Below are 57551 nucleotides of genomic sequence, written 5' to 3' on the forward strand. Positions count from 1 at the left end.
CGAAAGGCGCGAGGGCTGTGTAGCCAGCCTCCTCCGAACCGGCCCTCGGCCCCTGACAGTTTGTCTCGTTGTACCAGGTGACTCCGGTTGGGAAGGTCCCGGCCGTGACAAGGTGCACGTCCTCTCTGGAAAAAAAAGGCGCAAATCACCGCTCTGTCGTGGTTATTCTTTAGAGATGGTGCAGCTCCCGAAATCTGTGGAAGTCTCACAATAACCAGTCCACGGCAGAGCTGGGGACGTGACCCGAAAAGGGATTTTCAGGTCTTCTCTTTGCTCCCTTGTGAGTTCAGTGTGCTTTGAGGTGCCAGACACGCCTTTTAACTGTGGTTAGGTTAACCTAAGTTCCCAGTGGGTGGATCATGTAGAAATCCAAGGAAAAGGAAAAAAAGTTTATTTCATGATGGGAAATAGAAATGTGGGCATTGTGGATGCCGTATAGTTGCAAAGCTAGAACTGTAACAGCACGTATATCCCCTGACCTGAGTTGTTTGGAGCAGGACGTTTGGGAAGTGGCAAAACAACTACTGTCATACTTGTCTTTAGGGTGCTTTTTCGGTGCCGTGTTCCCCCATTTTAGGAGAGGCATAGAGATAAACCTTTTAGTTAGGTATGTTACTTCTCATCTGCATTTCTTTTCACTTTAAATCCACCTGTCTACAAGGAATCTATTTGTGTCTTAAACAGAATTAACCATACTCTCTGTCCTTGCTAGTAACAGATAAGTTATAAATCTATGCTACAGGGCCTTTCAAAAGTATTTTGAAGTCAGAGTATTTCGGAAAACAGGAGGCAGCCAGGGCAAATGATTTCTGCATAGATATTAAGGGCTTTAGATGAGAATCCTAACTTTTGGTAGCCACAGTGCACTTCAGAAAACTGGGAACGACCCGTCTCTTGCAAGATTTTACTGAGCCAGGCCTGGGCCACCAGCGTTTATTCACCTGGGTTTGCGATGTCTTCACCAATGCTACTAGTGACAGCTTTTACCTGTTCCCCAGCTTTGGGTGGCTCTAAGAAATAGCCCTACATGTAGCGTATTGAAGTAGCGTCATCCTGAGTTGACAAAACATGAATAACCATAGTGAGGTCAACCTCCAACAGGCAGTTCACAGTGCAGTATCTAAATGAAGAAAATAACAGTTCTGTTGCACAAAAGACTCCTAACTGCTTGTAGGTAACTTAGATACCTAAAAAGGCAAGTTAAGTCGACCAACCATGAACATTCTTTATAGGAAAGGTGATTACTATTTCCTGTGTCCTCCATTTACTTGCTACTTTACCATCTTTTCAGTATGTTTTGGACTGAATTTCACTGGGCTGGCAATGGTTCTTTAGTGTGTCAACCATAATTAAACAAGCCTTGAACATCTGGCCACTAATTCAGACCAAGTCTGGCTCTACACACATCAATTTAATTCAAAGCTCATTGGAGGCAATAGAAAGACTTTGATTTCCGTGGATTTTTGGACTGAATTTATCTTAAAACATATTAGTCACAGGTGATTGCACTTAGTCTGTGAGAGGTAGGCATATGCCAGTTTGCCTACAGCTGCAGAAAATCCATTGCCTGTCCTGACTGTAAAGGAAACTGCAAGGGACAGTGAAGCATGTTAAAACCATGTCTTAGTGATCCACAGTCATACTGTTAGTCTGGTAATAAAGTTGCTTTTCTATTTATGCAACCAATTTGCAAAAATTTGAGTTACTAAATACTACAGTTTTTGTTAGCAGGTTTTGCTAGGATATTTTAGCTGTACTGTAGGCCTGAATTGCATACTTGAATTCATCCTCTCAAAGGGAGAATCAGTTTAGCACATATACCACAAGCATGACAACCTCATTTGATCCTCCAGGTTCCTGGCTGAATGTCGTGGGCACATAGAAAATTTTATATTTTCTGAGACTGCCCACTGACTGGGATGGTTTGGGCTATTAGGACTAGCAATCTTTGAAAGGAATTTAGATCCAGTTTAGCAATTTGAGACAAGTATGTACAGCTGGAGATAAGATACAGCTGGAGAAGAAATGATTATAGGTCTAAGGTACAGAACTGAGCAGCGAGGTGGACTCTGTTCCTTTGTTCCTTGCCCTATAACATTTTTATGAGTGCTCTTGGGCAAGTTACTTAATCTTACCTAGGTCTTTCTGTTCCTGTTTTGTACATCATGCCTTTGAAAAGCACTGGAAAATTATTGGAGCCTTCAGATGGAAGCAGTGCATAGTATATTCGGGCCATTTCTTAGGGGAGAGGAGAAAGTTCACACAGTAAGAAGACTGTTAAAAGAATTCCTTTTCTTCACTGAAACTTGGATTAGATAACAAGATTTAAAAAATGCAGGAAATGGAAAATACATTGTTCTGCTGAGATCATAAATGGCCTCATTTCAAAACAGATGGACTCCATTTACCACTTGAGCAAAATTTGTGGACCTTCTGAGTATACAGAGATTGCTTAACATTGTTTCCGTATGCCCACAAATATTTGTGCTATCCTAGAGTAAGATCTAAAATTCCCCACATGATTCAATGCAATTGACATTGTAAGTTTTTAGTGGCAGCAGTTCTATTATTAGTTCTAAAACACTCTAAGTAAATGCTGTAGGTACCCTGCTGTGTTATGGTAACTGTAAAGTGTAATCTGCACATTTCTAGCAAAATGCATGTAAAAGGAGAAGTGTGGAATATGGAAATTAATATACAGTTAAATGGCTCCTGCATATGCTACATACAGACTTCCCCTTTTCTTTTTCTGTTGCTAACTTTTCTCTCAAGTGCATTACATTCAAAGTACAGTTAGGGCTGATTTTTGCAAGGCAGATTCCCCCCCCGCCTTTACTGGAAGCACCTAACGTTGTTGGTTGCCCAGTTCCGTAGGACTGCCTGAAGCGTAGGCTTCTGTCCTGGATGAGGAAGAGTGATAGCTCCTAGCCAGTAGTTTATCATTGTACACTTATCAATCATCTGATATAAATTTCCTATATGTATGTGATAAGCGCATATGTTTGATACTGTGAAAGTGTAGCCCTTAATCAAAGATTCATCTGAAATTATTTTGTCCAAATTAGAATACAGCAATGTATAGGTTTTTATTTGCATCTATGAACAAAGTTTTTCATAGACAAACATTATTTTTAAACACTCACTTAGAAATAAGTCCAGCAACTCCACAATAACAAAAGTGCAAATATTGAACATATAAAATTAGATTATTAACCACACAAATGTAATCTTTCCAAAGATTGAATTGGATAACTATAACATAATTTATATTTTTAATTAAAACAAAATGCAATACATTTGCTCATAAAATCAATAGAACAAAATTTTCTAAATTTCTATTTAAATTATTTCTAGATATGTTGTTAATAGCAAGTATATTTGCACTGCTGTAAATTTGCAGTTTACAAATTAAGTTACAATTTAGAGTATTACAAAAGCGTTTTGTACAATTCAGATATGTTTAAATGTAAATAGTACCCAGTGCTATGAACAATTATGAAAGAGAAAAAAATCACTATTTTTTAAAAGAAGCTGAAATAGCAAAATATAGTGATCTTCAAGCATAAATTTTGATGGACTTGTAGGGAGTTAGATTTTCCTTTTATTAAGTCATTGTGGGTTGCATCTGCCTGCAGTGTGCATGCGATAGTGCATGCTTACACCGTTCACAGTAAGTAAAGGGAATGAGAGAATTTGGCCCCAGTAAGTTACTTCTAAATTACTTTATTTGCAAATAGTTTCAACATTCAGATTTTATTTTAAGTAGTTCCCTATAGACTCTCTAGAAAGATTATAACTAAGACTCAGAAGAGGGTTGCTGAGGAAACAAATATGTGAACAAGGCAAATCAGAAACATAGCTATAATTTCAGAAAATATTCTTTTAAATCCTTAGGAATACTTTGAAAATTCATTATGCAGTAGAATATTTTGTAGGTTAGACGTAATACAGTCTTAAGTAGCACAACATACTCTTAAGATGCACTTTTAAAATTATCAGGTAGAATTTTTAATATATTCACTCCTTTTTAATATTCCTTTAAGTCCTGCAATACCACAACRGAGAACATGTTAGGAAAATGTGCTTTATCATGCTGTGTGTTTGCAGTTCACCAAATATCCAGAATGAGTGACCAAGATGACCTTAACTTCTGCTTTTCTTTACTAGTGTCATTAATCTGATTCAGAAAGCAGGCAGTAAAATGTTGTCTTTAATGAATGCTACAGTAAGAAGTAATAAGTATTTATTAGAACAATTAAACAGTTTCTCRTTTTTAATGAAATTTAATATGTATTTACTACTGTGCTTGTGCACACATGCCTCTGATAATTTAGAGAACAAGACAAATAAATATCTTGAGTATATTATTTGCTGTTTCCTGTAAATTTGTATGAGTTCAAAGATACCTAATAATAGAACAATCCCAAAGTGCTAGGCACTATGCGCTTAGGAAGGAAGTAATGAGAAATCATTTTAAGCTGTTACATTGATATCATCGTCATGTCTTACAGGACTGTATTAGAATTAATTGCTAAAGACCATTAAGTTTGTTATTAAATGCAGAAATCTTATGCAGGATAAAAGGAGGGTAGAGTTTCACTGCCATTACATAGTCCACATTTCTGGGCTTTTGGAGCAATTGAAGGAACTTTGGGGAATAATTTGCTGCTTTCTTCTAAATAAAGCAATAAATGCCATATGAATTTATGCATCCTTAGGGAAATGAAGAGTTATTCAGGTCTCTTGCCATAATTGCTATTTGTTTTAAAGTTCTCTAAGTGTTTGACTGACTTGGAACCAATATCGTGTTTTCTAGGAATGCGGATTTCATGAAAGTCAGTGGGACTTCCTATAATTATAATTTCTGCAAGAGTTTTTTCTACAAAGAAAACTTTAAACCCCATGCAAGCTCCCAGCACTGTGAAACAATAGAAAAAAAAAATAGGAGAAGTACTAACATTCCCAAAAAGTGCTTATGTGAGTGAGGAGCTAATATGCCATTTTCCAAAGTAACTGAAGTTCCACTGACTGACGTTCTTCAGCTCTGGAGCTTTGGTTAGGATGTTTGCTTGGCTTCTCAAATTAAGAGCCAGAAAATCTCTCCGCCTTCTCTCCTGTTTCTGCTTAATATTCTTTCTYGGGAGACTCAAAGGCAGAGCAAGAACATGCCCTGTGCCTTAAAAAAAACAGTGCCTGGCTAGTTGCTTAAGCCTTTTACATGTACGTACGGGTTTGATGTGGACTGCACTAAGGGCTACAGATTTGGTCCAAAGGTCGCTACTGTTCATTATGTTCTTTATAGAGTTGCTAGATCAAACCCGTTTCAGAGTATTACCATATGCTAAAGTTGACTTGCTTGTATTACAAGATTTTCTTCTAGAAACCAAATCATTCGCAACAATGTTAAGTGACAGAGAAAACGTGGTCTGACACTTCTTTAAGGAGTATTTTGATGGTCTTACTGAGAGGTTACTCTCTCTTTTAGGGAATTGATAAGTTACACAAGGAAAGAAAAGAAAAGAAATGAAAAGAGGGAAAGGTTTGGGGTTTTTTTTGGTTCTCTAACTGCAGGTGGAGTTTGTAATGAAATGGAAGATGTTACTGATTTAAGGAACAAAAAAGAACAGACTGTTTTATTTCAGAGTGAATGATGAAGCTGTTTAGCTGACTGTGTTCAGTTTGCACTTCCAATATCTTTGCATGAGTAGTCAGAAGGACCTATTGGAAACCAAACAGAATACTTTAGAAGAATTAGTAAGAAACAAATGGTCCATGTATATTATTAGGAAAAAAATGCTTTTACATAGATCAGAATGCTATAATATTAAAACAGAAAGTTTCTAGAGAATCCACTAGGAAACATGAATTTTTTTCCTTCTGTTATAATTAAAAAAAAAATTGTGGACAGACCACACCTGAGTAAATCAACAAAGGCCCATTAAATTCAAGCCAAAGGAGCAAAAATGATTTGTCTTACCTGAGGGTCAAACCTTTTGTATTAATTTATTGCATTTAAGCAAGCGGCTGGCTTCTTGAATATTAGATTATTTAGATGGCAATAGTGGTTAAAAAAATACATAGGGCAAGAACATAGCACAGAGGAAAATAGAGGAGGGCTGAGAAATGGACTGTGTTTTCATCCAAGTAACAGGCATTTCCAAACATACTACTAATAATTATCCCAAAGCTGAGAGGGACTAAAATGAAAAATACTTTAGTTTTCTTACCCATTTAGGTACATCTATGCTGGAGTCTTGGAGTTATACTGCAGCAATGATGGATGGTGTCATTTAATTGTTCACAGTCCAATATCAAAAAGCATAATGGTATCACCAGATACCACAATCCTATTAAATCTGAGGGCAAGGAGGTTTTAAGAGTCTCTTTCCCCTCAATAACCTTCCACTTGCCATTTGATCTAGTCTGGCTTGTGAAGGCACACCTGGTCTGGGCCCTGGGACCTGCTCCTTGGTGGAGTCTGCAGCACTAGAACTCCTTCCTTTTTCACAAGGAGCTGGAGCAAGGGCTTCCAGCACCTCCTGCCCTTCATCCRGGAAGCCACCGTAGTGCTGCTCGCGTAGGAGGAATGGAGAGGTGAGCACTTCCCCGTGCGGGATGGCAGGGGACGGGAGAGACCACCTTGAATCCCTTGCTGCTGATGGGGAAGGCAATGCAGGGTACCTCCTCTGGGGAGGAGGGCTGAAGTGGCAGAGGGATTACAGGACTGGACGTTGCAGAGTGGAGCACAGAAGTAGTGTTGTCAGAGAATGGTACTTGTAAGCACTAAAACTTTGGTATCAGCTTGTACTGCACACGTTTAGCATGAAGTTCTGCCACTCTGGTATTGGGGTATCACCTGTAGCTGTGTTGCAGTATGCCTTGCAGATACAGACCATCAGGGGTTAACCAAGAAGCTTTGGGGGATATAGGCTATAAAGTCCTGCCTTTAGAAGATGCTGGATGTCCAAATGAGTCTGAACGTCAAAGTGATGATCACAAAATAATGCTGAAGAGTATCAAAACAAAAAAATAGTTCACAAAATAAAGAATTACCTTGTAGAAGTTTGTTATTAGGATCACTAGTTCTAGCATGATACATTCATTGCAACTTCATACAGAATCTTTCTATGCATAGTTATTTCATTGACTGGCATGGTTATGGACATTTTGGCTGCATATTTGATTGTTGCCTTCTAAAACAAATTTTGATTGAAGACACAGTGTTAATGGGCAACTTAGAACTTAATCAAGATGTCTGCATAGTTCTAATCTTTCTACTGATGTATATGCACTTGCTTTTGCCCCCCAAAATAAAGTTACAAGTGTTTGAAGTTCTAAAATCAAGAGATTGAAAATCAGAGAAAAAACAGAATGAAATAGGACTCACTGAAATCAGTGGGAAAACTCCCCCTTAACTTCCACAGAACTAGGCTTTTAATGGTAATTCTTAGGGTAAGAAAAATGACCTATCTCAAATTACAGTGATGAGCACTGAACTCGGAACCAGAAAACTGAATCTACACCATATCCCTGCTCTGAAACAGTCTTGAAGAAGATCAATTTACAAACAGGCAAACAGGAAAGGTTTCCCTCCTTTGCAATAAAGATCTAAGGATTTAATTTATACTGATATAATAATGTTGGAATTGTGTTCATACTACATCTTCACTATTCCCATACAATGCATTATAAACTGAAATCAGCTGGAAAGAGATTAATTTCAGGATAAGGATTGTCTTTAGTGCTTTAACATGTCCACAGAATGGTGGTGCTGGTATTGTTACGATGAAACTTTTCCATGTGGATAGACTATCAAACAGAAGAGAAACTTAGCAAGCCTGCAATGAGATAGTATCAAAGATGGATATTTGCTGTTCTTTAAGTTGGCTAGGATAGGGGACAATTGTGATTTCCTATACAGACCAGATGTAGAGGTGGAAAGTAGAGAAAGTGGATAAAAATAGAGATATGAGAACATGAAACAAGAAATGAAAGCTAACTTCCTAATAATGAGGTCAGAAAAATAAACAAATTCAAATTTATGCCCTTTTTTAGTATTGCACCAGCTCATCAAGACTGGTAATTGTAGTTTTTCTTTAATAAGCAGCACTAGAACACTCAGACTCTCCCAAAGATACATATATAGTAACTAGTATGCAAATGTTATATTTTTCATGGACAGATTTTTATGCCCAAGTGTTGATAACTAGAAGAAAGTACATAATAGAGAAACTATAGAACTAGCATTATTTCAAGAATTTTCTCTTGTTTTGTACTTCAAAAATACTCCTCTTAAATCACCATTGTAATATAAAATATTTTCTTCAAAGTACAGTAATACCATTTGAAGATTTAGTTCTTTTTAAATCAGACTATCCGTGCACAATAAAGTTACCAGACTAACACTTTCTGTAACTGCAAAAATTGTGTTCCTTCCCTTTTATGTTAGTGCTTCAGCTTCCAGGTTCCCAACATCTTTATTTGCCTGGGATGTTTGTTCTGTTTTTGATAGATCATCACGGAGGAGGTGCTGGGACAGCCGGTTACCACAACCCCACAACCGCCCCTCCTTCTAGGAACAGGTGCTGCTCTTACCACCTTGGGTTTTTTTTGTTGTTGTTGTTTTAACTAATTTTGTTTAAACTTCATTTTGTAAAATGAAGTTAAATTCCAAAATGACCAAAATTCAAAATTTTCTACTATACAATACTCTACTTGTACTCTACTACAGTAGTGGGATTCTGCAGGATTTTGAATGTATAAGTGTAGGTAGCAGCTCAACGGTACCAGATAAGCTACTACTGTCTTAAGATGCTAACTGTGATCTCTGTAGAAGCAACATTATAAAACAGAAGCCTTCAAACATCCTTTAGTATTTGGGATATGTTTAGACACTGCACCAAAGTGATTCACGGGGTAGCACACACCCCCGGCTCAGGATACCTGAGGTTTTCAGGAATTAGTTGGGTTTTGTTACCTTGATAGATAGAAGTTGAATTCATGACATAGGTTTAATGAGACACAGTTTAGGATAAATGAAAATTTATAGAAAAGATTTCATTACTTTATAACAAAATTTGTAAGTTTTCCCCATGCACTGTTAAAGATTTTGAAAAGCAGACAAGCTAGCATTGAAGGAAGAAAATATGAAAGATTTCTACCTGCCATTGGATTAGCCATTGATTTTTCTGGCTGAGAATGGTCTTTTCACAGCTACTGATTACCAGGCAACCACAAATGAGCTTGATTCAAGATCCACTGTAGAGCATATGTGTGTGTGTGKGKGGGGGGGGAACGACACTAATAAACTAAGAATGAACAATCTTGTTTGGAAATAGGCAATTGAGGGATAATGCAAAGACTTACATTATACATAGGAGAGAAATGCTAACAGCAACCATTACCTCACATTTCACCTAAACTACCTAATGTGTTTTCTTGTAAGAAAAGTACTTCTTAATTTTGGTGCAACATTCTGTTGTATACAGACCAGCAATGTGGACTTACTTTGCTTTCTAAGATGGGAGCTTTAAGCCCAGAGAAGATCTTCTGGTGCTAAATTGCTACGCTGCATAAACAAACAGTTTAAGCAGAATGTTCACTATCACCAAATCTGCTACAGTAAATGAACTTTAGACCTGGAAAAATGCAACTGAGCACTGATTACTTTCTCCAATAGCTAATCAGAAGCATTTGATTGCTTAATGATCTTTCAGCTCAAGTCAAACACTGTTTCATACATAAGCAAAAGAAGTTTTATATACATGTACATGAGTTAGTTTGTTTTAAACAGGCAAACATTCACTAAATCTGCACCAAGACTTCTTCCACCACCACATAAACATGCATTCTTTACAAGCTGGTTCTTGCATGTAGCCAAGCTGTGTCTTCCTCAGCTGTTTTGCCTTACTGGAAATTAAGGCTTCATTATAAAGAAGATTTTAAAATCAGCCTAGCATCTGAAGAGTAGAGATAGCTGAATGATTCATGCAGAAACTAGCTTTGAAGAGGGATGTATAGGTGCTAGGGAGATGCATTCATACCTCACCCTGCACATTTAATGGTGTTTTTCTTGTTTTTAAAGGAGTTACAGCAGCAGGAAAATTTCTCTTTAAAGCGCTATCAATCTACACCCCTCTCCTGCTTCACTATAGCCTCTTGGACAAGATTTGATAAATGCCACATTCACTACTAAGTCTGCAGGCCACAAAAACAGAGGCTGATCTCAGAGTTAGAAAAAGGATTATGAGACTCAACTCAGGAGAGGATTAAGACATCTTCTGAAGAACTCCTAGCAGAGGACAGTACAACCAAGACATACCAATTTCAGGCTAATAGCTGATAAACACCCTCACAGATATTTAAGTCTTCTGCAGAATGTAGAAACCTTCAATTGAGACGATGAGCAGAGTCAGGACTCAAGTCGTTCAGTACCTGATGTGAAATAAAGTCCAAACAAACTGAATTGCCAGAAGACTTGCTGCATCTCGTTGTTCGCGTATCTTGAAAGGCAAAAAGATGTCATTCCTCCAAATGGCTTTTACACTGAGGATCTCCAAGATTTCTTCTGTTTATCTTCTTATTTGTGTACTTAGTGGTCAGGATCCCATGAACTTCTATTGATTCATTTACAGCAAACTAAAGAGTCAAGTTCCATTTTTTCCCCCCCAGCTTCATAATTATACCAGCACAACCGATAGTGAAGTTGGACAGGGATGAGGAAGTGGGAACATGACATTTTTCAAGTCAGCTACTGCCAAGGGAAAGAAACTGCACTCCAAGCAAGTCTGTGGTCAACAGGTCTAACAAAGGCACCACACTTCAGTTACTTCAGTTACAAGTTTTTGTGGGGCCCGAAAATCAACAAAATGGTGGTGGTGGGAAACCGCTACATATACCAAGAGTTAAAAATCAAAGCTGTTCAAATTGAAGTGACCTGAAGAGTAATCTAAAATTTAGTTTAATTTGATCTAGCACTACAGTGCTAAAATATATAGGTAACAGCCACTTTCTAGCTCTTTTGTTCCTTTTCTTATGTGCTTGACACAAACTGAGCTTTTATAGACCCAGTAAGGCCACTTGAATTTTAATTCCTATGCAACTCAGAACATTGTTCATTAAACAACTTGCAGAGGATTCTCAATGTTTGAGATAATCTCAGAGAAACTAGCCAACATCCTTACAACAAGCCTCTGAAGATTAGTTAATTAGGCTCAAAGCAAATTAGAAAATAGAGAAACCACAGAAAAATCTACAGTTGTGACGTATTTAAGCGCCATAAGAACTGCAAAGCTGGTTTCAACTTACAGACAAAACCATGAATAAGTGTCAGAACTGCTGGTAAATGACTCATGGAAATATAGTCAAGACACTAACATTTAGGTCACTACAACTGGAAAACACTTTTGAGAAACTATTTGCAATCTTGTGGAAACACTACAAATTAACTAGAAAATAAAACTATCAAATTCTGCACTTTCAGGACCCAGAAGCACTGTTTCAAGACATGATGAAACATTATTTTTGAGAACTTATTTTGCATTGTTAAGCAAAAGAAATCAAGTTATAGGAATCAGCAGAATAAATAATTGCTATTTTTTGCAGATTAAGTCCCTGGAATAGTCAAATGCATTTTTTTTGTTGTTGTTGTTACAGCCTCTAAATGGATAAACACCCTCCCTTCTTGAATGATTGCACGCTTTGCAATTGCCCATAGCTCTTTCTCTTCAGAAATTATAGCAGAAGTCACACATTGAGTTTTAACATCTATCATGATTTTTAACATCCATCAAGATGTCAAATAGCTAGCTGCTTTTATTTACAATAAATTTTCAAGATTAAACTGGTTTCTAATCACCTGATCATGCATTGTATTTAGCATACATGGAAAAGGTCCATTTTGAAAGTATACAAAAAAAAGAGAAAAAAGAAAAAGCTGCCACCAGCTATTGGAATACTAATTGTTTTTAAAAGACTATGTTATAGGAAAACAAGTTTATTATAAAAATTAAAAAAACAGAGTTGTAAATTCTGAGGCAGCTGCATAGAACATGGAGGTCAGTAAACAGAATCACGTCACATTTCAAATGTGAAGATTTACTTACATTTCGGCTTCTTTTCTGCCACGAGGTGGAAGATTGGCAATTTCAAACAAACAAACAAAAAGAAAACCAACCCCCCCCCATCTTTTAACTATAAATTTGAACTGTTTTTAAAAAAGGCAAAACAATGTATCATAATCTAATGTCCAACAGGGAGATTTATAAAATTTCAGTTTATCTGAATATTTTTGACAATCTTTGTTAAACTACCACAAGAAAGACTATAGGAATTTTCGGTATGTATACATCTCCCTACCGATTTATGTAGGGAAGGAAGATACCCTGAGTTAAGAATATACTTTAGTAAAATGAACTACGCTTCAGGAACTATGGTAAACAAAGATTCCAGCTAAAGACAGCCAAAATTAACTTTGGCAGAAGGGACTCTTTTTAGGGCATTTCCACAACGCCCTCCTCAGAGCCCCAATTTCAAACAACAGCCATACTGTAACTGAAATGCTAAGCAAAAGGGAAGTTTGGAACAGAGAACAGAATAAGCAGATTCTTGCAAGAGTTTTGTATGTATAGTGCATAAGAAAGTTAAAGAAAAATAATACATTATAAATCTTTACATGTGTATATTCTTCCACTTACTCCCAGAAATACAGATTCTGCTGTTTGCTTTAAAACAAAAAGAAGAAAAAAGCCCCCACACCAGTCCAGGCCTGCTTGAACACGATAAGCTTCCAAATCCTACGTAGCCGGGCCTGGCAATCACCTAGAGAAGCATCCAGATACAAGAACGTTACGCAGCAGTCTGGACAGGCTGCTCTTGCCACACTACTGTGAAGAGAAAAACAGGGTTAAGTGTCAAGAATGGTGATAAACTGCAGGAGTTAGATTAAACATTTATTTTTCATATATTCACAAAATCTTCACAAAAGTATTGAAACTCAAAAAGGAATTAGACTCGAGTCAAATACAGAGATGAAATGTACAAGACAAATGAGCAGGCAAACTAAAAGGTCTTGAAAGTATTTTACTTCAGATTGAAAAACGAACAGTTCAACTGTTCTGTTTAAATAAAGATTTGCAAGATATACAGTATTTTATGAATACAATGCTGGTCATTTGAGGCAATGTAAAATACCTCAATTTTTCCTTCATGCTTTTTTTTTTTTTTTTTCTTTTAGAAAGATACTGTTTACCAAAAAGAAACTTGAGCAGTCCAGGAAAAGCTATTTTCCATTAAATTTATGAAAACCATAAATTGAGGCAAACCTAAGATTCCCAATGGAATCAAGATTATCTTCCCGCTACCACCACCTTAAAATTATCACATGCTTATTGGAACACTAATATCTGCACCCTAAGAGTACATTTGCTTTCAACGATGAGGGTGATTCTTTTAAAAACACTTCAGTGTGGTAAATGCGATACAGATCTTTGCAAGTATTAAGTTTTGGAACAGTTTTGCTAATAGCAGCTAACAATACTGGATTAATATAATTTATAAATAATTGTTCCCTAAGCGGTGAACATAAGTCTACACATTCACAATAATCTAAAACAAAATAAATACTGTGATTATGCATAATGTGGTACAACTTTTACTAGTTTCTATGAACAAAAGCTCAACATCTTGTTGATAAAATTATCTGATCAAATTAAAACATGAATCTAAAAATTTTAAAAAAACATTGTCAAATTAACATCACTTTTAAGCTTAGTGTTTGAGTAAATGTTACGACTTTCCATATTTTTGGAATATATGTATTTTCCTTTTTGAAGTAAAACACTAACACGTTGAAAATGTTTATTAATTTAAGTGATGACATCAGTTCTGGTCTTATTTTAGCATTATTTAACTTTAAAAATCATTGCACTCATGAGTGCCTGTTAAAGGTCAGGTTGGTCTGTAGTATTCTGTAAATGCATATAAAAGAAGTTTCTAAAAGCTAACAGTACTTTTTATAAAAGCATCATCTCCAGAGCAGCTGCATTAAATACAGCCCTGTATGCTGAATACAGACTCTTTCCTCTTTAAAGAAATGTGAAAAGTAAATGCCACTTAACTTCTACCACTGAAGTGTCCCAACTCCTTTTCCAAACTATACCTGTGAGTGTAATTACATGTTTAATCTGCATTCATGGCATCAAATTTACTGCAACCTAGACTTATCATGTGACTGAACCAGACAAATACCAAGTTTAAATTAATGAGAACTARTTCAATGAAGAAATACTATGAGATATGAAAGGTTTGGGTCTTTAAGGCAATACAAAATATATTTCATTATTTGAACTTTTTTTTTCTTAAATAATTAAGTGTAAATATAAAAATGCCTAAGAGGGGAGTGAGAAAAAAAATACTTTAATAGTAAAATTTACTTAAAGCTTCAACAGTTATCATCTCCTACAGGAGTTAGCAAAAATATAAAAGACAAAAAAAACCCCAGACCTGGAAGGGGAGGGAAGGCACAAACAAAGAGGCATGGGATTAAAGCAGCCCAGGAATGCAAACGTTTGTAACAAACCGAGTCCTTCTGTCTGTTTTTAAACTGAGAAACAAAACAAAACAAAAATCACCACCACCCAAACGAAAACCCCCCAAGTGGCTTATATTAAAAAAAAAAAAAAAAGGGGGGGGGCGGGGAGGACACCACTAAGAGGAGAAAGAGAGGGGTGCAACTATAAAACCCCATTGCCTGAAATGATGGCACTCTAGAAAACAAGGTGAAGGTTACTTCTCAGAGATGACAAGCTCAGTGTCTACACAAAGTACATGTACACTTTATACAAATGAAAAGCTTCATTTGCCACCATAAACCTTTCTTTCAGAGGAACAATTTTTGCAGATCAAATGTTCTATTAAATCTTTTAAATGCCAAGAAAAGAAATTCTGAGCAATATAACTAGTAATGTCTCTTTATATGGATGTTAAGATGACAATTCAGATTATTTTCCAAACTAATCCTGAGAAAAATTTATGTTTACAATTTAAACAGTAATGTTATGTAAAAAGTATTAACAAATCCACTATTACAAATGTCAGTTTTCCTATATGGTCATCTATATATACACAATAAAATGGTAAGTATATGCAAAAATAATAAAAAAAATCATGCACAAATTACTTTCACCTTTAAAGGCTGGGTTTCCCTCAAAATACAAATTTTTGCTTTTTTTCCTATTTTTTTTTATTTGTTTGTTACCACCCCCTAGACACACTGAGTACTACCCCTACAGGTCAGCATGAGCTGATGGGAGATACATTTATTTTACATTCAAGCTTTTATATCCTAAATGACCCTGTTGTAGCATATGACTTATCAAATGAGCAGCCTTTTTCCTCTTTTTTCTTTTTTCTCCTTTTTTCTTTTTTTTTCTTTTTTTCTTTTTTTTTTTCCTTTTTTTAAATTTTTTTTTTATTTTGCAGTGATCAATCTTCATGATCCGTTCCGTGGCGAGCTGGGAAAAAAAAAATGCAGTTGCTAATCAATGTCTGAACAGTCTGAAGCTCCGGAAGAGATCCAAGGAGTCACTATCAAACTATCCTGTAGCATGAGATCATTGCACACAGAAGAACAGTCATAAAATAGGCAACTATCTACAAAGGTCTGAAAGGGCCGCATCCCTCTTGTGTTTCCTCTTTTTGCCATGGAAATACTGGTGGTGTGATTTGCTGCCTTGATGTTGTTTGTTTGTGACTGAGGTACCATGGCTTGAGTTTGTGGGACCTTGGAAGCCTTTGTTAGAAGAGCGAAATAACCGTGCTGATCCATGCTGTRAAAGGAAGAGAACCATGGTAAGTCAGTGCTGCCGAGAGGGAAGCATGCAATTACACAGCTCTGCGTTACTAGAGAACGAGGATGCTAACTCCTGAAGAAGGCGGTACGCTTGAAGCGAGGCCATTGCTTAGACTGCAGCATAGTACCAGCAATCTTTCACTTCTGTGGCTGCAAACAAATGCTCGTCTCTAGCCCCAAAACCATGCAGGTCGAATGAGAGAGAACTACAGCACTTTGAATTTTGGAAAGGACAGATCATCCACGATGCAAGCATCAAAAAAGTGCAACAACTGTACAATGTTTTACAGAAACAGAAGTCCATAATCCAAGAGGAGAAATGCTGAAGACTGCCCAGATCACATCTGTGCAAAATTTAGTCAACATTCCTCTAAGACCAGGACTAATTTTACACCCCATCTTTTAAAAGACTTAGAGTATCTCCAAATGTGCATATTCACATTCCAGCACCTCTTTTAGCACAGAACTACCTCTGCTAAATACACATGAACACAGATTAATAGTATACGTAAGGCCTGGTTTGCAAACTGTCTCAATACCAGCTAGAGATTGTCAGTAAGTAGGAGGCAGCAAGTTTTCCAGGGACTATTTTGCAGGAATAATACTCCAGAAGATTCCGGACTATCTTTCATACATTAAAGCTGTCCTAAGTTTGAAAAAAGTATAAATCTAAACTGCATATATCCAAAGGTGCTTTGAAATAATAGTTCTTCAGATTACTGTCATAGAAGTATTCTTCGACATGAGAAACTCCTTAAATGCATACGGTTTTGGTAATTCTCATCACTGGTATTTGTCTTGGGGGAAAATGAGAGGGAATTTTATGCTTCTCCATCTCCCTTAATCAAATACACTTCAACAAGGATCAACAGTTAACACAGCAGCCAGTCTAGTTTCAGTATACATTTTTGCTAAATGTTTTTCACTAACCGTATCTAAGTCTCTCTAGCTCTGGTATATTTTGCAGTAAAGACCAGATTGACTTGGTTTTTGCATGAAGGAATTTCATACAACACAACTGCATGCTGTTGGCAAACCTAGATTTCCTAGAATATCAAATAAAAGTCAATCCAATTTTATCTGTTTTAAGGCTGTAAAAACCACTGTTACAAAATTCTCTGTAAGCCAAACACAGAACCAGGTGATTTTAGATATAATTAGTGCTCAAAGTTTTCTAATAGGGTAAGAGGGAGGAGAAAAATACAGTGTTTTCCTCCCAGAACAAGCTACCCTTCCATGGAGGGCATCTGTAATATTCAAATAATCTATACAGTTGTTGTTTTTTTGTTTTGTTTGTTTGTTTGTTTTTTACAGTTCACAAACCTGAGATTTGTTCGTGTTGCTGGATGTATTGGCTGTTTGGCTATTTTGTGTTTTCCCACTTGACTGGGAGGATTCCAGTGATACTTCTTGTGACCCCACTCTGTTTGTGGTAGACTGACGACAACTCAATTGTTTAGAGGTTTTGCAAGGTGTTCCATCAGAATCCTTCAGGAAAATTTAAAGTATTAGTGATCTTTTTTCCTTAAAAATAAGTGAGTTTTTCTTAAAAATAAACCCAGCAATGGAAAAAACTTAAAAGTTAAAATGTGTTCATTTTATTAGATATCAAAACTCTTTCAATCCAGAATTCTTTCCAAATAAACAGACTAAAAAAATGTATTGATGCATGTTCTGATTTTGGGATTTGTCCTTTATTTGTTCATTTTTAAATAGAATTTCCATTCAAACAAATGTTTACCAGGAATTTTGTACTGCAAGGTCTTTTTTGTTGTTGTTTTTTTAAATATATATGGCTTAGGGCTACCAGTCTTTTTTGAAATACAGTTTTCCCAGAGAAGAAAGGGCTAAGTAAGTTTGTATCTACTGTACTCACTTTCTACATGTGTTGTGTCAAAAAACCACACTGCAATTTACATACAAAATTGCATAAGAGGTAACACTTATGCAAATTAGGATTCTGGATAAAAAAAAAAAACACACTAGAATTCTGAGCTTTCCAAATGTATTCTGTGCCAATACACGTAAGAAAAAAACAGAACAAAAAGAGTCCAGTACTTACTACGTCACTAGAGCTGGACAACGTAGATGATGATGATGATAAGGGACCTGATGAAGAATTTGAAGAATGTTTACTAAGTGTTTCTGAAGTTTTATTTCTAGGTTTTCCCAGTGCTTCATTCTCTTCAGAGAGATTATTGTTGCATTTGTCTAGCTGCTGAGTATCTACTATCAAGGTTACTCCATTACCTACCAAAACCAAAACAGAAACATCACCACACATTAACTGCCAAAACGGTGCATTCTTATATACACCCAGTCAGATATTATGCATCTGTTACACCCAGCATCACATGGACAGGCATTTGTGCGTGTATATACCTCTAATACATGCACACACATGCAAGCATGTGTTTGTACCGCACGCAGCAAGCAAGAACTTTGCAGAGGGGATGGTAGTTTCACGGCAGGGTCCCTTGTTGTACACTGAAAACTACCCTGCATTACCCACAGTTCAAGATGAAAATTAAAGAGCAAAGGCACGGAGGAAGGCAGTAACAGAGCTCAGAGGTGCTGCATAAGACCGTTTCATGACACACTTCAACAGCGCTCAACTATACAGGTTTAAATACTGTTCTTACGTGTTCAGTATTCAGCAGCTCCCAGTCTACTGGAGCTGCTGGGATCACAAGAACTCCAGGTAAGTCTGATTACTTTGTATGATGCCCTAAACTGAATGACTGCTACCTTAAGAATATAAAAGTAATAAAAAGAATCAGAACTTAAATCTAAACTAAATCTGGAAGATGACTGCTGTAACTACCACCATTATGTTTCTAATAGGGTTATTTTTATAACCCTGTTCTATCCCACATGACATCTGACAACTAGGAGTTAACTCTTCTTTTTTTCCCCCAGAAACTGGTACCCACATAAAAGACAGTACTTTTTTTTGGACATGTTAGAAAGCAAACATCAAGCAAGATCAGCAACAGGCGACATGACTAACTTGTATTGAATTGGCTTTCTGATAAATTTATATATTAGGTACCACGTTAGCTACTTTTATATACAGAGTTTAATATATACATTGTATCAGGTAGCTAAGTATTACTGTGGAGCTTGCAGGACTGAACTGTGGCTGACTGCCATTACCAAGTGGCCACCACAAAAGTCTATGGGTTAATAAAACAAAAATAGTCCAGAAGCACATCCCATTTACAGGGAGAGTGTGGGAAGCAACTCACTGACAAACACCTTAAAAACAAATAGACCAAAACGCAACCTAGCATAAAGAGTGGGTAGCTGTGTCATCTTCTCTGATTAATCTCTGACAAGAGTATAAAATTAATTTTGATAACTTCCAGACAGTACATACATCTGTACAAAAACAGGGTGACAACTGGCTGGTGGGGTCAGAAGAATCCTGTTTTAAATATCATTTCCCTAGACAGAAAACATGATAAACTTTTATTCTTCATTTTAAAGACCACTGAAGGGGTAAGGATCTCATTTTCAACCAGCATCCCCACTACAGTAATAATGTGTGCAATCTAAATCAGAAGTTTTTTAAAAACTTCCTATCGTAAGCCAGCACTCTTTACAGACCTCTATGCTGACCAAATCTATCGCAGTAAAATAAAGATGCTGTGGTATAGTCTTTTCATTCTTGTACAACTCTAAATTGTTCTGGATGAAGAGACATAAGAAAAAGTACATCACTTCATCACGTAGCAAAAAAGGTAAAGTTAATCCATAAGTCATGCATGCATGACTGCATGACATGCATGCCCCCTGCTTTAGGAAAAGCAACCCCAATACAGACTGGGGATAGAATACAGCTTTTTACAACACAATACATCTTTCAGAGTTCCTTCACATTTTATGCTGAACAAAATAATTTATGACAACAGAGCCTGCAACCATAAATTTCTAAGAGAGAGGMAACCAGAGGGAGATAACAAGCAGGCRAGAGAGTATCATTTTGTCAGGATAGTGCAARGTTCTAGTCCATATTAACATTAGTGCAATGCATGCATTGACTTATATGGGTCAAAAGCAACAACAGCAAGAAAATCTACATAGCCCAAATATGCAGAAAGTTTCCCATTGTGCAGCCATGCTTAGTCAGATCTTACCATTACATGAAGACTCAGTCCTACTTTGCATTCCCCATTGCTTTGATATCCAGTCTCTGTACGTGGCCACTTCTTGCGTCACTCTAATTATTCTACCTAATATACTGTAAGCCAAAACAATCAAAAATTAGCTTTAAGTACACAGAAATATAGGCAATGAATGTCTGAAATTTAGACTTACAAAAATTACCTTTCAGTTTCGTTGTTAGGATAATGTTTAGCTATTGGGGAAACTGCATGGCTCAAAACAACATAGGCATAATCAAAAGCCTGTTTCACTTGCATGGCACCATATGAACTCCTCCCAACATCATTACCTTAAAATAAGAATACAATTAGACATATAAAACTGAAACCACGGTTACTTTCAGACAGGGTATAGTCTTTTTTAATTGCTCTTAAATCCCAACTCACTACAGTCATGTCTTGTAGGATACAAAAAGATTAATAAAGCATAAATATATGAAAGAGCTTAGAAGACATATAGATATTTACATGCACCAAAGTCCAAAACAGTAATTCTCCAGGTAAAAGTGCAATAAATGAAGAAAAAAAGCATGTACTGTGTATCTTACAAATAAAAATACTATTCTGGATGACACTTTCACATCAGAAATACGTTATCAGTTAACTCTTTGCCATAAACAGCACTTTATGCACCATTTTAGAAGCCATCCATTTATATCAATGTTCAACCTTAACAGAACATAAATGCAGTAATACAGAATGAAATCACTACAAATTTACGTGACCTTATAAAAATCAAACAGGACAGCGAGCATTAGAGTATACATGTATCACAAGGTGCAACAGTGATACAGGCAGGCGAAACGCACATCTAGCCCATACTACTGCGTCCTTATTGCTGTTTTCAGAGTAGACACTAACGCTGTTTGGTATGCCTTCCCATATCCCACCTCCTCCCGCAGCACAGGCATGCCCTCCGATGGCATTGTAACTGCTGCTAGGAACACATCTCAAAGGAAATCATTTTATTCGGAGAGCATCTTGTGTTCATACAAATGAATGAGGTGCTTTTGTTTTGTTTTTTTCATTCCAAGTTATTCTTTGGTTTAACTCCGTTGGATTAAGCATTTCTATAACTTTTTACTTAGTCAGTATGTTAAATCTTGACTCATGGGGATACCTGGCTGTAGTGGATCCTCAATATACAGCATTGATGGTCTATAGCCATCCAGCATGCTTTTTTGTACTTCATCCTTGGCAACATAAGAGCCACCATCCTTTATTCGGATTCCAGTCTTCAAATAATTGAAGTGACGTCCATACAATTCAAAAAACTCTATTAAAAGAACACCAAAGTTGGCATTGGGCATGCAGGCATCTTCCCTGGGATGCAGCTATTAAGAGGAGAGGGGGGGAAAAAAAAAATCATTTTCTTAAGACTCCAGGTTTCAAGTGCCTTTAAATCCTTTTCTGTTTATTTTTATATTCTTTGCTATTTCACAGCAAACGTATCTAAAATAGTAATTTTCCTCAATAAAGCAGTTCTGCATCATTAAAAGAAGGCACTATAAAAACTTCTATAAATCAATTATCTCCTAACAATATGGCAGACAACTATAAATGTTTTCATATTTAGAACTTTATGATGAGTAAGTGAACTTCCAGTACTAATCCCAGGGTTTGCGTAAAAAAGCAAAGATGAGAATTCCAGAATCAATTTGAACTTCACAAACCTGGATTTGGAATAAAAACAGGATTTTAACATATACAACTATCTAAATGATCCCTCTACTGTTAAGTATGCAGCCTGAGGGATGATGAACTGGTTTGTAATTGATATAAAATTTGCCTGGATATCAGATCAGTTTTTGCAAGTGAAAATGCCATTAGTCACAACAAGAAAAAAAATTGAGTTGGGAGATTCCTCCAAAAAGATATGCCTGCTGCATTCATTTGTTTTGTTCTCAGCAGTCAACAGAAATAACACTCAGCACACATTGAGCTCCAATTCAGAGCTTAAACTTAAAAATACTATATACTAGAAAAGTATGTACATTCATACACACACACACAGTTATGCAATAAAATTAAGTACAAGAAAAAAATGTAGTTGATAAAGCCAGAAAATGATTAACTATTTTGTATTTTTGTAACCTCCCCAACACAACACAGATTTAGCTCATGCATTTTATTTTCATTTAGCTTACCTGAAGGAAACTGACAGCCATTAAAAAAAGACTATAAGAACCAATTCCACCTGTGAACACCTCATTAAGGTCCCTCTGCAACAGGAACTGTTTCAATACTAAAACTAGATATGGTAATACAGGATATTTCTGAAAAAGAAAAAAAAACAGAGGTGTTAGGATACTGTGGTGAATATATACAACTGATGCTAAAAAACATACTGAAGTTAGTTGTTAGTAAGTCTCAAAACTAAGTGTTATTCTAACTCACTATTTTTCATAACAGAGGAGAAGGAAAGTGCTTTGCCTGTGATCAAGAACTCTTCAACTGTGGTGACTGATATTAACAATGGAAAAAGTTACTAATTCAGTTCCTAAAATGAAGGCAATTTTATTTGAATGCATAAATACGTTTGCTTTTCTCATACAGGAAAAATGAAGGAAAAACTATGGAGATACCCGAGTCTTAAAAAAAACTTCCTGCTGCAACAAAGGTGATATTCCAAAATGAACTGAGACTTTTACCTGCAAGTAATTACACCTGAGGTGCCTACCGTTCAAGACTGTCCTTCCTAATGACTACACCCAGAAAATACTTTAAGAAGAGCCAGTACTTACCATAAGGTAACTGGTCCTTCAATAGGTTTGTCCCCCCGGGTTCCCCAAGAGGTGTGCGTAGGCCGCACAGGCAGAGAACGGGAAACGTTTGGACAGCAGTGGGTGCTGGGGCTACGCCTGCCTCTGTATCCCCTCATTGCAGCAGAGGGGGGGAAGAGGCCCAGCAACATCACTCCTTTTATCAACACAGAGCTAAAGAAGTTCGGGGCATCAGAGAGGAGGTGTGGATCATGGTACCCAYGATTACAAAAGACCAAAGGGAAAAGCAGAATTTCTCCAAGCACTTAGCTATCCAAGCCTCACAGCAAGTATCAGAGGGCAGCTGGCAGGAGCCCTCCTTAACTGAAGATCCCAAGATTGCCTCTGTAAACTATTAAGGCCTTATAGTCACAGCTTGGAATGCTGAATAGAAGAATATACCAAAATCTGGAGACAGGATTCTCCTCAGGTGTCTGTAAACCCTTAATTAAGGCTTCAGCTGCCTCAGACTTCCTGAATAAATCGGATGAAGAGAAATAAACTTTTCTACAGGTAACACTGAACAAGGCATCTCAGTTTGGTTTTTAAAGTTAAGTGAGACAAAACAAGGCCTAAGAGAACGCCCTGTATATGTTTCATACAGAGACATCCCCAGGCATACCAAGGAAGTCACTGAGCAAGCATACCTCCAATTTCCTCTAAGACTCAGGATCCATTGCCCACCCCATGCCGGTGCTGAGCACGGCCTCTTCCCTGCCACACACCAGTTCAGCTGCCTCTGCCCAAGGCCAGCTCTGACGTTGTGCAGCTGCGCAGCCTTGGCCTGGGCTGTCGGGAAAACAGCCAGATGAAAAAGCCACCACGCGAGGAGCCTCGCYGGGGCCTTCCCCACATTGCGTGGGAGCCACTTTTCATCTCACCCCTCACCCATGCTACGCCATGGCCGTGCCCGCGCGCTGCCATGTATCCTGCCGAGCCAGACCCTGACCCGCTGAGCCTTGCCTTCCTCTCTCTGCGCCCGGCTGCCAGCCGCTGGCCCAACTGCCCGCTGGTTCCGACTGCCGTCRGGGGACCGGCTCTGCTCCTCTCGTCTGGGCACTGTGGGACGGCGCCCTTCGGTGGCGAGGACGCTGCCCCTCACCTGCCCCGCTGTCGCACACGGCTCACCACCCTGCACAGTGCAGCCCGCTCTCGCTGCTCCCTGACCCAAAGTCAAAACAGCCTGTCCAAAAGGTTAAAAATACTCTGAGTAACACACATGATGCTTCTTTGGTTTAGACTCTCTCAAAAAGAGAAGACCACCTCCTACCTTGAAATTAAAAAGCACATAGATAGTTCTGGGCACACACGATGGGCTTCACAGGCTTAAAAATAAATTTATAAACAGAGTACAACAGAAATACGACCCTCTGCAGCAGAAACACAAGCACGGCCTGCCCATCCATCACAGGGTGCTGCCCAACACACTGGATGTACGCGCTGAAGTGAACTGTGAAATTCCAGGCAGGCGTCTTGTGACAAAGAACCTTGGCATCTTCTTTCCCCGACAGCGAGTTAACTAGTGCCGAGCTAACGCTGGTCTTGATTTAACAGAGGACCATTGGCCAACACAATCAAATTCTGTTTTTCAGATACAGGCTGAGAGGAACAAAGGTCTTTGGACCCCTCCACTCTTTTACTCTGGAACACAGATGCTAGAGAAGGCTACTCAAGCACAGATCTAAGCAGAAGGCTTATACAGTCACACAGAAGAGACTGAAAACAAATATGCAGAATATCCTACTGGAATGGAACAATTTCAGTACAAAGTTTTTTTTTTTTCTTATGTTCTCTAAGGGTTCAAGGAGTAGACACTGTAGAAGCAGAGTGAGCTACTTTCACACTTGCTATTAAGCATATATAAAGAAATTGAGGATTAACAAGTTGAAGGCTGTACATCCAGCTCATCAGCAACTGAAACTCCCAAGTAATTTTGAAGATGGCTTGCAACACATTAACATTACCAAAGCAGATGTACCTTACTTCTAAGCCTTAAGAAAGTGCTTGTTTTCCTCAGGAGATTTACAGAGTATGCTGAAGGAGTTTTACTTGTCTAACTGCAGAAATACTTTGATTCGCCTGCTACTATTTTGGTTCAAAAAACAAAATAAAGTAATTAGCAGCAGAGAAGTAATACCCAAACACTTAAATGAGACTGAACTGCACTTCATGTATCCACACAGAACATGCAAATTAAAGTAAAGTTTTCTTCTGGCTTTATAAAACCTTTTACCACATATGTCCAATGCACTGAATGGGGGAAGGCAAGGAAAAGAGTATAAAGATGCTTCAAAATTTTAAATGCAAAAACACATTAATCCTAACAAAATGAGCCTATATATTAAACAAATAACTGCAATAGTATCTATGCTACACCTATAGGTGACTCTCTGAACAATAAATTATTAAATCTAACTTGTTTCAGTTAATTGGCATTTGTACGCTGAAACGGTATTCAAACTAGAACAAGATTATTCCTACTTTTTGTACCAATGTATGGTATTGCTAATTTTAGGTTCAAGGAACCTCAGTTATAAGAGTATAACATTCAAGACTGATGTTAGCGCATTTTTTCCCTTTGTCATTGTATCATTAATTTTCTCTGCATGTACTTTCTGCATATATTTTACTATCTTCATGCCCTTTAGAGCAATATATCTAAAACCCAAGAACTTCATAAAACAGTATGACAAAAAATAACACAGTAGAGTGAATGTGTATCTGTAAGTGAGGATGCAGTCAAAGTAAAAGACTAAATCTAATTAAGTTAAATATTCATCTCTGTAATTCTATTAACGTATTGCCTAACCTTGATAAAATCTTTGATGAGCTGGGCTGCTTTAACCCCATTCTGCACATTAAAGCTGATATCAACTTTTACTTCAGTGAAGGAATCTGTCAGTTTAATAATAGGTACCTGCCAAAAGAAAGAGATATTAAGTCAACAGACATTTCCAAGACATGCTTGGTTTCATTAATAATGATATGCACCAGTAAAACTGAAATGTTTTATGGGTTTATAGAGAGAAGGTAGATAAAGAAAATGGGTTCTTGTCTATTTAAGAACTCTCTCTCCTTGCCAGTCTGTTTATATAAACTGTGCTTTTTCAGCTCAGAAAAGCTATTTTCAACTTACTATACCGTTTAACAAAATGTAACACTTCAACTTCAAAGTGATTTATTTTACATTGTTTTTTAGAGTCAGTTTCTGGTGTAGAAGTATAGTTGTAGTGGAAAAACAAACACCAGAGGGAGACAAATACTTAAGAAATAAAGATACTTGGTTACAAACTATAGATACTCTTAAGAGAACAAAACATACACTGATTCCTTATCAAAACCATCTTTAAATAAAAAGAACTGCAAAGTATTGAGATGACTCCAATACATCTCCACCTCAGTGGTTTCTACATTAAATCTCTCAACTAATAATAGCCATCAGTTAGACTTGTTTAAATCCCAGCACTCTTATCTGCTCTAACAATTAGCTTTTTCACAAAAGGTAGGAAGCTATTATGGAATTAATCCTATCCTGCAAGAAATACCATTATATATTTATACATGATTGTACTTACTACTTCAATATAAAAATGTATTATGTCTGCTTACTTGCAGTTAAGTAAAATTTACTTGTGTGCAAACTCAGCTCAGGAATTAACAACTCAGATCTAATTCATATCAATGACTAATATAACCACACTTAAAAGCAAGTGTATGTTGTGCACTTGAGATTTTTCTAATGGAAGAAATGCTTCCATTGGAGTTGTATCAATTATTTTGACAGCAATAAAAACATCACTAAATAAAAAACATTCTAGTCTAAATGTATATGCAAAGTAGTTTCTGCTTATGAAAATTCATCTGTTTAACTGAGACCCTTCCTGGACTACAAATTTAACTTAGAACAAGAAAAAACCCTCTTTCCCCAAACTTACAGTTGCTTTATCTAAAACCTTTACTGAATTTTCATCTGCAACATTGTGCTTTCTAAGAGCTTCTTCCAGGGTCCAAAGAGGTAACGTCTCCCATTTTCCAAACACAACTAAGTCAATATCACTGAAATGGAAAGAAAATGGAATATTCAAATTAAAAGACTAACACACTTAAAGACAACTGACCTCCACACATAATGAGAAGAAAGCTGATGGAATACAGCTTAATCAGACAATTTATTCTTACTTCTCTTAGGCCAGGCAGGGGTGGTGGTGGGGAAACCCTTACACTTAGGGATATACAGAATATTTCAGGCTACCAAGCGGAAGGGACAGATGTACATACAGATCAATTGGGTTGCCAAAGTCAGAGGTTAGTCTCCTCAGGCCACACCGTCAGCAGAGAGGGATCAGCTTCTCCAGAGAGTGATTCAGAGCAAGAGATGAACTTGTGAATCACCGCCTTTGGGCTGTATTAATCAGTAAGGCTGATTTAACAACTTGCCACTGAAAGGGAAAGTCCCGATCACCCTCCCCACTCCCAGATCCTGTCTTCTTCTTTACTCCAGGTCTGGTATTTGTCTAACCCACAGTAAATCAATTCAACATACTAACCTAACACCCCCCCMCCACCACCACCACGTCAAAAAATAAAACCAAAAAAGCCACCTTCTGGGGCTAATTTCCTGCAACATAGTAGCTCAGAGTTGGTTTTCTGGGTGATCAGAGCACCAGAAGCAGCACATGGCAAGCAGCTGGGGTGAAGTGCCAAGATCGGGGAGCAGGGAAGGAGAAAGGACAAGTGTGGCAACTTTGACTTCAGGAAGCAACAAGCTGTTAAATGAGATCAAACCACCTAATTAACTTCACTCTAACTCAGCTCCTCGAGGGAGTGCCTTCCTCCCTCTACATTCCCCCCACCATGCTCCCATGCCTCATTTGACTATAAGGGACCTGAGACTTTATCTCTCACTGCCTAAACTCAAATTCAAAACATGACTGGCATCCAAACCGAACCTCGTCTTCTCTGTCTTCACTTAGAGATCCTGAGCTCATTCTCTTTGCTCCTCTGACTTTTCTCCTCAATTTCCCCTGCTTGGCTAGGGAGCGCAAAGCAAGAGAGCATAACCCTATAGTTATATTAGCAGGCTACTTCAGTAGCATGGAAAACTGCAGGATACAAAAACACCAGAAAAAAAAGTAGTTAGGATTTTTCCACATAGATTTTCCAGGTTTGCCAATTCACAAACAACACTGCTTTAACAACCTCAAAGCGTTCAAAGAAACTCCAGCTGCACTAGACACAATCTTTTTTGCCGACAACTAGCGTCAGCAACAGGCAAGTTCAGCACCAGTTCAACTGCATGCCATTGCGCTGACAAGGACGGGCAGCATTCAGCAAGTTGCAGAACGCTGTGCTTCAAACCTGCTTGGAGAGCAGGAAATGGTGCTGAACACTTCCCTCCTCATCTACCTAAACCAAGTTAGCGCGAAACCCAGTGCTGATGCTGACTGTTAACAGCAGCGATTTTTCTTGCGCACCAAGAACAGAAAAAGTAGTTCTGTTATCACCTTGAGTATACATAYTACCTGCAAGATAACACAGAGATCCAGCAGCTGAACAACCATGTATCAAAGTCTTCAACATCAGCTTAAGTAAAAGGATATTAGACAAATTCTAACGCAGAGTAACAGAATTAGAAACACAGCACAGGTCTTTCTGAATCCAAGATCCTGAAATCTAGATTAGCTGTACAGTTTTACTGAAGAGTGGGGGAAAATTAGGGCAAAGGGAAGCTTTGTTAGAAGATAACAGTGAATTAATAAAATCAGCCAAAATTCACGTGGTTGTTAAAATTTGAGAAGTACTGCCACAGGAAAGGTTTTTTTGTGGGTTTGTGCATGTCTGTGTGTTTTTAAATTATCTGAAGTTGTTCTCCACCAAAAACTCAGCTGAAACCAGGAAAGGAAGTATATGGAGCCAAATGGACAACAATAAAGTGCTTTGAAACTGATGTTAAAAAAGAAAAAAAAAGAAAAAAAAGAAGCATACACAGTAAAGAACTGTAGCTATCAGTCACGTGGATAAGAATACATCTCTTGCATTATCAGCATCCAACCAAAGTTTAATCAAACATATTCAAAATAATGAAAAAAGGCAAAGAAGGCCACATATGAAAAGCCAATGTGTATTTGCAGACCTTACTTCTGACTTTCCAGAAAAATGCTGAGCTATTCAGCTTTTCTTGCAGCTCCTTAGATAAAAACCTATCCCTACAGAATCTCTGTTCATCTTACAGATGTTTTCTTTTCAAAAGGAGATGAAACAATGACTCAAGTATCTCTCACTTGCAGTCAATACTAGGTATTAATTCCTCATGTTCCCAAAGAATATTTTGGTCATCTATAAAACTGAATTCAAGTGTTAACCTCAGCCTTCTACTATTTAAATGTGTTTATCCTCAGCAGTCACTTAAGCCCTGTCATTCTATTTCATTGTCAAAAGTACTTAGAAATTTCTACACAGAAGATTCCGGTATCATTCAGGTATGACCTTTCTTTATGAAAACTAGTAATGGATTTGGAAAGTAGAGGTTGGTTTTGAAAGTACAGGTTTCACAAAAGAAGATTGAGGGAACAAAACAGAGGTTTATATGTAAYCTATGTATACTATTTTTATCTTCATTGCTAACATTAGCATTAATAAGATATTAAATGTTTTGATTTAATCCTCTGTGGAGATGATGAAATTTAGCTTTTCCTCTAATGCCAACCTCTTGTTTTGGTTCAGCCGTTTAATGAAGCCAAAACACAAAATAAGCCTTTTGTGATAATGCAGTAATACAAATCTTTAACTAACACATACAAAACCTATATTATATTACAGGTTATATATTATATTAAATAGTATTAATTACTATATTTCCATACATTTGGCAAAGTATTAACAGCTTAACATTTTCTTAATTTAACAAGTATACACACAAGTAACACAAATACTGGGAGATAAATCACTACAGGGGTACAGATTCCACAGGGTTTCTTTTTCTTGTGTAGAATTTACATTGCAAAATTACTAACCTTGTAGGTAAATATAAACCAGTTTTAAAACTTCCAAATATCTGCACCTGAAAAACAACAACAGGATATTAGAAAACAAATTTTTATACTTCAGAAGTCACCAAACTCGCTCTATTAAATAGCTTGTAAAGGCTGATTATTGCTTCCCTCCATTGGTAGATTTTGGTATTGCTAACATGCACATCATAACAGAAAAAGAGTACTTCTGTTCAAGTATTTACATCTTTGTTTCTTTATACCACATTAATCTTCCTTGTTATTTCCCATGAAAGTACAGATAACAACATTAACAACTATATTGATTTTTCTATTAGAAATCCCTCTTTTTAATATAARAATTTTCACCAGGACCAAATCTGGCATAAAACCATAGAACAAAAGGTTTTACAATACTGAAGAATGATAGAACATAAAAAACAGTATTATATCAATTTATTTTTTGCTTCCATGTCTCAAAACATAATCTTCAGTTTTTAAACATGTTTTTCTAAATTTAAGGTTTAATGTTTTTTGGCACGTTTGTATACTTACAAAAAGATTTTTAAATCAAGATACAATTTTTTCTGAATTATACAACAGGTAGCACAATTCAATTTATTTCTGCTTAAACTAAAAGCCAGTAATTTCGGAAATTCTCATATCTCACAGATTTAGTTTATTGTGCTGGATTTTTACTAGCACTGGATTGGGTACCTGTTGCAGCTATCCAAACTCACGTTCCCATTAAGTTAGTCAAGACTCACGGGGAGGTCAGACTCATGCACTAACTCTCGAAGGGACACCGTGGAGACTTCAAAGTAAAAATCTCTACCCATTTGGACTAATTTTTAGCCAGACAGTCTTCTGTCACATTTCCTGGAGGCACCTTACAGAGATGCATATTCGGCTTTAACCAGTCTCATACACTACCTTGATTTCCACTGATTTAAGCGTCAAGTGACCCACTTCTTATACTTTTCCCTTCGGGGACAGGAAAAGGAGGAGGTGGGAAATGAAGCTGTTCTGCAAATAAGTGTCTAGATACTTTAACACAGACTCTAAGAAGCAACATGAGTGCTCCCTCTTGGTTCCTTTACCTCATTTCACACACTCCAACAAAAAGCACACACTCGCAGTAAATTTAATTTCACAAGTTCATAGCTTCTCACACTAAAAAAGACTGCAAGAGATGCCAAAGAACTAGTATCAATATTTTACTAGATTTTGACAGAAGTATAAAAGCACCACAAAACTAAGAACATAATAATAATAATGACCATTTTAATCCATAATAATAATAAAGACAACCTCTGTCAACTCTATTTGGGTTCAGCCAAACTATGATTTATTCCACCACCAAAAATGTCTTAAAAGTGCTTTTGCACAATAAAACAAACACTGCTCAGGGATTCAGAGAAATCCAAATATGCTTTCACATTATCAAAAATAGTGTTCAACTGAACAGCAAAAAGAGCCTTTATTGAATAAACAGGCCTGAAAGTATTCATAAACTTACTGATACAACATATATGACCTTTTCTGAAAGGAATGAGACAACATCTGCTATTGTACAATAAATTGGAGTATGAGAAATACTGAATTATTATAAAAGAAATCCACACCCACTCTTCAATCCCTCTCTCATCAACTCTGGAGAGATGGAAGAGGAAGAGTGGGGAAAATCAAAAATCTTTTAAAATTTCCACTCTATTTATTATCTGATCAGGACTTAAACTGTTGTAGCTCTGTAGCCATTTACATCTTTAACACATACAATACAGGATACTATTACATCATGAGAAATGTGAGCATTAGTTTTTGTGATGTGCTAAATGCTGCTGCTGATAATATTTTTAGTTTATGCAGCTAGAGATGTATGTTCGCATTCATAGGAAAACTTCATACTTCACAATACTGTAGTGGACTACTTCTATTGCTGTTATAATTAGTACTTATCCTACATTTTTGCAAATCTGTTCATGATATAGTCTAAAGTTCCTGAAGGAGCTTTAATTGTGGCATGTGTCCAAATACGTCCTCACAACAGATCTTGAAAACCCACTCAAGCTTACAAAGTCCTTGTTACCAAAATCCCCCCAGTCTAAACAAAACCCTACCCATAGCCAATTTAAATTCCTCTTTCCTTTACGTGATTAAGTTGAAACACTGAATTTTCTGACGTTTGTCAACCTAGAGTTAATCTTTCCATTTCTTTTACTATTTCCAACCATTGTATTTCCGTAACTGAAGCGCACAAGGTATGTGACATTACTTCTCTTCAGGCCTATGAGGCCACGCAATATTCAGACACAAAGCTGAGGACATTACAACAAATGTAACCTACATTCCTCTGTGCCACTACCTGCATGTTCAAGATAAATTTTAATATTTAACTGCTCAAAAATCTTTGATTTAAAGTGCTTTCATTTAACATTCTGGGTTGTTCAGTTTGAGTGTAATTAAAGCCTTTCTTATGGTCAGAGTCTTGCTGATGCCAAGAACAGTTCTCACTTACTAGGAATGTTTCCTTCTAAGCACATTCCCTTGAGTAAGAGAGCAAATGACACAACTACACAATTGCTAACTTCTATAAATAAAGTAGCAGTTTAGGGTACCTAGTTTCATCCCCTCCATCTGCTCTTTCAGCCTTTTCCTAGGTAGAAAAAAAAAAGTAAAAAAGTATGTGTGCACACACACACATTCCACAGAATTCAGTTCGGCTCATCAAGCCTGATTTACTTTTCTCAGTATCTGACTTTTATAGCATGAGTATGTCTCAAATTTGAGTGCTTTTGTGAGAAACTGAAATAAATGTGTATGTTTAATTTCAAAGTTTATTTTAACTCGATTTGCTGCATCTATGACTCAAAATGAACAGCTTAAACATTAACTGGTTGCTGTGCACTACAGCTAAAGCTAAGGACATTGGACTGAATACCACTCCACCTTCTCAGAGCACATACTCAGATTTTAAATCTTAAAAGCAGCTAAACCAACACAGATTTCCAAAAGGTTAGTGATTAACTCAAAAGACTAAAAGATTACAACAAAAGACTGTCAAAGTTGAACATAGTGGACCAGATTCCCAAACAGGTCTGTAAAATAAGCATTAGAAATGACATTACACTAACTTCCAGGTTATAACCTGGCATGCTGTCATCATTGTTCAACTGCCTTCTAGTCTCCAGAAAGCAGAAGGACACACAAGCAGAGAATTCTTCCTCTACACTGCATAACAACATACAAAACAGTTAGACTTGGAAGAGCGGTTACTGACTTGAAAAAAAGAAACTGGAATGCTCTTGCTCTCTACATTTCCAAGAACGTGAAGAAAGAGGGTGATGGCAATTTTAATTGGCACTAATTGAAAAGTGAAACCTCAATTTTCAACTGCACTGTTGGTACATCTTCTAAGTGATGTTGCAGCTAAGCCTAGCAGTCAATTGTCACTACGTGGTCAGCCCTCTCATTGCTGTGACTGCTGAATCGTGTTTGACTTGTTCGCCATGACCCCTACGTCCTTTCCTGGAAAGCTGCTCTTGATCATTCAGCCTCCAGGCTGCACCGTCACTTGGGACTATGCAACCCCCAAGTGCAAGATTTCACATTTACATTTGCTGAAGTTCACAAGGTTTCTATCAGCTCATTTTTCCAGTTTGCTGAGTCTCTCTGAGTGGTGGCCCAGCACTCCATGTCAACAGCTCTCCCCGGTCTGGTATCATTCACAAACTTTACAAGGTAGCATTCTGCCTTACCATCCAGGTTGCTAAGGGAGATGCTACCCAGTGTCAGCCCCAGCACTGACACCTGAGGAATGCTACTTGAAAGTCTCGCTGCCAGCTRGTTACAACTGTTGAATACTAGCTTTAAGCCCAGCAGATGAGCCAGGTTTTAAYCCACTTTGTAGCCCACCTATCCAGGCTGTATCTCTCCAGTGTGGTTATGCAGATGCTATGGGATGCTATCCTGGCAGGTTGATGACTGGATTTTGTAATGCATTTTTGTAGACACTCGGGCAAGGAAATAAAATATATATTTGAATAAGAAGAATTAAAAGATGAGGGCTTGTAATTTGCTTCCTCTTCTTATAAAGATTATGGCTACAGAAAAACAATTTTAGTAGATTAAATAAAGAGTATTTTCTCAGAGCCCAAAGACTTTTGACGGGAGCGGAGGGGAATTTATTAAATAAAAGACCAATATTTAAGGCCTAGTACTTACAGGTTGCATCCTACAAATAGTTAGGATATACGTATCTCGGAAAGCATAAGTCCCTGTGTCCCATTCAGGGTGTTAGTGGTAACAAAGATCTCATGGTAGTAAGTCCATCCACCCCATTATGCTACTAAACCCGTAGCATACAAACTTGTCCAGGAAATACTGATACCCTATTTAGGCTGCAGCAATCAGTTATATTGATGAAATCACCTACTACAAGACTTTGGCAGGGTATATCACATTAAGGACTATTTCATACTTGCACTCTTTCCTATATTATTTCCTATCACACTGGCAACTCACTATTCCTGCTCTTAAGCACAGTCTACAACACCTTCCCTGGGTTAGAGGGAGAGCTATATAATACATCTGAGATACCATAAAGTCTCTGACACAGTCCCCTTAGAAAGGTTATTGCTTTTCCTCAAAGAGGAAACGACCAGGTAAGTGTTGTATTGACTGTACCTATCCTTTATAACTGTACAAAGAGGGCTCTGATTGAGTGGAGTGTGCTCCTTCCTATTCATTTTATATATCATTAATACTTCATCCACAACAAGTTGATACATATAGCTTATATAGAATTCCAGTAGCCATATTCTGCCAATTTCTTAAAACACGTTCCAAAAAACAGATTAAGAAGATCTGAAATGAATAGTGGGKTAAAGTTACCCATGTCAAAATACTATCTTTTACTCTGACAGGGTCAAAGATCATTTCTGATACTATGAAGTCTGTTGTTCGAATCTGGTTTGCTGTTTTGGTTAACAGGTCCTTATTTTCAGCTACTGTTTTCAGTTATCTATACATAGATGATTAAAGCTACAGACCTGCATTCTGGAAATGAACATCATTTTTGTAGACAGATGCAATTAAACTAGAACTTAATGTATTCAAATGAGAAGAATTAAAAGATGAAAGCTTGAGTTGTAACTGTAACTTCTCTAGCTCCCAAAGCTTTATTTAAAAAAACCATAGTCCTGCACAGGAGAAACTTTGTTTCAACTGACCAAAGTCCTAACAAAAACCTATCTTCTGTGGAGAAGAAGCACCAGTGATATTAAGCTCAACGTGCAGAGAGGAATCTACAGACCTCTTTCTTCATGTACAGAAACTGATTCCTTTAAATTTTTAAGATATTTCATATATTTGCCCCTTAAAAATAGTAGGGTCTACATAGCATGGCAACAATAGCATTCCACCTTAATAGACGTATCGAAAACACAGATCTCTGGACTAGAAGTCCTGCTACAGACAATCTTTTTCAGTCAGCCTATGAGTTTCCTTCCACACTCATGCCTGATGGCTTCCCATCAATTTTAATTAAAAAAATATTAACAATACTAAACGTTGCCACATCTTATGCCCTTTCTTTGGTTACAATAGGTCTAGCTTGTCTTTGTTCCCAGGTGTGATATGAAGTATTGAGCTATAATATTCTAGAAATAAAGATCACCTCACTCATTTGACCAAAATGCTTTTTTTTGGAATGTGGTATAAGCAGTATTTTCATTATTCAGTGTTCATAAACAAAACAGCACAGAATGTTGTTTTTGTGTTTTAACAGCTAGAGCAGTATCCTACTCACATCTGCATTAGGCCAGAGCTCTTTTATAACGTTTTCTATCCTGTTCACCACTTCCATCCGCATTCTCTCTTCTTCACGTCTGGGAGACATATACTTATAAAAGTCAATGATTTCTTCATGGAGACTAAGAAGGAAAAAAAGAAAGGTGAGTCAGGAGAGAAAAAAAAAAAACACACAGGACAATGAAATAGCAACTATTGTATCAAACATTCCTTTTAGGTTCCTAGTTAATTATGTAGTTAAGGGACAGTTTAAGAGTAGCATGCAATTAAAAAAAMAAACAAACAAAAAAAAACACAAAAAACCCCCAACAGATTTGCACTTATTAACGTTTAATTTCAGATCAGTTTCCCTATGCTAAATTGTGTCATAGTTCAATATTCTACTGCATTTGCTAAAAAATTATGGAAGCAAAACCAAATCCAAGTGCCTTCAATTCATAGTATAAGTCACACTATGTATTTTAATGTCAGCATTGTACAAAAGTGTTTCAATCTTCTACTAAGAATGTAGCTGTAAGCTCAAAGTACACACAGTCAAAAGTTTAAACAGAAGGTTTTCGGCCAACACTTTCTGGTCAGCCCTTTGGCACAAGCTAGGTAGTTTCAGGCGTCTGTCTATATTCAGTTATCAGGCTTTTTAAAAAGGTGTTAGTAATTGTGCCAGTACTAGAGCTGGAAGAACTGCTTCCTTCATTGTCTTAGAGACACCACAAACACTAAATATGTGTTCTCTCTGCGTAACAAGAAAATATATAATACATACGCAGCAGTGGCTCAAAAGAATATGTGATTGACAGATAGTTGACCAATACACTTGAGAGATCTGAGTTTACCATATTACATGTGCTTCTTAGAGTCAGTAAGCTATGTTTGGATTGCCTATGATTACAGTTAAAGTAAAAATGTTTTCATACCGTGCCACAAATCTCTATGCTTCTGTAACATCATAAACACACCATCATCTTGAATAATTAAAAAATAAAATTAAAAAAAATCAGATGCAATCCTTTAATTCCTGCAAAATTAAGTGGAACTCTGGCACAGAGCAGCTAAATTAATTTCATTTGTTTCTTGCAGCGACCATTACAGTAATAGGTAGTTATTTTCAACAAAAATGCACTGTTTTCGGTTAACAAGTACAAACGCATTTTGCCTTAAAGCTCCGAGGAACGATCAAAAGAGAGCAACTTATTAAGAGTAAATCYTTAGATGATATGTGGAATCTAATAGTTTCCCATTGCACATACACTTAAATAAATCAACTGTTAATAACTGGAAGTTGTGAACRGTATCAAAATACATTAAAATATCTGAAAGTTATGTTTAACAGAGTCAAGAGTAGACAGAACTCAAGCCGTCTGCATTATGTTCCTCAATACTGCAGTGTTATGAACAACACAAACTTCCTTCTCTAAGGGACTGAAGAATAAAATATTTACATTACTTATTACTGAGCATTTATTGGAATTTCACCCCCCCTTTGGGGGAACAGTCATAAAAGGCATCCAGCCGAAGGTGACGGTCCCCACCCGGCTCTGGGCAGCTGCTGCAGAGAGAGCCATTCCTCGGAAGGGTCCGTCCAAGGGGAGGGCCGAACAGATGCCCATTTAGCTGTGCTAAAGCTAAACCTTTAGAGAAGGTTTTCCTCCTCTGATGTCTAGAGAGGGATTCTCAAAAGCTAAAAAAACCTCCCTACACGCACCCAAAAGTGCAAAATGACACCTCTCCTCCCATCCCTTCCCACCACTGCCGTACACTGACACAAACTGTGTTCACACACAGTGTTCTCGGGTGCCGCAAGGATGCCTTCGACAATGCAGCTCTAATATTCATACCGATAAATGCTGTTTGCAGCATTTATTTTGRTGTTGCTAGGAAATTTCTTACCTCCTCCAACTGCTGCTTTCTTGTTCTTCTTTAAAGTTTACAGCTTGGGGTTAACATACACATTCCAAAATAATACCACCATCCCTTATACAGGCATCGACTCCTGAACTTTTGGCTTTTCTGTGATCTCCTGTTCTTCAACCAGTACTTTTCCTTAGCAATCCCACTGCAGTTCAACGTGTTGGTACTTAAACTGAGACAACTTTCTTTACTGCTATCCTCCTTTTGCAGAAATTTAATTCAGATGAGAAGAGCGCGATAAAGGCCAAGTTGAGCACTCCAACAACTAAGTTCCCTCTCCTGTCCCCACTGACAGTCACACATACTGAATTGCTAATTTAGTCCCTGTGTGCTTGACCATTAAGGTAACATTCAAAAACAGCAGCAACAAGAAGAGCAAAACAGACATTAAATATATATATAATATATATATATATATATCAAACCCTAGAAAACACCTTAAAAAAGTAATTTAGTCAACCAGCCTACAGACTGGAAGACCTGGGAGACAGCCCCAGACTTCGTACAATGTCTTGTAAGTTCTGTACTTCCTTTGCAGACTGCGCTACCAAATAACAGCATAAATTATGCCTGTGCTTCTCTGGGCTACCTCGAACAGGCTGGTTACACTCACAGTGCAGAAGATGTGGCCCAGATCTCCTTTCAGCCTAAGTCTCAGAGTCAAATGGACGCTTTAACTTACTTTGCATGGGGTGGCAAGGAAGCTGGTTCATTCTGGCCAAAACAAAGAAGGATGAGACCAGAGCAGCACTTTTCATAATGTAAAAATGAGTGCCTGCATCATGTGCCATGCAAAGTGGCACAAAGATGTCTGGGGATACTGGATGGCACAAGACCTGCTGGGATAATATCGAGGGACTATCCTCGGAGAGAAATTCATCTGTGGCAGGGTACAAATCCATACTGCCATCAGGAGTGGACCCAGCASTCAACTGCTCCTGGGCTTCCTCCCTGAGGGAGGTAATAGGTTTTTTTTCCCCAGAAGGGAACTTGGAAAAAACAAGACAACCAGAAATCAGGTCCCCAAAGTGAACAAAGGGCCAAGCGATATAGACAATGCAGTTCCCCGTGCATGATTCTCTCTTTATTAACTCAGTTATCTGACAGTCATAGTTGAGATACTTATTATATCAATTGGTGTATTCCTTAGAACCACAGACAATAACGATGTGCTGTCTGAACCAGAGGTCATTATTTTTCTAAACCTAAGTATCCATTATGTTTGTCTACATCTCTTTAAATAGGATCATTCTTATTCTTAGACAGCAGTATAAAGTCTTATGGCAAATACAAGAAGTTATGCAAACACAGAAACCTACATTACAGATGCAATGAACTTCTCTAAACTATGTGGATATAAACAAAATTAAACTTTCTCACTTATAGGAGACTCTCTTAAGACTACTAGAGAAAACCCACTTGGAAATATGCAAACATAGCTATATTTCATTTGCTTCAATAATCTATACAGTGAAGATCATCTGTGTTGCATATAAGCACCGTATTCAAAGGCAGACAGATGTTGTAAAGGCTGAAAACTACAGCTGTAACTGTATTTCCCTGTCCAATAATGACTGCTGGCAAGAAGTAAGAACGATTAATTAAAAAGCCAAGACAAATGTATGTAGCTATATGCAGATTTCACAGCAACACAACATGACTTAGTAGCATGACTCCAATTAATGCGGAGTTAACTTGAGTTGTATTGAAAATTAAAACTCAAGGTTATTCACTGTCTTAATCAACATTTATTATAGTAGCTGTTTTTCAAAACAATTTGTTCAAACTAATAGAGTCTGTTTACAAGAGTCCCTCATAGAATTCTACATCTTTAGCTGAAATGAAGTTATTTTTGGCATCATAACACTATTTTATTATTTAATGCCACTACATTCATTAGTTATTTTAGAAAAAAGTCTTTTTAAAGACAATTTGTTTTTGGAAGGAAATTGCACTGTAATAAACCTGACTTCACTATTGAGGGATATTCTATTTGTCTTTACAATCATATTGAAGCTACTGACGCAATTCACATATAACCAAAATCTACTTACAACGTATGAGAATTCTCTGCAATGCATAACTGCATTAGTTTACTGTATTTATTACAGTAAATAGAAGTAAACAAATGGGTCTTCGTTGTGTATTCCTGGGAACCATAACACATGAAAAATCTCTTACACTTGCTCCGAGTATGTTTTTACACAGAGTGGTAGCTGCTTAATCTCCTGCTGTGAGATAGGAACAGCATGCTTTCAAGCCTTGCAAGCTGAAGTTCCATGTTCACTAGAAAATACAACCAAAGTTTTATATACAGGACAGAAATAAATTTATAGAAAACAGAAACCACTACATTTTCATTGTGTTCGTTGTATTTACCTGACACAGACAACGAAGTATCATTAAAAAATAATGATGGTCGCAAAAGTTGTAATTGTAGCAAGAGGGACTTCCCACCCTAACATCACTGAAGAGCACGACCAGGAAGCAGAGGCAATCTGCCAGATTCAAGCCATTCTGGTCAAACACCTCAACTTTTGTGCCAATGCAAGTACTATGGAACACAACGCATTACATTTCTCACTTATTTTGATCATGCCTTGCTTTATTTTGTAACACAACTTGCGTGCTCTAAACTGTGCAACTAAGGTTTCTCAAACTAGTCTACATATATCCAAGAAACTGCTGTTCTGGAAGATGAACCTTACTGCATCTCTGGCAATCAAACTAAAAATACCACGTACAAACCAAATCTCATTCTTGTTTTATATGTACACACGCAGAGGCAGATAGATACATGGACAATCACATACACTCAACAGCACACTTCTGTTACCTGAAATATAAAGCAGTGTAACTCATTATTTCCGTAAACCCAGAACTGGAACCAAAAGAATGACATTGGAAACCATATTGTTCCATGGAAAGTCACTGAAGATATGGAAAGCGGTATGCCTCTGCACTAGGATCCTGATGCAGACTAAATCATCAGCCTACTGTGCACACAAGAGTTAGGCAGCTCAGCAGAAGCCAGCCAGCCAGCAATYAACATTCGGCGTTCACCTAGCCACGTCAGGGACTGCCCACAAGTTTGAACATATTTTAAGATCATCCTTTCTTGTTCCGAGCAGCATGGATTACAGCTTTGCCAAGCATAACAGACTGAGATAAAGATGATTCTGATTCCTTATCGTCACAGGTGTTTCCAGAGTGGCAGGAACTCTTGCCCCTGCATGCTAACACAAAGTATTCTCCTAATCAAAGAAATAACTCCTAATTAAAAAGTTTCCTGCTTTAACATTCTAGAATTGTGTTATTTTTCCACTCTCTTCTGGCTCTTCACTTTTCATTTCACAGGAGAAATTATGCAGGCATGCATGTTCTGATTTCTTTCATAAGGGTGTCATCCACAGCTTCTGCTCCAACTACTAAGAATGACTGGATTATAAACTCTGCTGGTCCACCCCAACAAGCCCCGCTGCCTCAGGCATGTATATTCCTTTGCACAGGAAAAGCTATTTGTAACAAAATTACTGAAGATAATTTAAAACAATGGGTACTAGCCATATGCAAAAAAACTTGTATAGTGCTCATTTGCTACAATTTATTCTTTACCAAGATTTTCTGAAGGAAGCTTCATTTTCAAAATGATGAAAATATAAATTATTTAGAACCTTTGAGGACTGTGGGTGGAAGTAAGCAATGAACACACAGGTGACTTTTACTTCCCCAAATGATAYGCCTTAAGATAAATCACTTCAAGAACTTTATTGATTTTATATCCACACTTGGATGGGATATTTACAAAGTACCCCTCTAGCAGTGAATAAGCCTTCTGTACCTGAATTTTCTTTGGATGAATAATTCCTATACATCAGTGTTTAGCTGCCTTCTCCCCCTTCCCCCACACTGGAGTCCCCTCTGGACAAAAAAAAGGATCAAATGCAACAAAAAGAAACATTTCAGCATATCAGTTCTATATATGTCTTGGGGGGGAAACAAAGGAGTAATCTCAGGTATTTTAACTTCTTAAAAGCATCAATACTTAACACTTTTAACAGCACCTATCGCTCCCCTCCAGACAGGAAGGCCAGTATTGCAGCAGGACAAGAGAAAACAACTTTGATTTGAAGCTTCCAGAGATGCTCTACTAAAAAAAGATGGCACTGTTTTTGAAACTATAAAAATAGAATTATGGCAGGAATTTCTGATCCCTAAGAAGTTTTATGAACTAAACAAAGCTTGCYCCTCTCATGTTCATGAGCTCTTTGGTCCTGAAGGGGATTCAGACAGAGTTGCAACTAATGAAAAGGAAAGACACTGGGAGCCTGATTCCACCCTCCCCCCTTCTTTTTTAAATTTTAAAAGTTACACTGTGACTCTACAAGATTATGGAATCCAGCAGCTTCCCAAATTCACCTTCAATGTCAATATTACTCTCCTGAGAGCTTAATGAAATCATTTCTAGATTACTGTTCTTACCATCTGCATGTGCTGAGTAACAAAACAGGAACAGTGGACACTATAGAGATCACAAATTATTTTGCCCACCTACAATCTCAAGCAAAACCAAACACTGGAGTAGGGAAGGGAACTGTCAATACAAAGCATCTGCTGAGGTCTGCCCCCTCCCACCCGGGCCTCTGTAGCAGGCAAATTCTTTTAACATGCACTAGGCTTTAAGCTACTGAAAAAACATCTAACTGCATCTGCAGGTGATTTAATAAGCAATTAAGCTTCATGATGACTGATATATCAGTCCTCATAAGCAACTACAACTGTGCATAATAAAGCAAACAATTTTCAAAAGCCTCAGAGACTTTCACCATCACCTTTTATATCTCTAGTCACTGAACCAAGCCAACATATTGTGGGTCACATAGTAACTGTATTTTGTGCCCACATATGCCCTACGGGAACTTTAAAATGAAACATCCAACAAGATTTCCATATTATTAATCTGGCAGAAATAGAAAGCTTAAGCAGGTGGGATTTTTTCATTACTCAGATTTGTCTTCGGTTGAGTTAACCTATTTGAAATACAGCTTCACAAGGCCATCTTTTCACAGTTTACCCCAAATCAGACATGCAGAAAAAGCAGGTATTCTGCTGCCTTATGATTACTACACATCACTAAAAATCAGGATATCCAATGTATAAAGCAGTTTCCTAAGGTGCAAGCAGAGTTTCACTTTGCAAAAAGCTAGGCAAATTAGATTTATTTCTGGCCTTTCCCATTACACCCCAGGTGTTTATTAGCACTCCCTAGCTTCCCTTCAACAAGGTCTGTTATAAGAGGATTACACAAGCCTCCCTAATCCATCTGAGGCAAAGTTAGCTACGTTAAATCAGTTAAGCTAAGCAAGCCAACTTTTCCTAAAGCTTACCAGGGAGCCCGCAGGTGAATTGCGGGAGCAGTCGTTTCCCAATGGTAAGGGGTAAAAAGCAGCCAGGGGAAGAAATACCTTTAACTGGCATAGCTAAATCCAGAAGACCACTTCTGGCAAACAATTGATATTTGAGTAGTTTTTAGTATTTATCCAAGAACAGTTGACTTTTATGATTAGCATTTGTTGTTTGCCAAGTAATTCACAGAATTACCTTTTAAGCCTGACGGAGTGTTGGATTTCCACAGCCCCCTCAGTCATTCAGGAACCTGGGTCCTGTTTCCAGGGCTCAGGGTCTTTCAAGATTCATCTAATTACTTTGACATTAAATTCAAAAATACTTTCCTGAACAGAGTTCGTTTGTTCACTTCAACAAGCCATGGTGGAACTGGTTATGTATACTTCCCCAAATGCTGTGGGGCAAAAAAGATGCCACAAAAAATTTACATTACAAGAGCTAAGTTTTCTATCATGCATAAACAGTTGAAAATATATAATATAACCACCTCTTCCTCCCTCCCAAACCCCACAATTGTCCAAAACTCCTCAAATTAATGTAGCTTTCTATTTAGTTCTGGATTTAACATTAACTTATTACTTTAACGACATGATAAAAAGCAGTAAAATCGTATTGCCTTATGGAAATGGCCAAAGTGGAGAGATATTAAAACATGAGATCAGATTTTATTTATAGGAGAAAGAAGCAATATGAGCCTTTTCTTAAAAAATACTAAATGTTAACAGGTATCTCCACCTTCTCAGGTTTTTATTTTATAAATCCTTTGCCTCAATCAGGACGAATGCTATCTTCTTTAAACTGACTCAGAGTATTTGTAATTAAAAGCCCAGGCATATTCTTTAGTCAAGAAGAAATATAAGAGACTGTGTCTCACTGACAAGGTAAGAGTGAATGTTTTTTTGCTTGCTTGTATGTGGCAATGCATGCATTTCTCTTCTCTACTACACCTAGACATTTCTTCCTATACAAATTTGTCTTTTAAGAGGAAAGAGTCTATACTGAACTTTAACTAGAAAAATTAAGTGCTTGAATTAATCTTCCCTATAAGCAATCCAAAGTATAATTCCACAAAGTGATCCAAAGAATATTTGGGTTTTTTTGTTTCTGTACATTAAAGTGATTTAGAGGGGTATTAAAAAACAGCAAGACATTTTACTGTAGTTAATAATCAAACCAGTATTTCAAGACATGCAGTTAGTTCACCAACTAGCACAGATTTCTAAACCTCTAATTTGAAAAMAATACCAATTTGACAGCATTCACTAGAAGAGACAATATTAAATTCAGACTGTTTTTTAAACCCAGGCCATATGCATGCTGGGTTTTTCTTTCCATTTTCACAGCATTTCCAGCAAAAAACAAAGTCTATCTGGAAAGACCATTTTAAGAAGTATCTTCACTTCCCATTCCTTTTTTTTTTTTTTTTAATCATATTGTACATACAGCAGTCTAGCCAGATCTCCACATGTGTGGGAATATCCTTCTATTTCTCTCCTGGAAAGCAGCCACATGTGACCCCTCCTTCCCGTCTCTGCTAGCAAGGGCTACGAGAGGCTTCCTCTTCTGTTCTCCCGGGCAACGGGATGCAAAGGGAAGGGAAGAGAAAGCGTTTTGTTAAAGGGGGGGGGAGAAGAAACTAGAAGAAACTGCTACCTCAAGCTAGCTGAAAGAAAAAGTATTAACGAAAGAGCAAGATGAAGCAGGAGAGCAAGTTTTTCCTGCAGGAAAAACAAAGTGGAAAAGAGTAGATAGAGAGGGGAATCATTACTTTATAACAACAAAAAGGCTTCAACTTCTAAAAATATCTTATTATCTTGAAATATACCAGTAATTCCCCCATGTCCTCCAGTGAGGATATATAAAGCATTACTACCACAAAGTTTTTCTTCAGATCACTCCTAGAAAAGTATTATAATGTTGGAATACAGCTACATATACAGGTCAACTAAAATTAGTTTTAGTTAAAATTAGACAGATTTATATTAACAAAACCCTTGAAGTGCTATTGTTATTATGTACTTCATACATTTTGTAATTACAACTTGAGATATAATTCTAAATAGCTAAAACCACAGAGAAGTTAAAGGCATCTATTTCCTATAGTGAGGAATTAGTAATTCCTCAGCCTACCAATTTTTCTTGCTTAAAAAGCTTTCATTAAATAAATAAACTAGTTTATAATTTTTTTAAACAAGAGGTTAATYAGAGGTAAAAGTAACTTCTATGATTATTATTAGTAGACTAACTTGTACTAGTTGAATCTTCCCAATAACACAGTAATGTTTGTGTTTACGTCTGACACCTTCTATACCAAGTATAACAGGTAGGAGAAGGCGGTTAAAAAAAAAAAAGTATATTAGATCAGTTTTGCAAATATCAACAGTAGTGTTTACAATTAAACCAGAACAGAGGTATATGGCAGATAAGCTTATTCTCATTTCTGTTTGTTTTCATAAAGCTACCTTAGCGCAAAGGTTCTTTATAGACCTCTATAGTATATTGCTACTACTGTGTCAGTGTTGAAAATCTGATTACATGAACAATCTGTGATCTGCCACTAAATCACACCGCATGCTGTCAGGGCAGAGGAGAGATCAGCATGCTCCCTGAAGGCTGAGGCATGCTTCCTAGGAATAACGTGTGCTCAGAAAAAACCTCCATCTGAAGACTTGGATCAGAGCTGAAAACCAGCACCACAGGCGTTTCGCAACACGTAAATGGCTGCGCGCCTGCCTGGCTACCTCCGCGCACGTACAGCCTATAACTTAACCCGACATGAAGCCAAGCAAGCCTATCGTGCAACCCAAACACCAGGTTCTGTCTGAACCAGAGAAAGCTGACAGAAGTCCTCTGCTTTCACATACACAGTGGGTTCTGCCTGACGAATATCAAGTCATAAACAAGAATAACTGATTATGCTTGAGAGATTAGTTAAATGGAAGTATGGAGAGCAATGTAATTATTAACTTCAGTTCACTTCCATCAGAATTGATTTAAACTTTCAAGCATTCACTCCAAACAAACCCATACCGGTCTCACAGGATAAAAAGAGGCACAATTGCAATCTACAGCTCAGGCTATTCACACCAAAGTCAAGTCAGAAAGCTGTTTAAAGTTTGAGTTCCTACTTACAGCTGGTACTGCTCACGCATTTTTCACTACAAATTAATAACTCACACCTCAGAAGGCACTGCGATAATTCTAGAAAACCACTTCATGTCCATTTGTGCAAACCAACCTGCTTTTTAGCCACTAAGTAGGCAAAAGAACCAAGAACAAATTTAAAATTCAAAAAGCCTCCGTTTCTTTAACACATACCAAGGATAGTTTGGATCCTGAAACTAAAACAAGTTTATGTACAATTGTGTCAGCCTGAAGTTCAACTTGTATTGCCTTCACAATAAACCTGTCAAAGTTGATCCTTTCAGTGTCAAAGTTAGAAAAAAACTTAAAAATTATTTAATTTAGTCCGATAACAAGATGCAGTTGCAGTTTGTCAATGCCTTTTCCGCTCTAGCAAATGAACATTTTCAAATAAAATCTGAAATGCAGTTATGACACCTGGAAAGTCAATGCAAATTGCTAMAGCTTTCTAACATTTCCAGGTTGGGGGAGAGGGGGAGGAACTCTGCACAGCATTTTGGAACAGTCCAGGAATACAGAAATGAGCCACCAACTCAAATTGGCTGCATTTCCTACATTAGAAGTATTCAAAGATTGTTATGAAAAGATTGGAAGTCATCGCTTACTATTTTGCAATTGTAGGTTAAATAGATAGCCTTTGAACAGAATGGACAGCAATATCAACTTATCCAATCTTTATCATGTGTTCAGAACCAGCTTATCACACGCTTATTACTTGTTACTGCACTTTGGTGACACTCTGCTACAACATTAACACAAGTTCAGACGTGATGTTGTCATACCCAGGCAAAACTCGAATCTCAAAAGTAAATTCCCTCTCAATTTCCAAATGCTCAAGTCACTCCAGTGGGTGCATTTTGGGGGAGGAGGGGGAGGAACCTCACTCACTACGGCAAGGCACATTTCAGGTAACATTTTACTTTGATGATTTGTTATCTTTACAATAAGGGCGTGCACAGTGAACTCTGTTCAGGTTAAACAACCCAGTATTCATTTTGGGATTCATTTACCCCATAATATACTCCCTTAAAGGTACATATTATGAACTATTTTCATCTGCTCATATTCTGGTTTGTTCTCTTATGCTCAGATGCTCCAATTTGTGAGACATGGTGCATGGGTACCAAAAGGATACATGATATGAGCAGTAGCACACCACACTTGCATATGACTTGCATAACACTTTGGAGAGTCTCCAGCCTCCTTTCAATCCACTTGATCACTCTGGGCTAGAAGGCTTCAAACAGTAGCTGTCAAAAAAGGACAAAACCTCAGCAGAAAGAAATGCTTCCTTCTCTGATGTAGATTACCAGCCCCCTCCTTCAAAGTGTCAGGAGAAGCCTGTCCTCCTGCTAACCCTATGGGCCATATCATGATTTTTATCTTCTTCTTTTCCAGAAGATTCAGCTAGCACATCTGTCAGAAACCTACCAATATGAACCTAGAAAATATCCTTCACTGAAAACACTTTCCATGAGACCAAAATCTTAAAATTCTTAAAGACCATTATATGCTCAAAGATGACTTATAAAAGATTTAATGTAACTACACCAATGAATCTGTATGTAGCGATAAAATAGGGACCTCTAATAGTTTAAGAATTACATCCTCACATTGGGCCTAGGCACAATATCAACTAGTTCAGCACTGGAACCCATTCCAGGACATAGCAGTCCTCGTATGGCATACCTCTTCAAACTTTGCACATATCGCACAGTACCAAATTCGTATGCAGTCTTCTGACAAACGTAGCAAATGGAAAGCAAGAATATTCAGAGCTCCTAGAACATGCACCCAGGATTCATCCAGCTAATCTACTGAAAATGCTATCTCAAAATAATTAGTAACCTGAAGATTAAGCAAATTTGTCTAGTGTACCAGAAAAGCAAGTAGAAGATGCAGCAATGAAGACTAGCTGGCCAGCTATCAGAGAAACCTAAGAGGGTCACTGAATGCTCTACAAATTGCTGAAACAGTAGAAACAAAAATGGCATGTTTCAGCATGCCTGAAGCAGGTATGCTTCAGAGGAGCAAATGCTGAAATGAACTATTCAAACATATAATGTTTAGTGACTTAATGCCTACAGGCAAATACTGCCTTATACAAGAAATGAGAGAAAGTTTGTTATCACACCATTATTCTCTTCCTTTGCTCAAAGATACTGTTACCTGGGAACTGATACTGCTACTTACTGCCACTGAAGTAATATCTTTACTACCTATATATGCCGTGTCACATATGAAAAAATTTGTAACGAGGAGCTTCCAAAGTTTGCTAGTTAATTCAAGTTTAGATAAATTTTGCCAAAAACGTTTGTAGCTGACATACAGCATAATGACAAGACAGCAACAAAAGCAAGACAACACTGTTCTGCCTAATCTCAAAAGCTATCACATAAGAAGAAATCCAGCAGCTCAGCGAGACAAACTTCTCTTCCATCTGATGTTGGAAGCAAAGGCACATGTAAAGAAGCTGTTTACCTCAGATAATTAACTAGCTCTTCAAGGCAGAATCAACATGAAAATGTTCTTCCCCTATGAACATCTGCCAAGTATGACTACTACAGGGAAAATCCCAATGGATGGGTCAGAATAAGACACTAGTATCCAAAACACAACCAGAAAGTTAAGCAAATAGAGGAGCCTCAAATACATGAGCTGAAGAGCCTTACTGAAGAAGGGTGTGACATAACAAAGCAAAAGTTAAAAACTATGAGGATCTGATTTTTCAGCCTGACTCAATGTTGACCCAAGGCTGTGTAAGAGTTTGCAATCATGATCATTATTCAGATCGAAATAGTTCCTATACTGTGCTACATTTAGCTCCATACTTTAACTGACAGCTGTTGAAAGCTTGCTGACCAGAAGTATCTTTGAACACATAAAGGAGAGTCATTGCACAAAGTCCAAGTCCATAGCAAAACTTCACACAATTTTAAAAGAATACGCATATTTATTTTAGATTAAAACCAAAATCTCTGTGAGGGAGATGGGAGAGGAATGGAGATGCATACAAAATGTATGCTTTTTGTAACCAGAAAATTTTAAAAAGCCCTCTTTTGTAGTATGTAAGCTGTTTCTGAAGCAACAGAGGTAGTGGACAGCTTAAAATCAACATAGTGAAAAACAGAAACTTAAAAAAAAGAAAAAAGTTCTGTTATCGCAGTTCCTCAGTCTAGCTCAATCAAGAGGCCAGGCAAGGTCAGTATACTTTGATTAAAGACTTGTTCTCTTCAGACTACACATTGACACTTAACAGTAAGATTGACACCTTAATCATCAGAAAAATGTATTTTTATGGAAAGATACTCCTGCATGCCACATTCTAGTGATACTCTAATTAGAGTGACATGCTATATAAAGGGCTCATCTATGCTTAATGTTTGTGACAAACTAATGCAAGTTCTTTCACAATTTACTGTGTCCATAAACRAAGTATTTGTAACAGAGCATGTGATTAACATGTATACTTAAATCTAACTGGATGTAAACCTGCACTGAGTGATGATGATGAGCAGAGGTTCCTATTCATCTGCAACTGCACCTCTTTTTATATTGCCCTTATTTTCCCAATTTGGAAGTTTCTAAAGGACTTTAATGCTTGCAGCTGCTCACTGTTATATTCCACTACTGTAGGCTCATGGCACTCAATGTTTCTGCCATGCTGCCTAACAACAATTTTGAAACGGTGTTGGCTCTCAATAACTAAGCGAGACCATGCTGACAAGACTAAAAAGTGAGGATCCACGAATATTGGTTTGATCTTAAGTCTTCTACTGCCATTATTTTTCACTAAAAATCCTGTAAAATACAATGCAAAAAAAAAAATTGCAAGATGCATGCAGTGCAGCACAGTACGGTGACGGAGCAATTGCATCCTGGAAAGCCTTCTCCAAGCCACTGTAGCAAGACTGTGCCTCTTCAGCTGCACAGAGCTTGGGAATAATTCAAATGTAGCTCCCATGCCATGGAGGGCATTAGGAGACTGTCAGGCTGTTCTGGAATGAGGGTTGCCAAATAATCTTAACTGTAACCATGGGAGGAAGTAAGTTAAGAGACGCTGCTGAGGTACCAGTGTAAGATACTGTCAGCTCCAGTTACATGTCCAGTTCATCCTCATACTGCACTGAGTGCCAGAACCGCTACGGAGCTGCTGCCTCTTACCTGTGAACTATCTCAGAGCCCCACTTTCCCTCAGGTTGCCCTGATACCTGGTTTGTGGTTCTCAGGCACACCCAAATTTTGTGACACAGCTTTAAGGGTCAGAAAGGTAACTAACAAGGACGGCTAATTTCAGAAGAACTGCACTGAATGCAGCAATACTAATACATTAATTGCATGGGCACAACAATTTAATATCACTGATACAAATATATTTAAAAAATCATCAGAAAGATTTAAACAGGCTCTAGAGATCCTGCGTCAAGGTTAAATTCTATTGGAGACGTTTTTGCATGATCTTATAAACAAGAGTCCTGCTGATTTGATCCAGGTCTATCTACGTTGCTTTGACATCGTAAATTCATAGTATTCCTGGAAAAAAATCCTGCTGTGTTATCTATTGGAGGTTAAAGTTCCAAAACGATTAAAGTTCAAATTGCTACTTCTGTGAAGTTACTTGTGTCCAGGAAAATATTCCAAGTCAGCATCCAGTTCACTAGTTTTTGTCTTTTTCTTGCGTTAGGGAGTATTTTCTCTAGCCCCTACTTCTAGGTAAAGGGACAGAAAGTAAGTTTTAAATATGACCCAACATGTTGAGGGTTCTTTGGTGGTTCATCCAAAAGCATGAACTTTCACAATTTAAGAATCACAGCATATTCAAACAACCAGTTAGCATGCAAAGTACTTGCTAAGAAAAAGAATGGCAATAATGTTTATTTGCTTGTGATATGCATTAGGCAAGATTTTCTCTTTGTTTTCTTCAGGAACGTTTCCCTACAACAGAGCTTCACCAGCTATGCAGTGATATCACTAACGGCACACAAACAGCTCAACACAATACATAACCTGGCTCTAGGCTGCCTTCTGCCACTGTTGCCAGTACTGGCATCCAGCAAAAAGAGCATAGGAACCACCATTTCAGATCACATGCAACACAGACAGAAAACAAAGCAAGAGCCAGCCATCTCTATAATTTTGGCATATGCATTATTTTGGAGCACATACTCCATAGTCAAAGATTTATTCTGAATCAAAATATGAGAGCATGATGTCAATAAAAAGAAACTAAGTATTACTTAACTGCCTGTTTTGTTAGTAAGGTTATGTATACAACTTCTCAAAACTGTATTTCAAAGTTTCAAAAATTTATGAAGTAAAAAACAGACCTCAAACTCCAACCTTTAATAAGTGAATATAAACTACCAAGGACCAAAGTAAAACATTAAGATGGTTAAAAAAAGATAAAGGAAAATGCAATAATACACTTCTATGATATGGGTCTCCATCCATCTGTATTCCCTAGAACCAAYAGGATTCCTAAAATTGACCTTATACTAAGAGGTCGCCAATTAAAAAAATAAAACAGAGTTATAATCCCAACAGAGTTTAATATGATACTAATTAAGATTCATGGTGAGAAGATTCTCTTCTTTCAAATGCATACTGCTAACAGAAAGCACATATCAGCTCTCAGGAATCAGCAAACACACAAGAGGGAATGACATACTCTGCATACAGACGTTCCTGTCCACCAAAAAAGTTCACCAAACTCCTGTTCCTTATGCAGCCATCCCAAGGTAAATAGGTGCCCAAGCCACAAACACAGAATATAAGAAAAGGAGAAAACAAAACAGCTCACAGAATGCATTGAAATGCTGTCTCCTTGCATGAGTAGAAACCAGCAGGCCTCTGAAGTAGTCTTTAAATTGTTTAAATGAAACATGCTGAAATTTTGGCACTCTTCCAAGATTTTGCAAGATCAAACAATACTGTTATATAATATTTACAGTGTATTTCTAAAAGGTTTCTCAAACTACCTTTAGTCTAATATTTGCATCCCCTAGGAAATATGTTTATCTCATCCCATCCTACAAAAGGAGAAGAATTTCTTGCTACTTGAAGCTGTGGGGCAATATCTGATTTCACTTCCATAAAATCCAGATGACCACCTTTGAGATCTGCATAAGCTGTCACATGGTATTGCCAGAGTTGTGTTATTGCATGACTCAGGATAAGACTAAGAGCAGTGCTGGACCTTATCAGACGTATACAAGAAAATAACTTGCATTCAAGTCAAATTCTTGCACTTCTACCTTAAAATTTACATACACAGTTATAGAGTGAACAGATATTCTAAGCAGTTTAGGTATATTTTTAAGAGGCTTTTTCAGCAAGCAAGCAGTTTCATGGCTATGAATTTTACTGAATAATTCATTTTTATGATGTTAATAGTGAATTCAACTGCAACCATATGTTCTAAAGAACACTTCTTCATTAGATCCAAAATCCCTGTCACTACTCTAATTGAAGATGCATTTAAAAAAGAAGAAAAATCATGCACACACTTCATAGCTGTTTCACCACAAGTCAGAAGTTGGTGTATGAAAGTACGTTCTAGTGCCATACGTAAATAAAACAAGTATCAAGCTAGTGCAAGAGCAAACCAGTGTCACCAATGCATTTGATTTAAACACTTAACAGTATATGATGAAAAAATGCATAATTGTTGATTCTGATTTTATCAGATTTCCCTAAGTTAAGCATACAGCAGGGCTAGACATTACTCTACAGGTAGACGTACTTGCTCCACTCATGCTCGGTATTACGTCCAGCTCTTTCTGCTCACGCTCCAAACCCCATAGAAATCACGCTACTGTGGTTGATAACATGCATGGCCTGGCCTGGGCAAGTAAGACCTACAGAGACACACGGTAAGTTATCTCAGGCTGGACACTGCATTAGTGCAGCTACATGTCTTCCAGTCAGCTCAAAGCTTGAAAGAGAATGAACTTGCCCCTGCCTTGAAAGATCACCTTAACATACCTGGCATCTTTTAGAAAGAAATTAAATGACCTGAGAAGCTGATAAACTATTCACACATAAAAAAAAAAAAAACACTACAATTCTGTAGTAAACATGTATGGCTTTATGCTATCTTCTTCCCAAAGTAGTTAGGATTTTTTTCAGGGTGTCCTCTGAAATCCTGGATGACATGCTGGGAACCCTTACATCAAATAAACTGGCACCTGCTGAATTCCACACCAACCAATTCAGCAGCCTGTGAGTGTGTGCACATGCACACGCTGCTCGGGGGGGGGGGGGTGTCACAGGATCCTCACCCTTTCCTGACAAATCTTCTGTTACTACTTCAAAACACTGTACATTCAATATTTCAAAATATGTTGCTTTCCCTTTGACACAAGTTCTTCTTCAGGAGTACACACTGCAGGTTTTCCTCCTTAAACTCATACATAAWTGGGGTTCTTCCCTCCGATTCCAGATTCCTGCAAAAACTAATAAGCTCCCTACAGAGTTCAAAAATACTCATCTTCTACCTGTGAACTGCTTATGAACTGGATTCTTTCCTTTGGTCCAAGAGTCATGGAGGCATATGAACAGACAGACCAAACTCAAGTCTGAGGGGTTTTGTTTGTTTGGTTGKTTTTTTTTTTTTTAAAAAAAAAAMCCCAACACTTCTGGCTTAAGCAGTTCTTCTCAAATCACCTTTTAGCTAGACTCAGTCTAAATTCAGTCAATGAAAGCTACAAAACATCCATTTTAGTACCCCAAACGCAATCTGCCACTGACTCCCCCCCCACCTTTTTTAAAACATATGACACAGTACTAACACTATTTACTGTTGTCTTCAGGGGGAGTGGTGACAACATCAGGACCCAGAAAACCCCACAGCCACACATCCCTCTATGTCTTTGAATTTGTCTTGACATAATACTCTTTGCAGTAAAACTCAACTAAAGTCATTAAAGGTATGTGTTGTGTCAACAGCAACGTCATAACATGTTCTGTAAAGATTTTCATTCATTTTCTGTGTTGTTTGTTCTTTTTAGCACCGCAGTGGGTTGACAAAGTCCACAGAACACATAACATATGCAGGCTGAATCTGCCTGGTGCAAAGCAACTTGCAGGCATCACTAGACAGCTAATTTATAATGATATTTCAGAAGTCACAAAGTTAAGAATGCCAGAACAGAGAAAATCAGAATCGAATATRTGCAATCTGAATATCTATATTATTATTAATAGAACTGAAAATCAAAACATTTAGCATAAGAAAAAAAATTAAAGATATTCTAAAATACTATGTATACAATAGCACTATAAACTCTGCGGGAATAAATATTGGCCACATGTTGAATGTTAGCATTTCAGTATTGATAAACATTAACTAATATTGTGCATGTTTTATAAGAAGTCTACCTTGAAATTAAAACAATGTCACTGCAGGTTATTTTTTAATTATTTGGTTATCATTGAATGCACAAATATCATTAATGAAGAAAATATTTCATAATGAAAATAAAAAAAGGAGTGAAAAACCTCAAAAGTTTGACTGAACAGATTCTTTGCTTTTAACCAATATCTCTAACATTTCAACATGCATGTTTAACTTCCCTAAATCTTTAGACAGCTTAGTATCAAGATATTCATGTACTGCTACATGTTTGCATATACTGTTCGACTAGCTAAGAATTACTGGCTTGTTTTTCCAGACAGCTGATCAATATAATTGCATGTTCAGAACTGTTTTTGCACAGCTGTGCATACAAGTAACATCCTTGCACTAGAAATACAAATGCCACAAGCCAACTTTCAATTGTGTTAGTTTGCTAATAAGTCAGGCCTAACCCTTCTGCAAATGGGACTTTTGAACACTACTATGCTGTGGAACAGACTCAAAATTTAAAGTGATTAACTGAAAAAAAATATATAGGATAATATATAGGGAAAAGTGTCAAATTGTTACTATTTTTGTTTACAATTTACATTGAAACAATTAGGTAGGGAAAAAACAGATGCCACTGTAGTTCTATTAAAAGCATGACTTTTAATAGCATCTTTTTTCCAATGACTGTTAGAGCTAGTCAACACAAATTCAGGAATTTATGTTGGCAATAATTAATTTAAAATATTTACTTTAGCAAAAAAACTCACTTGATAGGTTACAAACCTCCATCATTACCATCCAGTGTTTCAAGACCTGAGACAGATGCCTAACAACAGACAGTTATTAAAAATAAACTTGTATGACTGAATGCTTGTTGCTGCATAAAGCAGTTACACAAAGGGCTTCACAAGGCCTTCCAGTAGCCAGTTAGTCAGTCAAACTACAATCTTCAGAAGATCTATGCATTTTCTACATTTTCCTAAGAGGCTTCATCTCCTTTTGGAAATTGTTTTTCATAATTTTTCAGTCAAGATTTGTTAGCCAACTACCTCTAAAAGCCTTTGGAATAAGCAGCTTTTAAGAAGCAAACACAACTTACTTCCATAATTTTGACACAGCAATTCAGGAGAGTATCTTAAAATAAATGGTATTAAAACCAGAGATTAAAAACAGAGACCTGACCCCGTCTAGAACAAAGAAAATACCTAAAACAGAAGCTTGGCATCATGTAAACACATGCAGCAAACCTGACAGTCAAGCCAAGTGTAGGCCAACATATTTGAGTACTTTTTGATAGAGTCATTACAGAGCTTTTACTCCTGATATAGTAAAATCCAGAAAAATCACTGACACCTTGAAAATTAATCTAGTTTTAGTTTAAAGCTTATCTCTACTAAGTCATATTAAAAAAAAAAGTCCATAACATATTTCATTTGGGGTTTGAAACTGGTTCTTCAACTAACATTCTCCAATTGTGACAGACATCACCTTGAATACTTCAATACAATCATATTTTGTCGTTTGCTGAAGCTCACCCTTTTTTCCCCTCCCTGCATCTTCTATACAGAGAAGAGATTTACATATTTACAAAAGAGGAAAAAAAAAGTATTTTTTTTTTAGAAATGTTCCCAACCTCCAAGTAAATAAATGACAAGCTAGATAAACATAGTCCAAAAACTAACTTACAAAAATTCAATATTTAGTACATTTGGAACACATTACTTTCAAGTCTTGCAAAGAAAGTTATCGAAGCTTCCAATGTATAGTGACTACAGAACTTAAAATAGTACGCTTCTGCAGTGTCATTTTATGAATTATTATAACCCCAGCAGCAAAGGCAACATAGGAGCTGGCAAGAAAATAGGGAGCCAGAGGCTATAAGAATTTGTTTTCCAAAATGAGCAGCAACTTTGAATATTCATTTTGAGAGGTCTCACGGAGTGGCAGCTTTGGAAGGCAAGAGGTCAATACCTTCTGGTGGCAGGGGGCAGAAAGACCTTTAGGTTCCAGTTGGACAGACAAAAATTGACGCACCCARATCATTACCGATTTCTAAAATGAGTTCTTCTTGGCCTTCTAATGTCACCATATACCTCAGCCATTCGAACCCTGGAACCAAGCCAGACTTTTTTGTAAAGGAGAAGGATTGGAAAGGGTACTACACCTGCATATACCACACCAGAAACCCATATTTAACAAGTCAAATGCTCGTCAACAAGCTCTTGCCTCAGGGCGAGGGTGGGGGGGTGGAAAGCAGTAGGTCAAAGCCAAAGGTTATATTCTGAAAAGCATAAACTTAGAAAAAGCCATAGACGTTATAGAAGCCATAGAAGAAGGGGCTCAAAATAGTTCTCRGGTAAACACGACAGAAGATACATGCTTGCCTGCCCTCGATTGCTGTGTGCTTGTACAACGCCAACTGATGAGACGCATAAAACACAAAAAACAATATGAACAGAATACTCAGATCAGCACATACATTCCACAGTCAGAGATCCATGAAAACCGTTAATAATCCCATACTGAAATCCATAATGCTATACGCATGCCTGCAGGTTTGTTTCTGAGAAAGGGTAAGCATCAGCACGTGCACACACCTTTTCTGTCAGATCCTGAGAGAATATGCTCCCCATGTATTTGCCTAGTATACGCGCTTTTTTGTAACAGCAGAAGAATTTTTTTTTTTTTTTTTTTTTTAAGTTGTAGCTCCTACTCTGCGTTTGCTCCACGCAGAGCACAGCTTCAGAAGCATGCTTCCCAGGCACTGCTGAGGGCGCACGCAAATTCAGCCGCTGCCGGTTGCTTCCTAGTGTCCTTCTTCTCCCCCCCCCCAGTTCGCCGCAAGCCACTACGATGGGCGACATGCAAGCAGAGTGCCTCGTCCATCCCAGGAGGATGTGCACGAGCAGCACGATTGTTATTGACAGCTGAGTTAAAAAAAAGAAACAGAAAAATCCACAAACTAACCAGCACAATTACACTGGCACACCTCTTTTTTGTGCGTGTGTGCGTGGATTTGATTTCTGAAGCACTTGACAAACGCCCACCGACTAAGCGTGTAACACGCGCCACGTGCACACGCAGTGACAGCGAAGGCGCCCGCAAAAGCCGCCGTCTCCTGCGTATAGGCGTGCCCGCCACATTAGCATTCACGCAGGCACCTCGGGC

The 57551-nt window shown here is 37.5% G+C and overlaps 1 protein-coding gene across 3 annotated transcripts; it reads right to left on the reverse strand.

The window, feature by feature from the left end:
• Nucleotides 1-13065: 13065 nt before the first annotated feature.
• TENT4B (terminal nucleotidyltransferase 4B) lies at nucleotides 13066-36328 on the reverse strand. 3 transcript variants are annotated; one of them, XM_026068815.1, is made up of 11 exons: nucleotides 35577-36327; nucleotides 29792-29838; nucleotides 26714-26834; nucleotides 25588-25695; nucleotides 22164-22292; nucleotides 21137-21350; nucleotides 20180-20306; nucleotides 19990-20093; nucleotides 17913-17959; nucleotides 17174-17338; nucleotides 13066-15827 (listed from the first exon to the last, which is right to left on the reverse strand). In XM_026068815.1, exons 1-11 carry the CDS (start codon nucleotides 35664-35666, stop codon nucleotides 15648-15650), a joined length of 1332 nt encoding a protein of 443 aa, XP_025924600.1. In that variant the 5' UTR covers nucleotides 35667-36327; the 3' UTR covers nucleotides 13066-15647. The 3 variants fall into 3 exon arrangements, with proteins under 3 accessions (XP_025924600.1, XP_025924599.1, XP_025924601.1); XM_026068814.1 differs by having other exon boundaries at nucleotides 17913-18100; nucleotides 35577-36324; XM_026068816.1 differs by lacking the exon at nucleotides 17174-17338 and having other exon boundaries at nucleotides 17913-18100; nucleotides 35577-36328.
• Nucleotides 36329-57551: the final 21223 nt, after the last annotated feature.

This window comes from Apteryx rowi, unplaced genomic scaffold (assembly GCF_003343035.1).
Source record: "Apteryx rowi isolate R43461 unplaced genomic scaffold, aptRow1 scaffold_28, whole genome shotgun sequence".
Lineage (NCBI taxonomy): Eukaryota > Metazoa > Chordata > Aves > Apterygiformes > Apterygidae > Apteryx > Apteryx rowi.

Excerpts from the sequence above, each read along its gene's own strand:
- TENT4B (XM_026068814.1), bottom strand. The coding sequence starts at position 35,666 with ATGTCTCCCAGACGTGAAGAAGAGAGAATGCGGATGGAAGTGGTGAAC. Across the intron at positions 26,835-29,791 it reads GGTTTATATTTACCTACAAG|TGATATTGACTTAGTTGTGT; the intron begins GTTAGTAATTTT and ends TTTCCATTTCAG. Across the intron at positions 18,101-19,989 it reads GACTGAGTCTTCATGTAATG|GTAATGGAGTAACCTTGATA; the intron begins GTAAGATCTGAC and ends TGGTTTTGGTAG.